The sequence below is a fragment of the Mangifera indica genome, chromosome 9 (genome assembly GCF_011075055.1).
Source record: "Mangifera indica cultivar Alphonso chromosome 9, CATAS_Mindica_2.1, whole genome shotgun sequence".
NCBI lineage: Eukaryota > Viridiplantae > Streptophyta > Magnoliopsida > Sapindales > Anacardiaceae > Mangifera > Mangifera indica.
In genome coordinates this window covers 13,557,294-13,618,241 of record NC_058145.1, presented here as the reverse complement: position 1 = coordinate 13,618,241, position 60,948 = coordinate 13,557,294, and the positions used below count along the sequence as shown (strand labels likewise).

At 33.0% G+C, this 60,948-nt stretch overlaps 8 protein-coding genes, 1 long non-coding RNA gene and 1 pseudogene across 23 annotated transcripts in view; 2 read left to right on the top strand and 8 right to left on the bottom strand.

Moving 5' to 3' along the window:
• Positions 1-593: 593 nt before the first annotated feature.
• Positions 594-10,076, bottom strand: LOC123225055. Its single transcript, XR_006504098.1, has 2 exons — positions 9,938-10,076; positions 594-1,658 (listed from the first exon to the last, which is right to left on the bottom strand). It is a non-coding gene; the product is annotated as an uncharacterized LOC123225055 (long non-coding RNA).
• A 645-nt stretch (positions 10,077-10,721) lies between these two features.
• Positions 10,722-17,386, bottom strand: LOC123226404 (protein-tyrosine sulfotransferase-like). 3 transcript variants are annotated; one of them, XM_044650919.1, is made up of 14 exons: positions 17,169-17,385; positions 16,986-17,076; positions 16,189-16,351; positions 16,017-16,088; positions 15,161-15,449; positions 14,186-14,326; positions 13,879-13,983; positions 13,624-13,765; positions 13,032-13,081; positions 12,864-12,932; positions 12,629-12,748; positions 11,796-11,918; positions 11,070-11,096; positions 10,722-10,975 (listed from the first exon to the last, which is right to left on the bottom strand). In XM_044650919.1, exons 1-14 carry the CDS (start codon positions 17,196-17,198, stop codon positions 10,835-10,837), a joined length of 1,563 nt encoding a protein of 520 aa, XP_044506854.1. In that variant the 5' UTR covers positions 17,199-17,385; the 3' UTR covers positions 10,722-10,834. The 3 variants fall into 3 exon arrangements, with proteins under 3 accessions (XP_044506854.1, XP_044506856.1, XP_044506855.1); XM_044650921.1 differs by having other exon boundaries at positions 16,986-17,057; positions 17,169-17,383; XM_044650920.1 differs by lacking the exon at positions 11,070-11,096 and having other exon boundaries at positions 17,169-17,386.
• A 1,335-nt stretch (positions 17,387-18,721) lies between these two features.
• LOC123225036 (18.5 kDa class I heat shock protein-like) lies at positions 18,722-19,422 on the bottom strand. The gene has a single exon (XM_044648882.1). The coding sequence runs from the start codon at positions 19,297-19,299 to the stop codon at positions 18,835-18,837; it is 465 nt and encodes a 154-aa protein (XP_044504817.1). The 5' UTR covers positions 19,300-19,422; the 3' UTR covers positions 18,722-18,834.
• A 2,194-nt stretch (positions 19,423-21,616) lies between these two features.
• LOC123226484 (protein disulfide isomerase-like 1-4) lies at positions 21,617-25,418 on the top strand. The gene is made up of 12 exons (XM_044651010.1): positions 21,617-22,296; positions 22,390-22,519; positions 22,658-22,823; positions 22,926-23,044; positions 23,192-23,272; positions 23,540-23,626; positions 23,758-23,832; positions 23,926-23,994; positions 24,079-24,159; positions 24,243-24,377; positions 24,761-24,817; positions 24,911-25,418. Exons 1-12 carry the CDS (start codon positions 21,734-21,736, stop codon positions 25,076-25,078), a joined length of 1,731 nt encoding a protein of 576 aa, XP_044506945.1. The 5' UTR covers positions 21,617-21,733; the 3' UTR covers positions 25,079-25,418.
• Positions 25,419-28,168: 2,750 nt separating this feature from the next.
• On the top strand, positions 28,169-29,080 carry LOC123225182 (classical arabinogalactan protein 4-like). The gene has a single exon (XM_044649069.1). It carries the CDS (start codon positions 28,439-28,441, stop codon positions 28,916-28,918), a length of 480 nt encoding a protein of 159 aa, XP_044505004.1. The 5' UTR covers positions 28,169-28,438; the 3' UTR covers positions 28,919-29,080.
• A 768-nt stretch (positions 29,081-29,848) lies between these two features.
• LOC123226009 (4-hydroxy-3-methylbut-2-en-1-yl diphosphate synthase (ferredoxin), chloroplastic) lies at positions 29,849-36,800 on the bottom strand. 3 transcript variants are annotated; one of them, XM_044650427.1, is made up of 20 exons: positions 36,649-36,800; positions 35,916-36,145; positions 35,250-35,407; positions 34,605-34,711; positions 34,428-34,528; positions 34,268-34,344; positions 33,631-33,750; positions 33,307-33,537; positions 32,838-32,954; positions 32,688-32,762; positions 32,514-32,591; positions 32,348-32,407; positions 32,199-32,261; positions 31,853-31,997; positions 31,592-31,730; positions 31,079-31,156; positions 30,839-30,998; positions 30,656-30,754; positions 30,455-30,559; positions 29,849-30,207 (listed from the first exon to the last, which is right to left on the bottom strand). In XM_044650427.1, exons 2-20 carry the CDS (start codon positions 36,121-36,123, stop codon positions 30,106-30,108), a joined length of 2,223 nt encoding a protein of 740 aa, XP_044506362.1. In that variant the 5' UTR covers positions 36,124-36,145; positions 36,649-36,800; the 3' UTR covers positions 29,849-30,105. The 3 variants fall into 3 exon arrangements, with proteins under 3 accessions (XP_044506362.1, XP_044506363.1, XP_044506364.1); XM_044650428.1 differs by lacking the exon at positions 36,649-36,800 and adding an exon at positions 36,522-36,629; XM_044650429.1 differs by lacking the exons at positions 35,250-35,407; positions 36,649-36,800 and having other exon boundaries at positions 35,916-36,051.
• Positions 36,801-39,951: 3,151 nt separating this feature from the next.
• Positions 39,952-46,685, bottom strand: LOC123225961. Of its 9 annotated transcripts, none has more exons than XR_006504230.1 (10): positions 46,047-46,681; positions 44,186-44,683; positions 43,768-43,927; positions 42,937-43,237; positions 42,200-42,272; positions 42,033-42,123; positions 41,515-41,594; positions 40,762-41,045; positions 40,492-40,549; positions 39,952-40,122 (listed from the first exon to the last, which is right to left on the bottom strand). XR_006504230.1 is itself a non-coding variant. In XM_044650354.1 (8 exons), the coding sequence occupies exons 2-8, from the start codon at positions 44,669-44,671 to the stop codon at positions 40,818-40,820; spliced, it is 1,419 nt and encodes a 472-aa protein (XP_044506289.1). In that variant the 5' UTR covers positions 44,672-44,696; positions 46,047-46,685; the 3' UTR covers positions 40,639-40,817. The 9 variants fall into 9 exon arrangements, 5 of the variants coding, with proteins under 5 accessions (XP_044506289.1, XP_044506287.1, XP_044506288.1 ...); XR_006504232.1 differs by having other exon boundaries at positions 39,952-40,117; XR_006504233.1 differs by lacking the exon at positions 41,515-41,594 and having other exon boundaries at positions 46,047-46,682.
• A 1,855-nt stretch (positions 46,686-48,540) lies between these two features.
• Positions 48,541-51,527, bottom strand: LOC123225358 (annotated as a pseudogene).
• A 1,219-nt stretch (positions 51,528-52,746) lies between these two features.
• On the bottom strand, positions 52,747-55,095 carry LOC123226051 (F-box/kelch-repeat protein At5g60570-like). Its single transcript, XM_044650514.1, has 3 exons — positions 54,945-55,095; positions 54,583-54,663; positions 52,747-54,267 (listed from the first exon to the last, which is right to left on the bottom strand). The coding sequence occupies exon 3, from the start codon at positions 54,220-54,222 to the stop codon at positions 53,056-53,058; it is 1,167 nt and encodes a 388-aa protein (XP_044506449.1). The 5' UTR covers positions 54,223-54,267; positions 54,583-54,663; positions 54,945-55,095; the 3' UTR covers positions 52,747-53,055.
• A 5,482-nt stretch (positions 55,096-60,577) lies between these two features.
• The window catches only part of LOC123226116 (serine/threonine-protein kinase GRIK2-like), a 6,529-nt gene continuing 6,158 nt past the window's right edge, over positions 60,578-60,948 (bottom strand). For all 3 annotated transcript variants that reach the window (XM_044650603.1, XM_044650604.1, XM_044650602.1), the window contains one exon: positions 60,578-60,948. This exon is cut by the window's right edge and continues 63 nt beyond it. In XM_044650603.1, coding sequence (XP_044506538.1) covers positions 60,872-60,948 — 77 coding nt within the window. In that variant the 3' untranslated portion in view covers positions 60,578-60,871.

Genomic DNA, 60,948 nt, shown 5'->3' with positions numbered 1-60,948 from the left:
GACGTACAAATTGACTTGTGGGTGACCTGGCATTGCGTGAAAGTCCAGGTGGTAGGGTTCCTATAGAATGATGATACAATTAAAAACGGTTGATGATTAAAGGTGTGGACCTTGATGATGTGATGATGGGACGTGACAGGGTAAAGGTGGGACCCTTAATATTGAGACACCCAGGAATCTCTGTCGGTGTGCCCTCAGGTACAGTGTGCGAGACATAACATAACTAAACTAGTTCGTGTTTTTGAAGAAGTTAGGACAGCTCTATTAAAAGGACAGAATCAGAAACTTCAAACATAACATTTAAAATGTTGATTATTGGGGGAGAAATCACTTTTTCAAACTGACTAGGACATAATTTCAATATAAAAAAATAGAAACATTAAAAATTAGGTCAAGATAGTTTGAATGGCATAAAAATGAGATTTTAAAAAAAAAAATGTTCAATTTACTCTTAATTTATATGATACAGTGATTATGAGATCAGTTACTAAACCATTAGTTGTTTATGGGCAATCCACCAAAAGTTGGAAGCAGAATTAACTGCGTTAGTGTGTGAATAAATAACCATAATAAATTTATACGAAGAAAAAACAATAAACAAATAAATGTCCATGAAAAACCTGAAGATGATGTTCAAAATGCAGTCCACAGCAACTAATTGAATGTGCACATCAAACACCACCAGAGAGCCTAAAGTTTAAAGGTTACCACTTACACCAATTTCATTCTCTGCCTCATCTGATAATTCTATTGCCTTTTCTTTTCCTAGTGACAAACATGTGCTAAGCACCAAAGGCTCCTACTCCGACTACTTCCTACCTCTTATTCCATTAATATACAAAACAAATCAACCAGGATAACATAAAAAACAGTAAACAGAATCATGGGGCTTGCTGTCCTATAAATAATTGTCTAATGTGTCTGCTCATACAAAGTACCTCACAACCACAGTGGTTTACTGCCTCTCTGCCAGACTTGCAAGTCATACATACTGGTCTACTGCCTGTGCTTGTTTCTCATCTCCAGAGCCCTTTTGTGAGAGTTGGAGTGCAATGATGGAACAAATGTTGGACTTGCAGCAGGTCGATACTCAGGAAGTAGGCAGCTAGACCTGTATCAACCCACATGCATTACAAAGGGTCTTTGGTCCCAGAGGACCTTCCCTCCATTGTGGTGTCTCTGTCACTTCACAATGCATGCATTTTCTAGTTGCAACTGATTGCTGAGAATTAGGTTTCTTAGTCTCCCTGGAACAAGAGAGAGCATTCTAAGGTTCTTTTTCCTTTCCTTTTTTTATCTGGAAGGCTTTTCAAAGTGAGATTCTGACCCTGAGTCCAAAGCAGTTGAAGGATTAAATTCCTCAGAGGGAGAGGAAGTTGGGGAGACGAAAGGGAACACAAACTGTGGCCTGAAGGTTGTGATGGGCCGATGCTTGCTTCAAGTGCGCTTCACTGTCACTGGGAAGGCAAATTTAAGGTTAATGGATGCTCAATTCTCAACCAAGCAAAAAATTCTACTTCCAAGGGCAGGACTGGGCTGGAGGTTTGGCACACTTTTGAATCTTTGACTTCATTAGAGTTGCTGCAGAGAAAAATGTTTATGCAAGAGGACAAATGACCAGAGCTTGGTCGATGATTTGGTTGAGGAACTCTGTTATACTGATCAAAGAATAAAACACCATCACACAAAAGGTTAGCCAAGACTTAAAGAGATAACTGAATAAAGGTATTGTATGGGGTTCATTCTTACAAGAAAATAGAACTGAAGTTTCAGTCTTGATATATCCAAGTCTCTCTTACAATTTAATCAATCATATTTCTCCTAATTTGAATTCCTAAAAAGATTAGAACATATATCCACCAAATCGGAGATGCCTGAGAAGATGACTTTGAAACAATAAACAAGGAGTTGAAAATATGAACATCAAAACTGATTTCAAAACACATGAAGGAACAACCATTAGGTTGTTATTTTTTTTGTCTATTGAATGATATCAACTAATAAAATTTTTTATGTGAAATTTTGACAGCTTGTAAATAAAATAAACTAGTAATCTTCCATTTCATGCTAAATTTGAAAAATTAGAAACTTATCAGCAAAACTTATTAGAATGCAAGCTTCATCAGGTTAACTCAGCTATCAATGAAAATGCAATTATCAAATGAACACCAAACTTATCCTAGAATCATGCCCTCTAATTGTAAAAAGAATCTACTCCTACTATATCAAGTCATAATGAAAGACAACGAATACTCTCAAGTCACAAAAAATATATGCAAATAATATGGAAACTGTATGTAAATTATAGAATAATCTAAGTATATGATTAAAAGAAATCTATAAAGAAAGAATTACTTTATATTAAGGGAGACTTTCTTTGTATCATTCTTACATAGAAGTGCTAATGTATCTAAACTGCAATCTTATTCACTAGAAAATTCAGTATTTATTCCATATGATCAAGAATTTAACCGTGAAGATAATTTAAAGATATCATAATATAAGATACCTTGATTTTGATTTCACAATATTCCATGAATTTAAACGACTTAACTAAATATGCTAAAATAACGAATCGAATTATTTTCCGACAATACCAAAGTACCATCAAATGATAAGAAATGGAAAGATATTGATAACAACTAGCTAAATTTTTCCAAAATTTTAAAAAAGAACACAACCCTGTTTGGTTGTCAAGACTGTTGATCACATTTCAAACCTAAAAAAAACAGTACCCGTTAATCAATAGAAAGTTTAAATTCTTCTGTTTTCAATAATCACATGATTATAAGACAGCAAGAAGTATCAAATTAGAATTCATAGTTCCTAGCAATTAAATAAAAAAAATAAAAGAAATGAAGGCAAAATTAAGAGAGCCCATATGATTTAACCAAGTGAAGAATTTAACAAATAAGAGATTAAAAACAATAATGATAATTTCATAATTTACAGCACAGAGTTTCCATTCCAATACTGAGAGAGAGATAACGGTAAAAGTAAACAAGGAGAAAGCGTGAGAGAGAGTAACCCCTTAGAAAACGACTTTGTGGTGGAGATAGGGTAAGATCTGAGTTGAAAGAAGGTTTGGAGCAAAAGTCAACTCTAACTTATATATATTCTTGTTTAAGCCTCAATTGCGTTAAAAACTTTGTCTTCTAGAGCCCAATTTTTTTCTCCTTATTAATCCTATGTGGACATGGCAATGGGCCGGATTGGCTCTGGCTTGGCCCATACAGAAATGGACCTTTGAACCCGATCAACCTATATATTTTTGAAAGCCCAAACCCCATACAATATCATCCTTAATGTATAGCTCCAAAGCAGCTATGTTCGATTCTAAACTCAATCAATCAAACACACAATGATCAATATCATTCTAGCTGATAATCACTGGAAGCCAAAAGTAAACTTGAATAAAGGTATTGTATGAGATTTATTCTTACAAGAAAATAGAACTAAAGTTTCAGTCTTGATATATCCAAGTCCCTTCTGCAATTTAATCAATCATATTTCTCCTCATTTGAATTCCTAAAAAGATTAGAACATATATCCACCAAATCGGAGATGCCTGAGAAGATGACTTTGAAACAATAAACAAGGAGTTGAAAATATGAACATCAAAGTTGATTTCAAAATGCATGAAGGAACAACCATGAGGTTATTATTTTTTTTATCTGCTGAATGATATCAACTAATAAAATTTTTTATGTGAAATTTTGACAGCTTGTAAATAAAATAAACAGCAATCTTCCATTTCATGCTAAATTTGAAAAATTAGAAACTCATCATCAAAACTTATCAGAATGCAGGCTTCATCAGGTTAACTCAGCTATCAATGAAAATGCAATTATCAAATGAACACCAAACTCATCCTAGAATCATGCCCTCTAATTGTAAAAAGAATCTACTCCTACTATATCAAGGCATAATGAAAGACAACGAATACTCTCAAGTCACAAAAAAAATACAAACAATATGGAAAATGTATGTAAATTATAGAATAATCTAAGTATACCATTAAAAGAAATCTATAAAGAAAGAATTACTTTATATTAAAGGAGACTTTTTTTGTATCGTTCTTACATAGAAGTGCTACTATATCTAAACTGCAATCTTATTCACTAAAAAATTCAATATTTATTCTATATGATCAAGAACTTAACCGTGAAGATAATTTAAAGATATCATAATATAAGATACCTTGATTTTGATTTCACAATATTCCATGAATTTAAATGGCTTAACTAAATATGCTAAAATAATGAATCGAATTATTTTCCGACAAAACCAAAGTACCAACAAATGATAAGAAATGGAAAGATATCGATAACAACTAGCTAAATTTTTCCAAAATTTTAAGAAAGAACACAACCCTGTTTGGTTGCCAAGACTTTTGATCACATTTCAAACTCAAAAAGAACAATACGATTAATCAATTGAAAGTTTAAATTCTTCTGTTTTCGATAATCACATGATTATAAGACAGCAAGAAGTATCAAATTAGAATTCATAGTTCCTAGCAATTAATTAAAAAAATAAAAGAAATGAAGGCAAAATTAAGAGAGCCCATATGATTTAACCAAGTGAAGAATTTAACAAATAAGAGATTACAAACAATAATGATAATTTCATAATTTATAGCACAGAGTTTCCATTCTATTACTGAGAGAGAGATAGCGGTAAAAGTAAACAAAGAGAAAGCGTGAGAGAGAGTTACCCCATAGAAAACGACTTTGTGATGGAGATAGGTGAGGCTGGACTCGAGCCGAGCCAGCTCGAGCTTAGTAGATTTTTTTTTAAAATTTTTTATATAAAACGACGTCGTTTTGATCAATATATATTAAAAACAATGTCGTTTTGATAATGAAAAACGAGCTAAGCTGAGCCGAACCAAACTCGAGCCGCCCATATATGAACCGAGCCAAGCTCGGCTCGGCTCGAATCCAGCCCTAGAGATAGGGCAAAATCGGAGTTGAAAGAAGGTTTGGAGCAAAACTCAACTCTAACTTATATATATTCTTGTTTAAGGCCCAATTGCGTTAAAAACTTTGTCTCCTAGAGCCCAATTTTTTTCTCCCTATTAATCCCATGTGGACATGGCAATGGGCCGGGTTGGCTCTGGCTTGGCCCATTAGACTTATACGTCGGGTTGGACCCAAAGCCCATACAAAAATGGACCTTCGAACCGAATCAACCTATATATTTTTGAAAGCCCAAACCCCCATACAATATCATCCTTTATGTATAGCTCCAAAGCAGCTATGTTCGATTCTAAACTTAATCAATCAAACACACAATGATCAATATCATTCTAGCTGATGATCACTGGAAGCCAAAAGTAAACTTGAATAAAGGTATTGTATGAGATTTATTCTTACAATAAAATAGAACTAAAGTTTCAGTCTTGATATATCCAAGTCCCTTCTGCAATTTAATCAATCATATTTCTCCTCATTTGAATTCCTAAAAAGATTAGAACATATATCCACCAAATCGGAGATGCCTGAGAAGATGACTTTGAAACAATAAACAAGGAGTTGAAAATATGAACATCAAAGTTGATTTCAAAATGCATGAAGGAACAACCATGAGGTTATTATTTTTTTTATCTGCTGAATGATATCAACTAATAAAATTTTTTATGTGAAATTTTGACAGCTTGTAAATAAAATAAACAGCAATCTTCCATTTCATGCTAAATTTGAAAAATTAGAAACTCATCATCAAAACTTATCAGAATGCAGGCTTCATCAGGTTAACTCAGCTATCAATGAAAATGCAATTATCAAATGAACACCAAACTCATCCTAGAATCATGCCCTCTAATTGTAAAAAGAATCTACTCCTACTATATCAAGGCATAATGAAAGACAACGAATACTCTCAAGTCACAAAAAAAATACAAACAATATGGAAAATGTATGTAAATTATAGAATAATCTAAGTATACCATTAAAAGAAATCTATAAAGAAAGAATTACTTTATATTAAAAGAGACTTTTTTTGTATCGTTCTTACATAGAAGTGCTACTATATCTAAACTGCAATCTTATTCACTAAAAAATTCAATATTTATTCTATATGATCAAGAACTTAACCGTGAAGATAATTTAAAGATATCATAATATAAGATACCTTGATTTTGATTTCACAATATTCCATGAATTTAAACGGCTTAACTAAATATGCTAAAATAATGAATCGAATTATTTTCCGACAATACCAAAGTACCATCAAATGATAAGAAATGGAAAGATATCGATAACAACTAGCTAAATTTTTCCAAAATTTTACGAAAGAACACAGGCCTGTTTAGTTGCCAAGACTGTTGATCACATTTCAAACCCAAAAAGAACAATACCGGTTAATCAATTGAAAGTTTAAATTCTTCTGTTTTCGATAATCACATGATTATAAGACAACAAGAAGTATCAAATTAGAATTTATAATTCCTAGCAATTAATTAAAAAAAATAAAAGAAATGAAGGCAAAATTAAGAGAGCCCATATGATTTAACCAAGTGAAGAATTTAACAAATAAGAGATTAAAAACAATAAGGATAATTTCATAATTTACAACCCAGAGTTTCCATTCCATTACCGAGAGAGAGGTAACGGTAAAAGTAAACAAGGAGAAAACATAAGAGAGAGTTACCCCTTAGAAAACGACTATGTGGTGGACATAGGGCAAGATCTGAGTTAAAAGAGGGTTTCGAGCAAAACTCAACTCTAACTCATATATATTTTTGTTTAAGTCCCAATTGTGTTAAAAACTTTGTCTTCTAGAGCCCAATTTTTTTCTCCCTATTAATCTCATGTGGACATGGCAATGGGCCAGGTTGGCTTTGAATTGGCCCATGAGACTTATAGGCCGGGTTGGACCCAAAGCTCATACAGAAATAGACCTTCGAACCATAATGGGCCAACCAGAGTGCCTTGTATTATCACGCTAAACTGTGAAATACCAATTGATTTCAGGTTTTCCTGGATTTGTTTTTACTAAGAAGCATGCCTTTTCTTATGTAATAAGAAACATTTAAATTTTAAATTTCACATTCGTATTCCATCTTTTTACATACAAAGTCGTCCAATGACCAAATATTTTACCGCTACAGAAAATATGTTTCAACATGGCATTCATGAATCAAAATTTTTAATATAATTTTGCAACTTCTTGTCATAATCAATGCCCTGCTCACTGGAATTCAGTGTGTGAACCACACTTGCATGATTCATACAATTTCTGCCAGAAAGTCTCTTATTTTGATGTGCACTCTCTCTCTCTCTCTATATATATATATACACATCTATTTTAGGTATATAATATACACTTATATGTGTCATTATATATTAATATTAAAAGAATTTGAACACCTATTTGCAGAGAGAATTCAAAATAGGAAACTGCTTTCAAGGGTGCAAACCAAAGCCAAATTCTATAAGACCAGATGGGTTTCTTGGCTGTATGTTTAAATTTCAGATATCCCTGTGCGGGGACCATGCTAATGATCTTCTCCACATCTTTCCCAAATTTATTAGATATCTCCGAAGAGACTAAGACCACATGGGTTTAAAATAAGTTGCAATGTAACAAACGACATCATAAATTGATCACCGGAGTTGAATTTCATGCATGAGGACTTTACATTTTATACAACCTACACTTGCTTAAATTGAAGATAAGGTTACAGTGGAATTCATGCCAGCAATATAGTAGATTACACAGCCTCTACCACTATCTATCCATTAACCAATATAGTAGATTGTTCAGCAATTATTAATTGATTATCTCACTAACAAATAGTCTCCGTAGTGTTGTACAAGGCAATTAATGTTTCTTCACATACCTTTACTGGCACTTGTATGATAAGCATCTGCTGTTGTGCAATTTTTTAATTAGGGTGACATATCACCCATACCAAACTCTCTGATAAACTAAATTTGTATACAATCATCCAGCTGTTAGCAAATCACACATGCTTTACACCATTTCAACCCCTTATACAGATCTCTAGTAACTCCCATTAAGGTCCACGCCAAAACCAAACCTTTCCACAAGATCAAGCAATCAATGTACATTGGTGGTCTGTCTAAAATATTCTTCCTCTCAAAACACTTTTCCTCTTAAGTCAGAAATTAGTCAGAATCAAAGCAATCATCTGGTCACTTCTTTGTGGAACTACTTTGAAATACTTGAAAACCACTATAGTTATTATTACAATTGAAGTTACTAACTTTTGGGAAACTCATAAACACAGCCATTATCAAATTTTGAGCCAAACGTGTTATTCTTTTTTGCAAATACTTAGTTTCCAAAAAATAAGATTGCTAAGCAAAAATACACCCTGATCTTTGAATTAAATACTTCTCTTATCACTTTTCCCCATTTTCTACAATATTAATAATAAAAGTTATCTCAATTTCTTTTTTAAAACCAGACATTCCTTGAGCAAACTCAAATTTGAAGCACCCTGCTGACTTTGCAAGTTTTGGGAAAGCAGAAACATATGGCTTTTCAACATGTAGTTGGTCCAAAGAAATTAACCTTAGAGGTTGTGACATGCCTAACCACTCAGCTAACCCTCTAGATTGTGTGCTTAATGATTTTGACATATCAAAAGTACATTTGGTATGATATAAAAAAACTATTTTATATGTAGAATATTACAGAAAAAGGGAAAAAATAACTTTTGAAAAGATATAATTTCAGTAGTATATTCTGAAACTAGTGCAAAGCTTTTTATCCAAATAAGTTTTCTTAAATTTCTTGCAAAGCCAATAGTATCCAATTTTAATCAATCAATCCTTAAACTTTTTTATAAAATTTTAAGTTTTTATATTACCGTCCATATTATGAAGACAGTCAAGTTCATCCACTCTAATGTTACTAATGCTCATGGTCCAAGCACAGTTTCGCTCCCCAAAGAGAGTTCTATGGTAACAACAATTTTGTAATGAATAATATGTTTCATGTTTATGTACAAGATAGTATGAATGCCAGAACTCACAGAGATAGAATTTTTTTGGGTCAACCCTGATAAGTCAGACAAAACACTTAAGGGAGGTGCCCCAAGAATCTACCCTAGAATCCAAGTCTTTCAATTAGAAATCAAAATGTTCCAAAAAATTCATCAAAGAACTCATCTGGGACCCCGTTGAAATTTTCATCCAAACGCCAGGAATCTGTCATATTATTCTTCACTCTCTATTTATATTGTGATTATAATCCAATATAAAAGGACATGTTAGTTCTAAGTTCAAAAAACACACTCTTAAAACATATTGAAGTAAAAACAAAAACCCATAACATGAATTTACCATCAGTTACAGTAAAAATGTAAAAATCCAATAATATCATAGGATAGGATTACTATGCAATTTACCTTATCCAGTATAATATATTGATACAAACGCTCTAATAATCAACAAACTCCCTTTTATAAAGACAAAATTGTTTCAACTGAAACTCTAAAAAAACAAATCCAGATATAGTAAAAAATCTCAAAATCTAGGGGTCCTTTTATAATTAATCTTTCCTAATTAGAGATTTTTTAAAGGAAAAGCAACTAAGCCCTTTTCTTTTCTAAGATACTTTAGAATAAATAACCACCGCCTATTAGGCCATTGAGAAAATGCAGAGAAAGTAAATTTCAACTACCGCATTAAACAATTACACAAAAATTTCCCCATTTTTCTCAGCGACCAAACAAACAGCACAAAACAAAACACTAAAATACATCCAATGTAATCCGAAGCAGAGTAAAACAGGGCAGAAAAAAAAAAAGAAGATAGAACCACATTATACTCACTATTAAAAGAAAATTTTTCCCAGATTGACATTTCGTTATTTTCCTTCATTTCTGAAAAATATGAAAAAACAGAAGAAAAGAAAAGAAATGTGAAGTTGCAATAAGAATGAAAGGGAGAAGGAAACAAACCTATCATCAAGCAATGCATGGGATGGTATGGAATGTAAGAGACCAGTGAGTGTGTGGATTTTTGTTTGAGAAGGCTGTGGTGTGGGTGAGACTCCTCTTGTTTTGGGAATTTAGAGACTTTGTTTTCAAGAGAGGAGTACCGTAAATGGTTGGGTCAATTAAATTAATAAAATTATGTGTATAAATAATATATATAATTTTATACACAAATAATAATATATCAATATATGAGTAATTATTATTTTATCTCTAATTTAAATCTATCCAATCATATAATAACATGTCAATATTTAAACATAAAATTACATATTATTTATACATATAATAACAATTATGAAAACTAGGTAAGATGTACATTATATAATACTCAAACTTATAACTATCATATTAAAATTTTACAAATATAGTATAAACTTGAACCCAAACCTTTTTTTTTTAAATTTTAATACTGTACCAATTTTACTAATTTTAAAATTTTTAAAATTAAATATTATTTTATCTTTAATTTAAAATTACTTAATCAAATAACATCTAATTATATATTTAAAAATATATTCAAAATCAATCAATCCCATCTCATTTTATTACGCATTAAAATTGTATTTAGAAGGGTAAAAACGAAATTTTATTGCCCAACTTTGAATGTGGCACATGCAGTGGTCCTCACATCTGTTTCCTGGCCGACAACCAGATAAGCCTCAAAGATAGCAATGGTCATAGCCTCCCAAAACTTCATTTATCCAGTCTCAAGCAGATAGAAATGGGATTTTTGTGACATCAAATATGATGCAAGAATGGCACTACATTTTCAATATTGAATTCTAAAATTCCCTCGTGTTTTCAAAATGATCTTGTGCATGCATTTCTCTGCAACATGTTAACAAAAAAAATATACATTCATATTTTTACTTTTGGAGTTCTTCTTCTAGCATTTATAAATAGTAAGAAGAAGACCAGTAAGAAAATAGAAATGCCCATTAAGAGGCCTTGCCAGAGCGTGATGCCATAAGAATGGCTGAGTATGCTATCCAGCTTCCCCTGCAATTAGAAAAAATATCAATCAAATTAGGCCAATATGTTAAAGAGTTCACATTTCTTTAAACACCAAATGGAGATAGGGCAAACAAAGTACGGTAAATCCATGACTTCCCAATTCATCCTGCACCATGTACAAATATAAAAATTATTAAATATATCAAGTGAAAGCAGGTCTAATACAAAAGATGAATCTAAAGTAGCCGTAGACAAAAAGCAAATAGCTAAGATGGAAGTGTGCTTCATAGACACTACACCAAAAGAACTCATCAATTGCACTGAAAGCAAATCTTAGTAATGAAAAAACATATCAATAAAAGATATTTTCTTCAAACCATATAAAAACACATAAAAAGGTCAGCCCTGGAGGAAGTGAAGGACAAAAGGAAATAGAATGACAAAAACATGGAATACAAAAAACATTGACCAAAAAAAAAAAAAAAAAGTGAGGTTCATGATTGATGCATTTACTGTCATCCACCAAAGAAAAAATGATGTGCTCAAAATGAAAATGTATATTTGCTGATTTTGCTCATCCAGGGACAGACCAGAACACTTTTGGCACATTCACTAGTATTTATTTACCTCAACATATACCAGCTACCTCTAAATTGATGTGAATGCTAGTATAATGTCTTTATGCACTAAATTCTACTAAGTTGTTTTTTCTTTCATTTTTAGTTTCAACAAATATTAGCAATTTGTAATTTTATCCATGTAGTGACACTCGCTGAATATCAGCAGAGAATTTAAAAAACCCTAAAAAAATTAATAAAGATATAGAAAGCAGCATCCAAATAATTTCTCACAGATGGCAACTTACCGTTAAAGCTAATTTCTGCTTTTGTTTCGCAAAGATGTCCAGAGCATACTCATAAAGCTCTAAATCAAGGCTGTTAAGTGATCTTATCTGCTCCAGAACCTCTTCAGGAACTTGGAGACGTGCCTGCAAAATTTCATGTGTCATACAGATAGTAGCAGGGAAAAAAACCACAGTTTAATAAAAGCCGAAAAAAATGTGGAAAAGCAACTCCCAACACAAATGAAACAACTCAAGAAGTGCTGCACAAGGAATACATGCATGGCAAGTTTATTTCAAAAACATAGAAATCTGCTGAAGAACACCATATCCGGACTCACAGATGATGGGCCGCACAATCTGTCGTGGTTAAGAAACCAGTGACATATAATAATAATAATACCAAGGTCATACCGTTGAGCCCACCTCTAGCGCTTTATAGTAAGGAGGATTATAAATTGTAACTTGTAAGGGAAGAAATAAGCCTCTAGGCCCCTTTACATTTCTCTAATGATATAACATACAAAAAAAGTATAAAATATGTTAATTACTCTCTAAAACCTATCAGAGTCTGACTGGTCCAACCAGGACAACCTTGACCAGAATTAAACTCCAGTCCACCTCTGTAATCATTTTGAGGAAAAAAGAAATGGTTTAGGCGCTTGACTCAACAGCTAAAATTCTATCTACTGACCCTTACAGCATCTTCAAGACCCCGATAGAACTTTCATTCAATACGGCTACCCTCAGACTAACTGGTTTAAAGCACAATGTGAATGAAGAAAAGGATATCATAGATGAAAGAAATCAGAAGGGAAAATGATCACAAGTAATCAACCGATTCTAAGAGTTTATACCTCCTTTGAAAAGTTCACTGGTGAGATTCTCTTCAAAGAATTAATACGTCGAGTTGCTTGGGACTTTCGTAAGGAAGAAATGCACACTTCATAATCTTGCATGAGCTTTCCAACAGTCATCTAATAGAATCAAAGTGAGCAAATAAGCCGATTATAATTATTGTTATTTTGAAATAGGAAAATCAGATCATCTTGGTTAATATGGTCAGGTAACAGATTGAATAAAAAGGCTTACATTTTCCTTTAGAATTTCGACTTTTTCAGCTGAAGTAACATTAGCAGATTTTTGGTCTGGGGTGCTATTCTGCCACACAGGAAGGAACAGAATAAATGCAACAGTAAGAGTGCTACTCTACTTGATTGATGTCCAGTTACCAAGAGTGCAAAAAGTCCATGCTACTACCTGATGATAATTGCTAGCAGGCTTAATATCTGACAATGAAGAGCTATGTTCTGTAGCACAAGAAGAATGAATCAAATAAAGAGCTAGCTATACCCACTTCAATCCTATTAGAAATGAAAATACAGAAATATTTATGAAGTTCAATGCAACTTATAAAACAGTGAAATGCCAATAATTCCAGATTCCACATTATATGTTATGCTATGAAATAATAAATCATACTTTTTGACCCATACTGGCAAACCAATCAGGGATAAAAAAATAAAAATGCCAATGACGAAGTTCTGAAAAAAAGCAAAAGATTGCCAGAACCATTTCCCATTATTAAGAAGCCAAAGTGTGAGATTTCTACTCTTCCAATATCAGAGGTATCTTGATCAGGCTTTTAGTATTAGTCCATCAGACATGTGCAGCTGTACATAGCTTTATCAGTAGAATTTTCTTCAAATATTTGCCTTTGTTATTACATCATAGAGTCCAATAGCATCCGATTTATGAGTCCCAAATAATTTCCATATTTGCAACATATGCAAGTCCTTTAAAAGAGGTTAACCACAAAGTTTAGACATAGAATTATCTTTTTCAAACTAACCTGATTTGTTGCTACCCTCTATGCTAGAATTTGATGCCGCCATCTGGGAAATCACCTGTGCACCAACCACCCTTCCAAAAATGTTTGCAGATTCTCTATGATTCTCTGTGAGACCAATATATAGCATTTCATCCAATCTCTTCTGCAAGATTTACAAGTATCTACCATGATTGCAACCATAAGGAGAATAATTATCAGAAAAAACAATATTATGACCTAAACCTGTCCACAACTCTAAATACCCTATTCAATTACCTTTGCAACTTGAAGCACATAATCACCAAGAGTCTTAAACTTCTGAACACAATGGCGAACTTCATGTGATTCTGCTAAAAATGAGTTGTTTGTCAATCCAACAACCTGTTATTGAGAACAATCAATGATTAATTTGAAAATTGAATACTCAGGCTTTAATACTCATATAAAAATCAGAGAAACGCCTACAATCCATTTTCAGTAATATTTCCAACAAAAGGAGCTCACACAACCCATTCTAAATAAAAACATGAAAATAATTCACAAAAACAGATTATTACAAAGATGAAACCATAAGAAAGAATACCTGAAATGTTGCTCCGTTGTGAACAATATCCCAAGCTGTTGGTTTATTGATGAAATCTTGTAATGGCATTACAAAATCCTCCATGTAGTATGGATCATTGCCACTAACATCCACATTGACCTTCTGTTTTCGGGCATCTCTCTGTTCATCAAAGTAGAGTATGCAAAACTTTTTATTATAACTACTATTGGGGGTGTTGGTAGCACTATATTGGACAACACAAGAGCACCACACTGCATTAACTTATTTTAAGCACTGTTTGGATACCCACAGGACCTATTGAAGTCCTGTCCTAGGTTGTTCTAGGGCACTAGAAATCACACAATGAAGATCCATGTCTGGCCTGGGGTCTATTTTGTTTACACTTCCTAGATCAGGATTTGCACAAACATGTACAGGTGAGAATGTAATTTAATTTAATGTCCTTAATTAATCGATTGATTAATATAATAAAAAATATAAATATTTAATAAAAATATTAATAATTATCTTGATAATATAAGTACTAATTAATATTTCTTTTAAATATATATTAAGAATAACAATAATTGAATTAAAATTAAAATATAAGCTATTAACTAAAATTATTCAAATTAGTTGAATGGTAAAGTTTGAATCTATCAAACAATCTAAATAATCTTCTCCAACACAATACATCAGCAGACACAGCCGAATATTATGTTCAATAAAGTCCTATCCAGTCTAACCCATTCCATTCCTGTTCAGTCCAATCTAATCCTACAGAGTTAGTCCACTCCAATGATGTGTGTCAAACCCAGCCTATAGAAGAAGCCCTTGCTCAAAATTTATAGTCAACAATTTAAAAAGGAATTCAAATTACAAATTTGTCTTACACCATGCAGATAACAAAGGATTACTCATGGATCACTATGCAAAGAAAAGAAAACTGAAGAGCTTGTAAAAATAAATAGTGCTTAAAAGACATCAAACAGAAAAATACAAAGACAAATGTACCCGAGCAAATAGATCTTCTCTCATCCATGGAACCAAATACTTCCATGGCCATATATCAAGAGTGCTCACTCCAGAACTTTTACTTCGCAAGCGTTTAGCCATTCGTGTGGCAGAAGTTAAGTTAGGATGCACCAAAAATCTTGCAGCAACTTCAACTGAAAATTCATAAGTACTAAACACACGATCAATTGGATTCCTAAGTATAGTCACAACCGAAGTTTTCTCTTTTGGAAGTTTGGACATCATGCTATAATCATCATGAGTGACCAATAATCTACAATTTGTTTTGCTGCAAAAAAACAAAATTACAGCAATTAAAGGGCCATAAACGTACAAACTAATTAAAATTAATAAAAATTTCATTTATAACAGACTAGAAAAATATAATTCTGTTGCTATAGAAATGAGTCACAGATGCTAAAAGATTGTCCATTGCCCCCAACATTCTGAAGAAAACTAGTTAATTACAAATTAACCTGGTGGAAGCACTTAAGCAACAGTTACACTTGTCATCTCCACTGTGTGGTTATATAAACAAACACAAATCCTGTTCAAGTTAATTTATTGAAAATTCATCCGTTCAAAAGAACAAGAAGAAAGCATTTTAGAATTATTCCTAAAACATCCTAAATCCCACTAATAGAGCTTTTTGTTTTCCTTCAAATTTTTTTATTCTATCAATTATTCTAATAAAGATGTCACGCTTGAGAGCCATACTCAATGGTTGCATAAATAATTTCCATTTCTCTCCACAAAAATTCAAACAAAAAGTTTCTTTCCCCTATACATATAAATGTTTTTAAATTACCCAAAGCAGAGAGCTAATAAGGATTATAAAACGATAAAAAGATGTTACCCTGGATCAAATCGCAACTTGTCATAAGAACGAGGACATTCCAAAGAGCTAGAGTACAACTTTCTCAGAAGACTGCAGCAATAACAAATTACCCAAAGCAGAAATTAATATGGTTTTTAAAATGCTGGATCCTAATTTTAACATAGCTATCACTGCATCCTGAGTGAATTACCAATGGAAATAAGTACGGCCTCCTGTCCGGGGAACATGTAGAAAAAACAGCAAATCTTGCAGTATGTGTTTGTCTTCTTTTACTTCTTGATCAATGGAAGAAAGTGCCCAAGTTTTAACAATTCTTTCACAGTGCCGAAAATCATTTTTAGTAGAAGCATTCACTATACAAGAGACTCAAATGTTAGATATAGAACTACAATTAACACCAGTAGTATACAATTAGTAACAGAAAATCTAAATTTATCAAAGCAACCAAGTGAGCATTCTAATATTTTTCTCCAGGTTTGCTCACTACAAAACTAAAATTAATTTACTCTCACCATCAGGATGAGCATATTCAGTAAAAAGAAACCAATGTCATTTGTTTAGGTAACAGAATAACAATATAAGATTAACTGTGGCAACAATGGTACTAAGATAGTGACATCTACATTCTGCGTAAGGGTAGAAGCAACCAGGTTAGAAAGACAATAATCAGTAATGGTAGCGAATATTCAATCAGAACTGGAGGTAAGATACAACAAGACTGTTGAACAAAATACAATCAAGTTCGTGCTCCATTTCCAAAATACAAAATATTAAGTAATAATACTCAATAGTCAATCAACAATTGGTATAAGGTAAGACGAGACACAAAATTCGATTAAACTTACGCCTTTAATTTCTATAATTCAGAATAAAAATTTTCTGACACAATCAACAGTTTCATTCACCATTTATGAGAACAACCGTCATTTTATAAAACACAGAAAACCCTTTTTGCAATCCTAAACAAGAAATCAGACAAAAACAAACCAAATCTAAGAAGCAGCAACAGAAGAGTAAATTTGAGAGCAGTATCCATGGGGATGATTTTCACTGCAATCACTGCAAAACAAATACGCAACTACATAAACGTAATTTGAATTGTTCAGAAAGAAACTAGTAAAAGAGAGAGAGAAAGAGAGGGAAAATGCAAGATCAAACATGTGGTGGTACCTGTATAGAGTTTCGTGATCTCGTGCTCATAAATTAAGTCCACTCATGCTGCCCACTGTAACCATATTAAATAAATTTAGTCAAAAGTAAAAGATCATGAAAATGGAAACCCTCGAATTGCGCAGAACCTATATTGGGTTCTGATCGCAAAGTTTACGAGCAAAGGAATATTAGCGGAAAGGAATATGAAATTATTATTTTGGAGGGGTTTTAAAGGAAGGAAAAGGATTGGGGTGGCTTTTTGTGATTAAACTCTAATTTACTCTGTAAAAAATAACTAAGAATCCTAATTCTGTACTAATATAAATAATTAGTTTAGCTAATTTTGTTTTTATTTTTATTTTTTTTAACCTTATCATACTTTTTATTGGTAACAATATATCAATATTATATATCATACAATGTATTGTATTAATTATAATATATCTTATTATATATAATTTTTTATCTATATTATATCTTATCTATATTATATCGTAAGATATGTATTATATATTATAAGATATGTATCTTGTATCATAAAATACTGATAAGTATGTATTTAAGTAAAATAAAATTTCAAATATAATTTGGACTTAAAAATAATTTTTGATTTATATATTTTATTATTGATTAACCAATATAATGAACTGGTTATGATTCATTAAAAAAGACAAAACAAAACAAATTGGGCAATTCAAAACCACTTTAAAATATTATTTCTGTATTAAAAAATATGTATACTTATTTTTATTATTGATAAAAAATTGAATTGATAAATGATATGTTAATAAAGTGGCATTTTGGAGTATTGTTTAGTAAGTGTAGCATTGAAATTTTTATAAAAATGAAAAAGGACCATAAATGTACAGAGGAAGAACCCCTTAAATTAGTAATGGAGAAACGAAATGGTATGGCTATGGTGGGAAACAGGGTGTCATTTTCGCTGGTGGAGGGGACATCGGGGAATGTGGGGCATTTGCATTTGTTTTAGAATAGTCAAAAGGCAGGCATCTACTTCCATTTTACCTAACTTCGCACTTGGATCCATTGCACTTGTCTTTTGCCTTTTTGCTGCCAACATCAAGATCACTCCTCTAAACAGCGTAATCTAATGGGAACCATTTTCAGCATTATTCAAGAAATTATCTGCACAAAGATTGGCATTAGAAGATACGCCACTTCAATTTTCATTGAACCAAAAAAAAAATTTTTTTTCTGAAACTTTTATGGCAGAGAACATTACACACATCTTCATTTCAAAGGGAGTAAGATGTTAGATAAGGGCCATAAATATCACGGTTTTACAAGAACTGATCAAGATGGTTCAGCAATGAAACTGAAAGTGGTTGCGTACTAAAGCAATGAAATTGAATCGGTTGGATGAGTCAGCATAATATGAGACAAAGATTGACTGCCGATTTTTTTGGTGTCAAATTTACTCTATTGTCCAACTTCTTGAATTGAGAGCTTTTGGATTTTACGTAATAATTCTGGCATAAGTGTAATACTGACTTTGTGTTCAACAAATAATTTTGACATGCTTCTGATTTGGTTTTAACCTGAAGAGGTAATTCAGAACAACATTACATCGTTATTTATTAGCGAAATCCATATAGAGGCACACAATTTATGTAGACAAGACAATCCATTACATTGTTCTTAAACACAGCTCTATTTCAGTATTTCAACCAGAGATTTCAATGGCTTTAGCTTCAGGTTTCTTAACCTCAACTTTAGGAACAGTCACAGTCAGAACTCCGTCCTCCATAGAAGCCTTAATCCGCTCCAATTTCACGTTCTCCGGTAGCTTAAACCTCCTGGAGAATTTGCCGCTACTACGTTCCACACGATGCCAAGTGTCGTTCTTGTCTTCCTTCTCAACATTCCTCTCTCCGCTAATTTGAAGCACGCTGTTATCTTCGATCTCCACCTTCACTTCCTCTTTCTTGAGCCCTGGAAGATCGGCCTTGAACACGTGAGCCTCCGGGGTTTCCATCCAGTCTATCCGAGTGTTGACAAAAGCAGAGGTTTCCCGAGGGAAACGAGTGGAAATTAGAGAAAAGTCCTTACATGGATCCCAAACATCGAGAGAGAAGGGATCGAAGACATTGTTGCGCTGGTTGCCGAATAAGCTTGGAATCAGTGACATGGGTGTCTAAAAATGCGAGTCTTTGATTGATTGCAGATGAGTTCGATGCTTGAACTTTGAAAATTGCCTCTGATGGTGTGAAATGAGTGTGTGATGGGATGGGGCTTTTATAAGAAGAAGGAAGAATTCTGGTACTTTCATGCGCAATCTCGTGTTTGGTCAACGAAGCCTCTGGGGTTCTCTGGTGATTCGCCAAGTTCTGATGTTCCTGGGCTTGCTCGAAGGTTCTGGACTTCCCTCTGGTATGGGCTATCATTCATCAAGGCCCAATCTTAAATGGGTAAAAGCCTTGCAAGAGACAAGTAGAATCCTGCTCAGTAACCGACTTATAATCATTAAATAAATTTTAAAAAAAGTTAAGAATTAAATTTATTTATATTTTCTTAAATATAAAATCTCTTATTTTACCATTCAAATCATCAATGTATTAAATTTTCATAGGTAGTCTGACTGACTGACTTTAATTTCTGAGTAAAATTCTGCTAGCTTCAATGGAAATTAACTCTTATTGCTCACGGGTTAAGTTTACACCATGGCCTTCACAAAAATCCTCGTTTTGCTTGACCTTTTAGATCCCGAAAAGAACAAAGATACTCGCTTTTGTGATTTTAGGCCAAAGGACTATTTCCCACCCAAGGTATGCTTTTTTTCCAAGTCCCACCCCCCCTCCATTAACTTTGAAAATTCAATTTACCTACCCATAAACTATTAAAAAAAACGGTTTCAAGAACAAAATCATCATTTTATCTGTAATTTTAAAAATAAACTAAAATTTTATTTTAACTAACAATTTTCTTCTAACCTAAATTTTCAAAAATAACATTTTCCCCCCTAGAGTTTCTAAACTTTGGGATTGAATTTTTCGACAATGATCATCGATCTCCAGATGACGTCTCTTCCTCCCTAACGTTTCCTCTTTTCAATCATGCAACATCTTCCCCTCCTAAGCGTCGTCGTCGACGAAGACGACATGTCTTCATCGAGACAAAGACGACGCATCTTTGTAGAGACAAAGTTGTCTTCATAGATGACGATGTCACATGGCGTCAGGAGATGTATAACCAAAAGAAAGGGTCATCGGAGAGAGAGAGTAAGTGCTTGGAGATCGTCAATCATGGTCGAAAAAATAGGATCTGAAGGTTTGGAAACCCTAGGGGGAAAATATAATTTTTGAAAACTTGGGGTGGGAAAATTGTTAGTTTTTAGGGTTTGAGAGAGAAAATAATATGACTAACGAACTCAATTAATTTTAACGGTTCATAAGTAAGTAAATAAGATTTTCAAAATTAACATGGGTGCATTTGGAAAAAAAGCATACCTTGGGTGGGAAATAGTCCTTTGGCCGTGATTTTATCCTTACTGGAGTCGATTTTTCCTCCAGTGTGGTGCTCCTTCCATCACTCTTATTCTTTCTTGTTTTTGGTCATAAGGGAGATGGGTACGAATGAATACGAATTAAATTGAGTTTGAACATCTTTTGATTTAAATTTGGCTTGGATAAAAAAATTATTTTGTTTAAGTTTTATTAAAGTTCGTCGAACTAAAATTAAGAATGATTTAAATTTGGTTTGAATGAAAATAATTCGATTTGAGTTTGATTTGAATTCAATTTAAATTTATGGTTAAAATTCGTAACTCGGATTTATAATTTAAATTCATGATTTATTAATAAAATAATATCATTTTATCTTATAATAAACAAAATGATATCATTTTAACAATTATTTAATATAATTTGAATCAAATTACAAATCAAATTCAAACCAAATCAAATCATCTATCAACTCACGAACTGGATTAAACCGAACTTTCTCTAACTCGATTTTGACCCAATTTAAAAAATTATGTATACTTATATTTCAAATAACTATTTGAATACTCATAATATAATTAATTAATTTTAATTTAAAAATAAAATAATATTCAATTATATTATAATATATAATATAAATATTTAATTAAATACTCAAAATTAAATATATATAATATTGCTTCTCGTATAATTCACAAGGTGTTAAAGTTAGAAGTGTCACACTGTAAATAAAGCCATACAAACATAACACATTTTGCGGAGTAAGTTACACACATCCAAGGTTCGTTGGGTTGGGATAGATCATAGGTAATAAATCTTCAAACTAAAATTTGCCGATAACGGGGAGTAAAAGTTATAAAAGAAAATTAAGCCAAACCTTAGGGATGATATTGTTATTTTACTGACCTTTAGACTGTAATTCTGTGAACGCGCTTTCAGGCCTAATCCATAAGCCGACAAGCGTTCTTTCGGTCAGACAAGCTTTACTTTTCCCACAGATCTCACAAACCAAACGCCATCGTTTTTACTTCTCTCATTTCATCTAAGTTTCTTCTCCATTTTAATAAATCCTACTGGTCCCATCTCACTGTGGTTCTCGTCTCAGATCTCAATCTCATAACAATGTCAACTCGCTACATCCTCCTCCTCTCCCTCACAATTCTACTCTTAATCTCCACCTTCTCTCCGGTTCTATCCAAACCCAAATCCGACGCTGTTGAAGATGACGACGAGGACCTCAGCTTCCTCGAAGAAGCTGACGCCGACACAAAAAATGGCGGCGCGTCGGACCACTTCGACGACGATGCCGATAGCTACGATGACTTCCCTGACGATTTCGACAACGACAGTTACTCCGATTTGGACAACTCCGAGTACAAGGAGCCGGAAATCGACGATAAAGATGTCGTCGTGTTGAAGGAACGCAATTTCAGTGATGTTATCGAGAATAATAAGTTTGTTATGGTGGAATTCTACGCGCCATGGTGCGGGCACTGTCAGGGTTTGGCTCCGGAATATGCGGCGGCAGCTACTGAACTGAAGGATGGAAATGAGGGTGTCGTTTTGGCTAAAATCGATGCTACCGAGGAGACTGAGCTGGCACAGGAGTACGATGTTCAGGGTTTCCCTACTGTTTATTTCTTCATCGAGGGCGTTCATAAGCCATATACAGGTGCCCGAAACAAGTGAGTAGCTTAAAAACCATATATTCGTAATTGAATTTAAATATTGTTATGATCTTATGCCGTGGCTGATTGCATAAATCACTTGCAATCTAGAGATGCTATAGTGACATGGATTAGAAAGAAGATAGGACCTGGTATATACAACGTGACCACATTGGACGAAGCTGAGCGCATATTGACATCTAATGATAAAGTTGTTCTGGGTTACCTGAACTCATTGGTGGTATGAGCTTTTTAGCTTTTAGTTTCATTGTTCAGTGTGGAAACTTTAAGTTTGTATGGGGTTTTAACTCTTATATTTTTATCATTGTTATTTTTATAATGCGTTTTTGACCTTTTTCCGTCATGATAATTGTAACAGGGTTTAGAGAGTGAGGTGCTTGCAGCAGCTTCAAGGCTTCAAGATGATGTCGACTTCTATCAAACTGCGGATCCTGCTGTGGCGGAGCTTTTCCACTTTGACCCTAAAGTAAAGCGTCCTGCTTTGGTCATGGTTAAGAAGGAGGCAGAGAAAATAAGCTATTATGGTTAGATTTTTTTTAATTTAATTTTAATTTTGATGAAAGAAAAAAGCTTAAAACTTAATTGTTTAGGAGGATAATCTTTATACCCGTCTGCTGTTTTGGCAGATGGTCATTTTGATAAGTCTGCTATTGCGGACTTCGTATTTGCCAACAAGCTTCCTTTGGTTACCATTTTTACAAAGGAGAGTGCCCCTGCAATCTTTGAAAGTACAATAAAGAAACAGGTAGGTGGTCTCTATGTTTAATTTCACTTGCAAAAGAAAAGGTTTTTTAGCGCAATTAGTCAGATCTTTGACTTTAGAATAAGTTACTTTTTGAATTTGAACATACTGTGGTGATATTGTTGACTTGGCTAAATTTTGTGCTCGCAGCTTTTATTATTTGCCACTACAAATGATTCAGCTAACATGCTGCCTGTATTTGAAGAAGTGGCAAAATTTTTCAAGGGAAAGGTAATTTATAATCACTTATGACGAAAGCTTGAGATTTTTTGCTTTTGCATTGTTTTCAAATAGCTAATTGAAAATACAATAAAACCCCATGCTCAATAACGGTGATGCTTAATTATCTCATGATTTTAATATAAAGTAGGATACATGATTTAGAATCAGTTTTATCTTTATCATTGCTGTGATGGATGCCAATGTTTTTACTTTTGAAAGAATTTAAATTTGAAATTCACTGGCTTGCTAATTTAGATGTGACATGTTTGATTGCAGCTTATCTTTGTATATGTGGCTATGGACAATGAGGATTATGGAATGCCTGTAGCAGATTATTTTGGTGTCACTGGGAATGCTCCCACTGTAATTGTCCAGACCTTTTTTGTTCCTTTCTTAATTTTTTCCTCATGAAATAGCATGCAGTTTTTTTTTATAATTAATGTAGGTTCTGTATGTAAAGAACTGAACTATTTGCTGCTATTTAATTCTTATAGGTTCTTGCCTACACTGGAAATGACGATGGTAAAAAATTTGTGTTTGATGGGGAGTTTACATTGGATAAAATTAAGGTCAAAATCTCTTACTCAACTTTTATGTTTATCATTGATTGTTAGAAGTTTTTGTTTTGAGCTCATTGTTCCCATAGATTTATCAACCCTCAGGCCTTTGGCAAGGATTTCTTGGAAGACCAGCTCAAACCTTTCTTTAAGTCTGATCCAATTCCTGAAACTGTATGTGTATTTTTCTTTCCTCTGAATTGTTTTGACATCTTATCACTAGGATTTAACTGTAATTATGTTTTCTTATTGACATAGAATGATGGGGATGTAAAAATAGTGGTTGGTAAAAACTTTGATGAAATTGTTCTGGATGAGTCAAAGGATGTTCTTCTGGAGGTATCGGTTGTGCCATGCAATATTTGAAAGTTGTTCCATTTCTCTCTTTTTTCATGGCTGATTTCTTATGGTCTGCATGCTAGATCTATGCACCTTGGTGTGGGCATTGCCAAGCCTTGGAGCCAACCTACAACAAGCTTGCCAAACATCTACGTGGTGTTGACTCTCTTGTTATAGCCAAGATGGATGGGACAACAAACGAGCATCCCAGAGCAAAGGTAGTACTGATTAATTCTTTGATTTGATGCACCATTGCTATGGATTAAACTTTCTTTCCCATTCAATGGCAGCAGTGAGCTACAAGATGCAAATAGCACACAATCCCATAAGCCTCTTATACCTATCACTGTCTAAATCTTATACCTTCCCTTACAGGAGAGGATTACCATTTAGTCTTACAATCTTTAACTAGTTTTAATATATATTGCCCTTTTAACTGGCTTCAAATTTCTAATGGAGTAAGTTTTTGGAGCTTATACTGTCACATAACCCTATCCCTCAGTGATTACCGAACATGTCAATCTGAAATGAAATGTATTGACTTGAATCATCTGAATGAAAGGCTGTAATTATATTTTCTTTTTCATTTCATCTTTTGCAGCCCGATGGATTCCCAACTATTCTTTTCTTCCCCGCTGGAAACAAGAGCTTTGATCCAGTAAGTGGCAATTTCCATTGAGCTTTTATAGATATGTTCTATTGTTGTTAGAATAATTCTAATGAAAATTATCCGGCTTATGGGTGTTTGTAGATCACTGTAGACACAGATCGTACGGTGGTGGCATTCTATAAGTTCCTTAAGAAACATGCATCAATACCTTTTAAAATCCAGAAACCAGCTTCGGCTCCAAAATCCCAGGCTTCTGATGTTAAAGAGAGCCATGAGAGCAGCTCCAATGAAGCGAAGGATGAATTGTGACCTACCAACAAAAGGAGGATGAAAGCTTTATGTACCTTGCATGTGCCATCAGCTGGTACAAAAGATATAGTCAGCAGGTAGTTTAAAATATAATTTGAGAAGAGATTTTCCAAATACTGATTCGTAAAATCTCCCTTTTATCTTTTTTAAAGTCTGAAAATTCTACTGAAGGATCTAATAACAGGTGTCTAATTATCCTCAAATAATAGTTTTAAGTTAATTAATTAATGATTTTATCACTTCTAAGTACTAGCAGTAAATGTAAAGGAGAAATCTTCTCCACAATCAAAGGAATAATCTCTGTTAATCAATGAAATTTCCAACTCGATTTATGTTTAAACATGTACCTAAAATAATGGTACAGTTGTAAATTAGTCAATTTATGTTTAAGCATATGCCTAAAATCATGGTGTTTATACAGTTGTAAATTAGTCCATTTATAATTAGGTATTAATTTTTAGCTAACTATATAATCATATATAAGGTGTACCTATTTCTAAGAAGAGTAATATTATACGTATCTAATTTGAGGTGTTATTTTATTTTTAACTCAAAATCATTGAATCACATGATGGTATATATTAAATATGTATATATTTGTTTACTTAAAATGTGTGTATATGGTTTTATTCTTCTAAGAATGATATACATGAGATTCTTTCATAAGCTCATTCTTCTATTGTAAAGACAATTGGACTAATTTATTATATTGGAATCGATGTTAATGGTAAAGAGTAATATCTTGATTAAATTGGCTTGTCGTATGCGTTTGATTGAAAAGGTTGTGAATGAGGAAATAGGCAATTAGCATTAGCATTAGCATTAGCATGATAATCCATATACACAACATGTCTAGGAAGCATACCCATTTTCTGCACTATCTTATAACTTGTGGAATATTATCATGGACACCTCATAAATGAGTGTAACCCGATTTGCCTTTCCACTTCATGTCTGGGTCGTCTTTTTTTATTTTTTCTGAGAAAAATGAATTAAAAAATGAAATACATGTGAGCCCAGAAGAGGAATCTGATCACAACCTAAGCTTGCATCGCCGGTAAGCTCGCACAAAGTTGTGTGCACAGCGCCAATGATAGATCATTCATGTACAAATCAATTTTGGTGTGAGGATTAGGGCTGGATTTAAGCCGAGCCAACTCGAGCTCGGCTCGGTCGAACCCGAAATGAGCCGGTCTTAGCCGAACTCGAGCTACTCGTCAGATTTTCTAATTAAAATTTTTGATACAAAACGATGTTGTTTTGATCAATATATATTAAAACGACATCGTTTTGATAACAAAAAACTAATCGAGCTCGAGCTCAGCTCGATCAAGCCTGAAATGAGCCGGTTTTAGCTGAACTCGAGCTCGACTCGAATCCAACCCTAATGAGGATTAATGGCATGTTTTTAGGGTTGGATTCGAGCCGAGCTGAGCTCGGCTCATAGCCAGCTTGGGCTCGGCTCGGTTTATATATGGGCGGCTCGATTCGAGCTCGGCTCGGATGGTTTTCGGTTCGACTCGGTTCGATTCGACTCGTTTTTTATTATCAAAACGACATCGTTTTGTATAAAAAATTTAAAAAAAAAATCTACCGAGCCAGCTCGAGCTCGATCAAGCCGAGCCAAGCTCGAGCTCGAGCTGGCTTGGCTCGAGTCTAACCCTACATGTTTCTATCCCATGTAAAAATACACTTCTATTTTTTTTTTTCTTGGATAAATGGGGAATCCTATTCGGATTGATTGGATGGACAAATTTAGATACAATGATCGAATTCACAATTATTATATCGAATAAATTAGGATTTTACAAGCGTAACAAAATATACTTTTAAATTCATAAGGAGGTAGCCATATTTATACAATTCATTGTTGTAAAATTATTCACTGTTAAACACCATAGCTTTCTAAAGTTTGGCCAATTGAACTTTTTAACGCTTAACTTTCCTTAGTGCTGCTTGTTAAGACTAGGGTTAAAACTAGAATTTGTCAGGAAATAAATAAATATATATTTATATGTGTTATTATATAATTAAATATTATTTTTATTTTTATTTTAATTTAAAATTAATTTATTAATTGAATTTTTAATAGGACAGACACACATCTGAATTGTGAGAAAGTTTTCAAAGGAACATATACAAATGCCCTGATTTGGAGCACGTCTGTCCCTACCTTTGGCTTCCACCGTCTTGCCCTTGCCATCCATCCTGCCTTGCTTATATTTCTGTATGTAGAAATAAAATGCTGCATGACCTCCAGACACTATACTGGTAAGTAAGATATATCGTCACTTTCATACACCGCCACCCCACCAAACAATAACAATCCAAAGCCTTCTGACAAGTATGCCACCACCGACCGCAATAGTTAGGAGTTTTTGTTGAGATATTTACTTCGTTTTAGCATATTGTTTTGTTGTAAACAAAATTGAAGTGGTCGCTTGGATGGTAATTAATATAGAATCCCCGAAAGAGAAGTTAAAAAGGATACCTGTTTTGTGTAATTGGTTTAATTCTGAAAAAATAATCCAATTAAAGTGGGTTTTTGTTAGGAAAAAATAAAAAAATAAAAAAAATTGAACAACAATATATCATTTAGTTTTTTATTTTTGTATGATATTTTATAAGTAGTGTTATATGTATAAATAATAATATTTTATTATTATTTATACACAAAAATTGTACATATAATATTATTGGATGTTTTATTTCTAAATTTATGTCTGAAAATGTGAGTGTTTATTTCGCCAATAAAACAATACATATCTATTTTGAATATAAAAATAGATACATATTTGATGTGTGTCATCAAATAATTAGATAATTTTGAATTAAAGATAAAATAATATCTAATTATATAATAATATGTTATATATATACTTATTTATATACACAAATATGAGTACATTTAACATTACTCTTATATCATAGAAGTGAGGATTTGATAAAAAGTCAAAAACTGGTATTATTTTGTGAAATCTGTGGGTGTTTTAAGTTATTTTATGAAACATAAGGTGTGAATTTTCTCTGTACTAAAGCAACTATACTTCAAGAAGTTAGGTTATAAATACCGACAGTTTTAGGTCATTTGCCCGTGTAACCACCTCCAGTTGGTGGAGGAAAAATTCATATTCCACGGATTCAAAACTAACCAGTAAAATTTTTACATTACAGGAAAAAATCGAACGCGGATTCTCCGTATCCTCTGTCTCTATTTCCTCGAGTGTTCATATCTTTTCTCCTTTATTACTCAGATGCTTTCTCTTTTAGTCCTCCTTATTGTCTACGCCTTCAGATCTTCTTAAAAAACACTCTCCGATCTGCATTACATTAACAAACACTTCTCGTATTGTTTTAGCAATGGTAATGGCTAAACTCTTTGCTTTCTGCTTCTGTTTGTTACTATCTGTGCAGTATTCTTTGTCACAGAATTCACCAGGGCCGTCTCCGGCGTCGCGTCCGGAACTATCTGGTGATTCGCCTTTAGCGTCGCCAGTTCCGGCTCCGGAAACCGGATCTCCATCGCATGCTCCAGTGCCATCATCGTCACCTTCAGATCTGAAGGATGCGCCGTCGATGGCACCGACTCCCGCTTCGGTTCCAAGTCCGGCGCCGACAGAGGGCAGTGATGTGAACCTTACCGACTTGGATACGGATGGAGATGGAAAAGAGTCTTCTGGCGGTGGTGGTGGAATGAATGGAGGGAAGAAGGCGGGAGTTGTGGTGGCGGTTGTAGTGGCGGTGTGTTTGGTTGGGCTTGGAGGGCTTGTGTACAAGAAGAGACGAGACAATATAAGAAGATCTCAGTACAGTTATGCCGCCAGAGGAGAGATTCTTTGAGGTGGAATTCAATCCATGGTTAGAGAATTTATTCAAAATATTAATTGATTGTTGGTATTTGGGATAATTGTCATTGATTCTTTGTTAATTTTGGTTGATGATTATAGTAGTGAATAATAATATGTACGTATTTGTTACATGGATACGTATGGTATTGCGTTATATTATTATCACATTCCCAGGCAAAGCTAGCAGTACTGGGAGTACAAAGTACTAGGCGTTAGGGGTCACAATTTGGTATGCAGAACTGTATTTTAGTCTCTCTATTTTGTTTTATCTCCGGTTTGTTTCTTTTCTTAACTATTTTTTATATATTGAATAAAATTTTTTGAATTATTAGTGTTATTATTATTATATATATATATATAAAATATTTAATAAATATTTTATTATTTTAAAAAAATGAGAAATTTTTCCCCTGGCGATGGGGTGCAAGGGATTTGAGATGGTACAAAAAGAGTAGATTAAAGTATATAATAAAATTATGTGTACCTACTTTAGATATACAAATGTATACACATTTATATGTGTCATCATGTGATTGGATGATTTTGAATTAAGAATAAAATAATAACCGATCATATGATAATACATATGAGTATGTATATATTTATATACCCAAAGTGGATACACATAGTATTGCTCTAAAGTATATGACCCTACTCATCTATTGCTGTCTCTACTAGGCTTAGCCGAACCTATCTTTTTGTATGTGAATAAGGGTCATGTCTTGTTGCGATGGAGGGCCTCTCATTGAGAACCAAGGAATAGCAAATAATGGGCCGGTGAAATGTTGAGATTAACTTCATAATTTTTTAATCTAACTCAGTCCTGCTTCAACTCAAGTGGAAGTTTATTTTTATATTTATATAATTTAGTTAATAAATTTATCAAACGAAAAAACATCATGTAAGTTGATCTAGATGGGACTTGTATCAGAAATACTATATTTAATATTGATGGGCAGAGTTACAACATCATTTTGTAAATAAATTTGAGGAACAAATCACCGTCCTCGTTATCTAATGTATACTTGATCTCATGGGATAATTTCCCCAGTACTGTTCTTATTGTGTAATTTTTTTTAACCCCATGTTGATTTCAATGTAGAAACAGGGTGTGTAATGTGTATGGTGATCCCCCTTCAATTGCGGCTTTATTATGATACTTACCAGAACCACCTGAAATTACTCCTCGGCTGGAGGGTCAACCCACCTTCCGTGATCTTTTATCAGCTGAATCAACGCATCAGTTGCTTGCTCCATTGCAATTCCACGCTTCACCACAGTCTGCATTACAAATTCCAAACAATCATTAGTATATGCATTTCTCCTGGCTTTAGTTTTTAAGGCAATCAAGTGCTTCAGGAAATTGCAAGTCTTTCAGACCTAACAGTATGATGATCTCTCGCAACATGTGATGATAACTCAACAAACACACCTTTTCTTCATTAGACATGCATCAAGTTCAGTTTCCATAGAGTTCATAATTTTCAATGAAACCCATTTAAGTTCTAGTGCTAGAAAGCAGCAGTACCTTCCCAACATATAAGTCGATCTTTCCAGGGGACCCACCAACGTATCCGAAGTCGGCATCAGCCATCTCCCCAGGTCCATTGACAATGCAACCCATGATTGCAATCTGACAAAAGAGGGGAAAGAACAGAAATTATACAATTGATTTTGATTATCACAATAAAAATCATATAAACACAGAGTCAGAGGGCTAAATAAATACTGAAACTCCTGGCAGGTGTGATGTTTTCTCGCGTATCTCCGCACTTATTTCTTGAAGATCAAATAAAGTTCTGCCACATGAAGGACATGAGACATACTCCTACAAAAACAACAATAATAATCAATATCATCATTAGCTTTTGGGTGTTAAATTTCTGTTTATTTTCAAAACGGAGCTCCATACCGTCTTTGTATTTCGCATTCTGCAACCTTGTAGTAAGTTGAAAGATGTATTCCTAAGAAAATCAAATTCCTGGCCAGGGCCTTCCAACAGTACACCATCTCCAAGTCCATCTACTAGAAGAGCTCCTGCATTAGCTCCGGCACCAATGACCAAGTCATCCCTGAAATTTTGGAAACAAGATTTCAAGCCAAATTTACCAATACCTCCAACTTATCAACAAGCTGTAATGATTTCCAGTACCTGTGAATCCCATTTGGAAACTGAATATGGTGAATTACAGGGAAGTTTATATTATTTTCTGCCAGATATTCAAAGAGCCTGCATCCAATATGAAAAATTAGGATCATTATGCACAGGGAATAAATGCCCAGGGCAGTGAAGGATGCCATTCTATACAAAATAATGAAATGATAAGGTACAACTCGGTACAACTCAGCTAACTTAAGGAGGATTTGCATTCATCATATAAGCTTTGACCTCCTAAATGGGGAAATCCAAAAGAGCCAGTAATTTGGTTAGGGAAGACAAGGGTCATATCTGAATCAATTCAAAATAGGGATATCAGAAGGCAATGTTCTGCTTGAATATGACATTCCTTGATCAGGGAAAAAGCACAATCACACAGTTTGAATTTCCCTTCCCCCCTATCCCTGAAAATAAGTGGGCAGTTAAACTATCCAAAATCCAATCAGGAGTGATATTCCAATACTGTAGCCTGACTTCCTCAACTAATAAATAATTGCACATTTTTACCTCCTTGCAGCATGCACTCTGCTAATTTTGTCTTCAGTAAAGGGTAAATCATGAAGAATCATAGTCGCATCAATGTCTTTGAGGATTTCCAACTCGTTGTAGGATTCATCACCTCGTAATGACACAGCCAAACGTGTTCCTGAGAAAAGGAAAAAAAAAATCAAATTGGTATGAGCATAAATTTCAGCAGATATATGGATGAAACAAGGAAAAGATTTTCTCAATGCATTCAATATCCAGAAAACTGCGAGAAAGCAACACCTTCAGGCAAAAGCTTGTAAGCACCAGTTGATAACTCCTTTAGATTTACCAGAGCCATGGCATTGGGCAATGGCTTTGTCAGCTGCTCAGACAAAGGAGTTATAACCCCCATACTTATATCTATCAACCGCTTGAGAGCCAGATGCTGGTAACAAATACAAAGAATATTTCAAGTCATTTCACTTATTTCAATCAAGTTATGAATTAAAACAGCAAACAACATAGGAACAATGTCAGGCACAACTGATTTAGAAAATGAAGGGAAAAACGGGAGAGAGAGAGAGAGAGAGAGAAGACATAAATATAATTCCCTACAGTAAACAACATATAGAAATAGGGTCCTTACAGCATCATGATCATCAACTGGTGGAAGCTCTCTTAACAAGATAGAGTCTACTGTCGCTAGATCCTAAAACAAAGTTGACATGTGTCAAAAAATCACCACACTTGCATGTATATAAGCTTTGCTTGGAATTATGTGGAGTTAGAATAAACCTTAAATGGCATTCCAACAACAAGTTTTGCTGCAAGTGCCTTGTATAGTAGTTCAGGTGCCTAAGAAAAAGAAAACACGTTGATAAAGTTATTTTTATTTTTCAGTATCCTCCTGGAAAAAACAAGGGAAAAGAAAATATAGGAAGAGCAGTTGACAGACTGTTACCTTCAACTGATCCAGAGAAACTGACATAAGAACTGAGCCATCACGGTGCAGAACCCCTCTATAATCTACCTCCTCACCCTGTACTTAAGAAGAATCAATTTCTATTTGAAAAGTAAAATAGAAGTAGAAAGTAGGAATAATGTGGCGCCAACTTTTCAGAAATTAAGGGCAGACCTCCTTTTGCATTGGTAGTTGACCAGGTCGACGCTGAAAATCAAAATAATGTCTGTTCTTTTCCTCAAATGGCACCTGTAATAAAAAAAATCTTCTATCAAATGAGATTTAAACTAATATCACATAATTTACTGCATCATAAAATCCTACCACTCCTTGCTGAAGATCAGCAGCTCTCATACCCAGGTTGGCCAACCTTCTGCACGGATCTATCTCCTCCTCTGGTGGTTCTGTAAGTGAAACCCTGATTGTATCACCCAAACCATCCTGCATATCCAACACAGTTCCTTAATTTTGCAATAATCATGATAGGCACTTTGCATATGTAATGCTTTTTGAAACATATAGACAATGAAAGAGAATTTTGAAAGAAGCACGATCAAATATACGAATCAATGGACCAAAATTATTTCTTTCAAAGGCAATGCTAATTGGCTTACAAACTGCAATCACTTAAAATTCACTCCAAATCAGTTATAACTTTATGGAGGTTTGAAGAACAACATTTGGTAGTTAAATGTAAACTCTTAAATTCTTAATGCCTATTACAACGAAATAACATGAGAATTCTAAAAATGCTAATTATTTTAGTCACTAAGAAGTTTAAATTATATCATACCTGAAGAAGGGTCCCAATGCCAATGGCAGATTTCATACGACCATCTTCACCTTCTCCAGCTTCAGTGACACCCAAGTGTAATGGATAATCCCAGCCATGAACATACATTTCAGCTACAAGCAGACGATATGCCTGGACCATGACAACTGGGTTGCTCGCTTTCATAGAAAATACAAAGTTGTGGTAGTCCAACTTTCTGCAAATCCTTGCAAACTCAAAAGCAGATTCAACCTGTTTTATATCACCAATTAGTATGATGTGCTTGAGGTTGAAGCCAGAATAAAAACAAAAGTTGTCTGGCAGTAAGTGAAACAAAGTGGTTACCATTCCCCTGGGAGAATCCCCATAGTAGCTCATAATACGATCTGAAAGGCTCCCATGGTTTGTCCCAATACGCATTGCCCTTCCATACTTCTTACATTTCTCAACTAATGGAGTAAAGACCTGGTGTAGTTGAAAGGGGACAAAAGGTAAATTTAGTGATAAGAAAGCATGCAAATTAACAATGCATTGATCCCATCTTCAAGGAATAAGTGTTAATTTTGACCAAATCAAGCTTTTTGTAAACATGAAGACAGCTTACAAAAAGTTCGGAGAGGAAAACATAATTCTTGATCAATTTGCCTACATCCGACTTCAAGCATTACTCTGTATCATGGCACATACATGCTAGAACAGAACTTAAATAATCCTATAATTTATAAATCTGCAGACTAACTTTTAGTACAAAACTTGCATTTTATGAGAAATCCATTAGATATAGACATGGAACTTTGGCTTTCATTCACTTATTCCCTTTACTCCCTTTTACTGCTCTTTTCAGCTAACTCACATTTTATGCAGAAAAACTTGGATCTAACTTGGTGAAACATTAGATAATAAGGAATTGTTATAAAGAAATGCATTATTTAATCTAAGACATGCAAAGAGTAAGCATAAATTGATTGTGAAGTTCTGTGACCTGCTCAATATGCTCAAGCTCTTTTTGATAGTCCTCTTCTGTGTACTCTAGCTTCTCAAATTGAGCTCGTCTATCAGCTGCAATGAATTACCTTGTTGGTTTCAAAGCAGTTGAGATCAACTATCTAAAAGGAAAATTGAATGAATGACCAACTGCATACCAAAATTTCCCGGGTTGACACGAATTTTGTCAAAGCATTCAGCAACTCGCAGTGCAACAGAAGGAGCAAAATGAATATCTGCCACCAGAGGTACATTGTAACTGCAGAAATAGTGATAGGTTGATATCAAATATGGAACTGGCATTTCAGAAAATGTTTACAATAATTCAGACTTACTTTTTCTGCACAAGAGAGTTCTTGATCTCATAGCAAGCATCTGCTTCTTTCTTCCCCTGAACCGTTATCCGAACAATATCTGCTCCCTTGTCTGCTATTCTCATTACCTATCATAAGCATATCAGTTGGTTAAATGTAACTATCAAGAGTATTAATACCAGCATTATGAATAACCATCAACAAGAATGTTAAACCTCTTGTAGTTTCACATAGATAACTCTAAGTTACAAAAACCCATGATATCTAAAAATTCATTTTATTAACAAAAGAGGATTAGGTCATGTTTCACGAAAGATTAACATATTCTTCCAAAAATATCATCGACATAGGATAACACTGTTCTAGATCTTCTATTTCGTGATTTACAGAGCAGCTACTCTGTGATTTAGTAGGTTTTCAGGTTGTTTTCAGTTATAGGGTACTTCAATTAGTGTAACCATAGAAAAAGCCAATCTGTAATGCGTCCGATATTTAAATATGAATCATCAGTTTGCCACATAACCACAAGAAGAAGAGCATGACATGCCAGTCATTGAATTCATAGCAAGACATGTGACAGATACATTTACATGGTTCTGACCTCCAAGTTATTAGGGAGAGCAACACATACTGATTGTTCATGTAAAAAAAAGGAAGTTAAAGAACCTGTTCAACAGTTCCAGCAACATCCTTAGTGTCAGTTGTAGTCATTGTTTGAATTCTGATGGGATGCTCACTACCAAGAGCCACATTTCCCACCATCACTGTCCTTGTTTTCCTTCGGACAGTTTTGTGAATGGATTCACAATACTTTTGTCTAGGAACTACAATCAAATAATGATTCATTAGGTTATACCAAACCATGCATAAAGACAGAAAGATACAGACGTGGAAATTGATGATTCAAAACCCTTATTCTGTGCCTGGTTGATCAAAAAGCAAACAGAGCTAGCAGAACAAAATAATAAGCTTAGTTAAGTTAAGATATCACTACTAAATCAAAATAATGAAGCAAACAGAAACTAAGTAGTATTCATCATTATTGGAAACAATATACATGACTTTTAAGTACAACACATACATCTAAGGACAACTCATTCCCATTTAAATTTGAGCTCATGCTGCCATTATCTGTAGGGTCACTCATGTCTTCTCAAAATAAAGATTACACAACTTAGATTTCATATTAATATACTTTTGTCACACTACTGATGCAACTAGAAATTTCAAGAGTAAATCTCCAAATCTTACTTTCTCCTGTTTTACTCCAGGTTCTCAGCCATCAAACAGAAAATACAAAAGAATCAACAGAGCAGATCAGTATGCATGCACCTAATAAAGGACTTCCTTCTGATGCAGGCTGAAGCTCAGCAATATCTGAACCAGGATTTGAATTCCTTATCACAGAGACTCTTCTTCTGCCAGATTTGCACTTTCTCAAATCACAAACTCTCACAAAATCCATACTTTTTGCTAAACCGAAGCCTAAGTCCCTGCTCTTCAAACCCGAAAATGAAGCTGGCACAGTCCCAGTCGCCATTTCCACAAAATACTACACCTACCTTCACATTTCCAAAACACAAATTCAACGTCAACACAATTAGCTATACATAAGACCAGTGATCAACACTTTAATAATAATTCAAGTTCCACTAAACTAAGCATCCTGCAAGTATCTATTTCACTCAAGTCACCGCAAAGCATCAAAAACTGCATGCATAACTTTCTCAAAAACAAAATTTGCCCCGAATTGCTCGAAATAAATACAAAAATGAAATTCAACTAAATAAAAACTCGGCCCAGAATTTAAGTCCAGTCGTCAAAAGTCACTATCGTCTATTTTCTGTCCTACTTCCAAAATTTTCTCAGCAACCAAACAGCTACTGATCCTAACACCAATTCACATAACAATTCTACAAACATTTACAAAATCAATACCTCGGTAATTATGAATTGGAACCTTAAAAACTATTTTATCTGAAAACAGAAACAAACGTTTTCAAAAACACTTTTCAGAGCAATCCTGATTCCACAAAGCCAACAAGTAAGAGATGTAGTAATTTACCTTAAATAAAGAAGGCAATGAAGTGAAGAGTCTAGAGAGGGAACAACGAACTGGTGGTGCGATTTCTTTGCAATAATTTACATAAATATTATCTAAATATTTTTTTTGGAAATGTTTTTAAATAATTAAATGGAAGTGAATACATACAAACACGTTTTTTTTAAGCATCTTCACTTAACTATGCATGTGTGGCCATGAAATTAATTCATTTTTAGTCCTCTGATTTTTGTTGGGTATTAATGTTATTTCCTAAAATAATATAAAATTATAAATGATTAATTAAGTAATAAGTGTCCCCATTAATTGAAATGTTAAACTTGTCTGTGTGTTTTTTAAAGTCTGGGGGAGGCGGCGAAGAGATCAGCAGGGAGAGATAAATTGATTAAGAGAGAGAATATTGGTTGACAAGAAGGATATGTTTCTTAAATTGGAAGAGATCGAAGCCTAAGATGGAATTTATCATTTTTTTAATTTTGAATAAGAGAAATTATTAAAATTTTAAATTAAAGAGAAAAAATGTGATAAAATTTTATCTTTTTTTAAATATTTTTGTTTAATAATAATTTTTTTTAATAATAATCCTAAAAATTAATAGATGGATAAATATTTAAATTTTTTAAAATTAATAAATAAAAATTTACAAAAGAAAGTAATTTTTTAAGTGGAGACAAGTCTTTTGACCTTTTTTAAATTACAAAATAAATCACTTTTTTAAAACAATCATAAATGGAGCTTCAAACTAAAAATTATTTATATTATTACCAACTGGATTGATATTATTTTGAATGAAATAAGATTTTTAATTTTGAGAAAAGTCTAAACCGAGACATCAAATCAATTTAGAGATTATTCGATTTTGAATTAAATTAAAAATACTATATTACCAAACTTACTTTTATTAACCGTTTTTTAATTAAATTTTAAAGGGAGAGTCGTTACAAATTTGGAATTATCATATTTTCTTTTATTCATTCAAAATAGTGAATAACTAGTGGGATGAGGGTCTTCCTTATTAAACTAACAATGCAAGAAATAAAACAACTGTTACACATCTCAAACAAGTTTTCTTACCTTTAAAACTTTGATTTTTTTGTAAGTTCGATCGATTTTGGACAAAAGAAGAAACTATTGGTGCAATAGAATCATTTCTTGTTGGACGAATAATCTAAATATTCCAACGGTTATTTGGTATAGGGAGATTATAATTTTTATACTTTTTTTTATTTATATTTTATGTATGACGATATAAAGATAATTTGTTTCGATGAGAATTTGAAGCACTTAACATTTAACAATATTTTTACTTGTATCACTTATTTGTACGAAAGAAAACAATTGGAGGATTTCACAACCTTAACAAAAATTCGAATCCAGAACTTTTTCCTATACATTCTAGTGCTCCATCAATTGTAAAATATATTATACTTGGGCGTCTCTTTACCAAGGATTCTACAAATTCGTCTGATATTTCTTGTCAGCGAAGTCAAATCACCGCGCTTGGTAACAATACTCGCGTAACACAACGTGTCTACGTTTCCCAACTACGTGGCATCATTGTGAAGTAGAGAAGTAGATAATAATATTCAGCGGGCCAAACGACTATTTCCCACCCAAGGTTTAGCGTTTTCTTAAAAGTCCCCCCTTTAACTATGGAAACACCAAACACCCACCCATGGCCGGTTAGATTTAACCAAACCCTAACGGCTGAAAATTTTATCTCCTTTTGCCCCCCTAAACTTTAAAAACTGAAAATTTCCCCCCGCCTAAGTTTTAAAAAATGACAGTTTCACCCTAGGGTTTGGTTTTGAAATCTCCGGCGACCTCTCCGGCTCCGTTGCCGACGGCCGCTCCCTCCGGAAGCAACCTCTCCTTCCGGCGATCTCTTTCCTCCCATTTGGAGGTCCGATCGGCGCCCAGAGACGCCGTGGGAGACGAAGACTTCGTCGGGAAGACGAAGTTCTTCGTCTTCCCAGACGAAGCCGATGCCGTCGTCTTCCCAGAGGTCTTCTTCTGGGAAGACGAAGAACTTCGTCTTCCCGACGAAGTCTTCGTCTCCTACGGCGTCTCCGGGCGCCGATCGGACCTCCAAATGGGAGGAAAGAGATCGTCGGAAGGAGAGGTTGCTTCCGGAGGGAGCGGCCGTCGGCAACGGAGCCGGAGAGGTCGTCGGAGATTTCAAAACCAAACCCTAGGGTGAAACTGTCATTTTTTAAAACTTAGGCGGGGGGAAAATTTCAGTTTTTAAAGTTTAGGGGGGCAAAATAGATTCTATTTTAGTTTATTTTTAATATTATAGCTAAAATGACGATTTTACCCCTACCACCGTTAGGGTTTGGTTAAATCTAACTGGCCATGGGTGGGTGTTTGGTGTTTCCATAGTTAAAGGGGGGACTTTTGAGAAAACGCTAAACCTTGGGTGGGAAATAGTCGTTTGGCCTATTCAGCGAAATCAAAAGATAAAATAAAATAAAAAAAGGTGTTCATATGTACACACAGAGTCATTATCAAAGTAACAGTTGAGAAGGGAACTGATGGATGGTAGACTTAAGAAGCAAAACACATGGGATTAAATTACAACATTAGACTGGCTGTTTCTACCTTAGTCAAATCCTTTCTTATATTTTTGTTCTGCTTAAACCAAAAATATACCACAAAGAACATAAATGTTACTATATTTCTCAGGCAGAAGGATTTATTCTCTTTCAAAAATTTAAATATCTATTAATTTATTAAATGTTATTATTATTATCAGAGATAAAAATGTTATTTTAAAATTTTATTTAAAGAAATAATAATTTATCTCAATTTTTCATTTTACTTTAATTATAAGAAATTTGATGCGATTTGCATAGGTCCGCATGACAATCCAACCACTTCAACATAATTTTTAGTGGTTTCCATGCCAAAAAAACATAAGGAGAGAGAGGAGGTTTCGATTGCGACAAGATTGATGATATGTTGGAGTGAATCATCGAGAAAAACAGTCGTTAAAAAGAGGGAATGAATTTTTTAGAGGTATAAATGCATGTTTGGAATTTTGAGAAAGACGATGTTAACCCTAAAATATGAAAACCCTAGGAACCTAAAAGACAGTGGTAAAAAAATAACTTTTTAAAATTAAGTTATGAGAGAAATTGTTAATTTTCAAAACTAAGATGAAAAATGAGAATAAATTATCATTTATTTAAATAAAATTTTAAGATAACAATTTTACCCTTTATAGTAACAACAAAATTTAACAGACAAGTGAATATTTAAGTTTTTGAAAAGTAAACAGATGAAAATTTGGCATAAGAGGAAACCTTGTGTGGGAATAAGTCCTTTGGCCTATTTCTTATATGATAACCTCAATTTCTCATTTCGAATGATATATTCATCCAAAACCAACTGAAAAAATTCTTTCTTTTTTATCAGTACATTTAGAATCTTCTTTCTAAATGCCTTCCACGGACGGCAACTGTCTCTTCCTCTGCACTGGAAAAACAAGGGAAAATATGGAGTAAGCACAAATAGATTTTGAGCCTAATGAAGGCAAGTAGAGCATTTCCATTGGTTAAGCTACTAATTATGGTTCAAGTCTACAATAACACTATTTACACACTAATCAGGCGAATATTGTGATAATTGTATCGTTTTAGTTTATAGTTTTAGCTGGTTTTAAGTTCATTTAAAGCTTCATCATAGTATGCAAATAAGGCACCTGTATAACTCTTCAATCAAGGAATTAACGTCTAGACTGTACCCTCATTGTTTTCATGGCCAAAAATACCCACTTCTATTTTATTCTCCTTTGACTAGGGCATTCAAGTTATGAAAGGTAAGCTCTACTCATCAGATACTTACCTTCCAGGTCTGAGAATCTTGTACATTCCAAGCCTGGTGCGGTCCACTACTGTTGATCCTGCACAACCAGATGGAAGCACACCACCATCATAAACATTGGCACAGTGTTCCCACAGGTTCTCAAAATCTTTAATGCAAACTCAACGGTTTAGGTTAAGTATGGATTCTTCTATCATTAGGCAAAACATACCATTACAAGATTCTATATATGGCTTTATAATACAAAACAAGAAATGCTTTATCTTAGACACAGCATAATTTAAGGCAGACCTTTTTATGTTTAGCTATACTAAATAATCGATGGTTTAACTCCCAGTGAAAGTTTCTCAATTTTCTAAATCCGCCTGGTGGCGATCACGAGAAACCCTCCGTGGTGAATATGGGAGTTGGCCTGGTCTGCCCAACACTTGAAAACCATGATGTTGCTGCTGTGACTGAACTTGCCATCTTCTTCTCCATCTCAAGAACTCAACAAGAATAGAACTCCCACTCATGGCAACTCCAAAGCTGGTAAATGTTGCAAGGAGAATTGACAGAACTGCTTGCACCTGAACCTGTAAAGCACAAAGCCGAACCAAAAAGGAATTACAAAGGAGAATTGGATGTTATTTGATTATTAGCAACCCACAACCTGAATGTTCTATCCTAAAGCAAGAGGCAGAAAGTTAATAATTTAGCAATTATGACAACCATTTTTAGGAAATGGAGGTACCTACTGTTGGCACTGGGGGATATGTAAACAAGCTAGTACTTGAAAACTACTAGACAATAGGATTGGTGACCGACAAAGTTTGTGGAATCCTTTAATCTACCATTGAAATTATACAACAATCCTACTTAACCACCTACAGGGTTTCCTTTCTTTTGTTCAGGTTGAGTGATGCAGATCTAATACCTACCATTCCAATCCCATCAGGTAACTAACTACCAGACCCATAAGAGTAGGTGCATTGATCAAGCTGATGAGAATCACGTTTATTCTATCATCAAGTAAAACAAATAACTGAAGCATGGTACTCTTACCAAAGAATAAAATATGTGAGCAAATAGAATAACCAGGGCGAATTGTATTGATGCGTAGACCCAGACAAACCTTCTTTTTACTACACAAAGTTTAAGGGGTTGAATCAGAAATTATCAGATACAAATAATAACTTGCTAATAATGAACAAAGTCAACTAGTTAATTAAAAGACTTTTAATAAACTAATTGAAACTCAAGTCCTCAATGACTTAGTTATTAAAGTTCAGGAGGTTGAATCAGAAAATATCAGATATAATCTCCAGGATCCTTACCACAGTAATCTAATAAAGAAACTTGAGATATAACTAATTGTTCATAGTTGCAAAGGGAGCAAGATTTTGTCCATTATATGATAAGGTTGATTCCTAGACTAGCATAATTGGATAACCGGAAAAAAAAAAAAAACCATGCACCAGTTGGTGCTTTTGCTCATTCACCAATTCACGGCATCCGCATAATATCTTTACAGGATCTTCAATGATCTAATATTATATCACTGGTTTCTTTTGCAAACCTACCCATTGTTGATGAGGCCATGGATGAGAGGAGACCCAATACACAAGAAAATGGAAGGGATATTACAATTGCACCAATACCCATGTTTGTGACCTGCATGCCAAGAGAAATATTACCAAGAAAATATAATGGCATATGCACATATTTAAATCATGAGCTAATAGCTTACCAGAAGCTGCTCGAGAAAACAAAAATAGGCAAGCATGCTGACAATTACAAGCACAGGAACTTCCTGCCAAGCCCTGATAATAAGATTTGAACAAATAAGATCTGATGCAATTTTTTTCCTTGGTAATTAAGATCATATTATGATAATATATCTTTACATAAGTATATAAATAATGAAGACATAGAGATGTGGCTTTTTAACAGAAGTTAGACTGGAATTCAAAACCAATGGAACTCAAAGTAAGAAACATTGATCTTAATGGTGTAAGAAGAAAGACATAATATTTACTAAATGATGGATGGGAATCACCAGAAACACTGGTGAATCCTACTAGATGACACTTTGTTTTGACTAAAGTAAGAATTTAGAGGCCCATGCCACTCAAGTTTGCTAGATTCTATTTAAGTGTCTATATCATGAGTATTAGAAGAATCACAAGTCAGCATGAAATTTTTGGGTTAGTTTCCATCATTTAAAATGAGAAACAGTCACTGAAATGATTCAGTGGATGCTTGGTTAGTTAGAACAAAACTGTGACAAGGCCTCCGAAGAGGGGATAAAAATAAAAAGGACCCATCGTGGGTTAAGTGTGGCCTTAAGTTGTGAGATCAAATCTTCATGATCAAAACTAGGATCTCAACCATATTGACAATTAGCAGCAAATCAACTTATAACCACAACATTTCAGCAATCAAGTGATGTATTTATTAAGCATAAAAGAATAACAAACCATTTACCTGTATTCATTGAGATCTGCCACCTGGCCTACGTCTGCTCCACTATTTCGAGTTCTCATGCTTTGAATTCGTAAGAGAGTGACAGGTAGGTTCCGAACCTCTTGCTTGCACACATCACATGTCTTGTTACCTTTAATGGTAAACCATTTTATGGCACATTCTTTGTGTGACAGAGCAAGTTCTCCTTTGCAGCTGCATTCCATCTTGAGGGTTTCACCCCCTTCACACAGTTCAACCATACAAATTCTACAAACGGCTTCTTCTTCAGGTATGTCTTCGCCATCAGCCTCACTATTGTTTTCTGCAAATAAGAGAATATGATAAGGAATTGGTGGTTATCACAGGTCAAAGGTTCTACAAACTACAGGAGGAGGGGGAACTACAATTGCAAAGCCCCAGGCTGAATAGGCATATAACTTGCACTGGTGAGAAGAGAACTGGGAAATCAAAATAAAATAGAAATTAAAAGGTACATCGATACAAATAATTGTTCAAATGACTTTGCTCCTGAATTTATTCAAAAGGCCAATAACTTTATATTCTATAAGATGGTTTAATATGTTCTTAGAAATAAGAAGCAGAGACCTCAGTATTACTAAAGCTTAAAATCGTAGTCTGCTACATGGAAAGTCAAGACCAATTCCTGCCAGGGCAAGGATTAAGATTAATTACATCCGGCAAATGTTTTTACAATGATCATGTTGATAAATGCACTATTAGTTTTATGTCCTTCATACTTGCTGTTTCAACATAATCTGAAACTGTCTTGAAAAAATTCCTCAGAATTGAATTTAAATGAAATCAACCCCAGAATTACCAAGGAAAAGTTACCTGCTTCTATCTGAGATATATCTGACACCACCTCTCCTTCCTTTACTTGAGGAGTTGCAAGAATTACTCGAAAAAATGAATCCATTCTCCTTATGCTCCCTTCTTTGTTATTGACAGGAACTGAAAGTGAACGATATATCTGCTTCTGGGTCTCTTTTCTCTGCAAAAAGGACAACAAAGTTGTAGCAAACAAGATGGAAACCAGAGAAGATAATAAAATCAGAAAGGAAACTTCTAATTAATTACAAAGAATTCATGTCTACATAAAGTTCTGATGGCCCAGTCAATGTCAACGCTACATATAGAAATGATAACAAGTAACTAAGCTCCACTATTCTAAATAACAAAAAGATGTTTCAGCTGGATCAATTCATGCAATCTATACATTCAAGTTACAATACAATGATTGGAAACTTACACTTGAATTTAGAGAATCAACAACATTTCCACTGCATGTGGATTCCAGGTTTGTATGCATGATTGGAGTTGCAGGCAGCGATGACGTTTTCTTTATCCTGGGAGTAAAAACCTTTGTTAGTGACAATGACCTTGAGATGGAAGGCTTCTCCCGTGGTGCCATATTTGAAGCTTCTGGAGCTAGGTTGGCAGCCTTCTCAAAATCTGAGTTAGAACTTCGATACTTGAAACTTAGTTTTGGTAAGAGACCTTTTATGGACGATTTGGCTCTGGATAAGGAAGGGCTAGGGGAACCACTTGTTCTTGCATCCGCATGATTCAAGTTGAAATTTACCCTCTTGGGAGTTGGAGTGGTACTAGGTGTTGGGGGCATCCTTAATATGACAGATTCTTGTGAAGAGTCTTCGAGTGTTCTTGAGGGTATTTCTAAAAAGAGGTTTCTTTGCTTCCAATTTTGAGAATGACTATTTTCTTTAATTATTCCCATTGAATCTTCAACCTGAGAAACAGAACTGATAATTATAATATGAGCGGTAGAACATGCCTACCCCAAAATAAACAAAGAAGAAGAAAAAACATTTATTTCTCCCTACAGTACTATTTCCATCAACCCAACTACTAGCCAAACTTTTCTCCTTTGATTTCACTAATTTAAAATCCTTCCAAGCTTTGAGAAACAAGCAACAAATTCTACCAATCTTCTTTATCAAGGCAGATATTTTTAGAGCTTAAAGATGAAGTGCATATATGTAGATACACAGAAAGAGCAAAGGAAGTTCTAAAACCAATATTTAAAAATCTTCTCAACACCTTTAATACCAACTAAATAGACCTCTATGAAAATTTAATTTATGAAGGGAGAGAAAATCATGCCATCTGATCTCAATTGGCTACTGCAATATGCAAAAAATCTAATATTTGAAAAGATCAAAAAATCATTATAAGACATCAGTGAAAAATGTGTTGAGTGCATAATAATAAGGAACAAACATCTGGAGAACTATATGTAAAATTATAAACAAGCAATTAAAGCAGTACAACAAATCTGCAACATAACAAAGGGATGTGCTAAGATATTCTCTTTTTATTGTCTAATATAAGAATAAAAGAAAAAAGAGTATGTGTAATGATATATTTGAACTCTAATACCCAAAAGCCCTGCTAGCCTTTTCCTCTTGACTTTGTTGAAGGAGGAAAAGAATGTCAAGTTGTCAAACACAAATGTTATTAAACAACTAAGAGTCCTACAACCGACAGATGAACTGATGAAAGTAATTACTTGCTGCTTCATATATATAATAACTTTCTCTATAACTTTTGTTAGCGTTGTAAATAACCAATAATCTGCCATGCAATGTTAAACAAAACCACCCACTCCGTCGAGACATAATGAAAGCTGCCAATTTATTTCCATAAACTCCTGGTTTAAATTCATTGAAGTTAACATCCGGAGCTTGGTCCCGTATAATCCCCTATCTGATGATCAGGGGCAATCCGGGTCCTTAAAAATTTTTGTGCATTAGAAATAAGATACCGTTGATAACCATTAACAAAATTTCTCATTGAACTCTAAACCATTTCTCATTCCTTCCACTTCCATATTAGATTTGTGATTTCTAACTATGTTCAAGGCTGAATTATTGTAAATTGCGATTCATAATTCCAAATATTGGTTTCATCCATTATTAATCTGAAATTTTGAAAGCGAAAATAGTTCATTTAAATTAGTATTGTTTAAATGAATTTAGAAACCAGACGCAACCGAATAAAAGAAAAAGAAAATCAAACGTTTGAAACTTTTCCATGCACGGATTCGAACAAAACGTATATAAGCAGAAAACAAGAAAGCATAAAGCACGCACCTTGTAAACTGGACTAACAGTTACATTTTCGGTTGCTGCAGCAGCAGCCTCATGAGAGTCCTCAGACACTGGCTTCTCCTCTCCAATTCCCATTTTTTTGACAAAAAGTGGGAAAGAAACGAGAACCCGGAAGCAGGAACCCCAAAAAAAAACAAAGAAGAAGAAGAAAAGCTTTGAAGCATAAAAGAGAGAGAGGGACAGGGAGTTAATGGTAGTTTCCTGGTAAGTCTTGGGGTGAAGTATAAAGGTGAGAGGCGGCAAGTGGGAACGGAAAGAAGATAGAAGAAGAAAAAGTGCTAGAAAAAATGATTCCCACTCAATCAATATCTGGCAGAAGGTCAAGGTGGTGGCAACCCTGTGACTGTCCCTACCCTACTGCCACCGCTGTTGAAAAAGAACCTTTTTTCGTCTGTATTCAATCAATTATGAGTAGCAGAACGCTTTCAACCCACTTCTTAGATCTCTCGTTCTGACACACATTACCTATCCAAGAACTTGTATCTTTTGGATTCGAAACTTCTGGACAAGTTTATATTTTGTTGAGAAAATCAATAAACCCGGATGCCTCCTATCATCTACCTTGTAAGGTAATCAACATATTAAAGAATTTTGGTTGATGTATTTGCAATTCTGTTTCTATAAAAAAATAATATCTCATAATCTATGTGATTTATAGACAAAAATCCTTCGCCTTGTATATTAGAAGTTCCCTCAAAATTGGAATAAATTGTAGCAACATTAATAATAAATACAACTTTCAATTGTGGCCACTACATTTAGTAGAACATGATGCTGGAAAATAATTAATTTTAATTAAACAGATAGAGATATTATTATGATATTAATCAGGGAAAATGACTATTTTCCTTCCAAATTAAGTTAAAATAATAAATTATCACTTTTAAAAGTAAAAAAAAATTGAGAAATTCTTATTTTTAATTAATAATTTTTATTATATTTTATTAACTTGTAAATGCTAAAACTAACTTCGAATGAGCCAATGACTTATTTCAAAAGCAAACAAACTCTTTTGTTTTCATTCTGCTTCTTTTTATTAAACGGAGAATTTGAATCATATTGGTTAAACCAATAAATCTCGAGTTATAATAATCAAATTCATATTCATTATACTAAATAAATTCTCAGATAAATTAAGATTTCACAACCAAAAACTACATTGATGCAGTAAATATAATACTAACTTATATTTTGGTTTGTATCTACTAATAATTTCAAGCTTGCACTCATCACTAGCCACTTTGATCCCTCATTTCTGGGTACAAAAGATCAAAGTGCCAAAGTAGCATTTTTTTCCTTTTTTTTAAGAACAAAAGATCATACAGTTACTAAAAGATGAATTACGTTTCAGTATAATATATAAAATTTGTAATATAAGTTCATGCTACCAAATCTCATACAAACAATATTTTATAAATATTTGGTTTTCACATTAAAAGGTTTACTCTATATGAGATTTCAGAAGATGCCATTGAGTTGGTTACTTAGAAACTATCAGTGATATGCTTCTGGTATGGAATGCAAATTTAAAAGCTTGCAAGTTTAAGCCAGGCTTGTCTACTACAATGGTGACAAACGACGAACAGGCAATCGACATGTCGTCTTTCGGAAATGAACGTGGATGATAGATGTGAGAGTATTTTGAGTATCATGTGTTGGCTTGCTGAATTCGACTGAAATAAAAAGAGGGACAGTTTTCTACTTAAAAAATATAGTTATAATCTGATATAACTGAAAGTTAATTTTGGTGGTTATTTCCATTAAACTTGGCTCAAAAGCTGATTCAAATTAGATGTGGATATAGATCAACTTGAACTTGAATACCTTTAATTCAAATTCAATTTAAATAAAAAATAATTCAATTCGAATTGTCGAACTAATATTAAAGGTGGTTTAAGTTCGATTCAAATAAAAATAATTTGATTCAAGTTTAACTCAAATTTATAGTTAAATCTATTATTCGAATATGTGACTTAGATTTATAGTTTGAATTTGTGATTCATTGATAAAACAACATTGTTTAATAATTATTTAATATAATTTGAATCTAACTATACGTCAGATTCAAATTAAATCGACTCATCTACTTGGTTTGTGACCCAAATCGAACTGATATTTCTTTAGCTCGAATTTAATTCGATTTTTGAATGAATTGAACCTTCTAACTTGTAGTTAGTTTAAATTCAAATCAAATCAAATCAAATTAAACTTACTTTCAAACTCAAATCAATTTGATTCAGATCTAACACTAATCCAAATTACTCATTTTATGCCAATAGGATTGAAATTTACTCATCTTTCAAGTTAAACGCATTCCACTGCTACTAGTTTTACTTGATTATTAAGAATGTTTGCCTATAAACTCAATTTAATAAATTAATACTAGACCTTATGTCCACAAGCATAGATTAACTGAAATTGAGACTCGTTAAGCCAATCATTAACTATATATTAACAATAACATAATATATAATTATATGATAATATATCATTTTTATATTCAATGATATACTCAAACTTGTGTGCATATAGCATTGTTCACATAATAATGTGTTAATATTTAAGTTTAGGATAACAGAGAGAATGAAATTGTAGATCATGAGAGCAAAACCTCCACAACCGAAACACTTTTCAAACAAATATGTGTAGCGGCTATTGTTGGGACATCACAGATGATAGACAGCAAGCAAGCAATGCATTCTGCTTAAACCCTTCTGGTTAAACTCATGACATTATGTATCCTCAGTCCACAGTAAACCTCCTGCGTACAGCATTACTCCTGGTAAACCAGATTAATTAAAAGCAACATTCTTCTGGCATTAGCACACTGTCCTCAATCATCAGGTCCATTGTTCACTTTAATTTCTAAGAGCCTATCAACCGGATGCCTACAAATCGGACACCGGTTTGATTGGAACCGCAAAACCTTGGCACACCCACTGCACATACACTGCACACAACAGTAAAAAAACAAAAGATAATCAGCAAGTAAATCTATAAACAAATCCATAGGAACAAGGAAGGAGTTTAATAAGAAAAAGTAAAGAAATGACCCACATGGTTTACAAACATCAAGGGATCAGCTTTAAAACCTCACAAACTGATTTTTTATGCATTCTCCATCAGTTTGATCCAGCATTTATAGAATAAACTATCTCGGCATATTCATATCTTCCTAAAAAAAACTTTAACGAAAACAGTTAATTATTCACTTAAACAGCAAGGATGCTTCTCTTCAATCGGGCAAATTACAAAGTACAGAACAGTTCACATAACTAAGTGGATCCTTAGCCACGACATTTGAAGGTTAGTTAGGCATGAACATTTACAATCTATCACACAGCAAACTTAGCCTATTGGAGAGTAATCTAACAAAAAGTCATTTTCTTTCTGCCGCCTTGATGTCTATGACGCAGCCAGTAAAACAGCGTATTGCCTTGTATTCCAATCACACCAAAAAGGAATAAAAAAGGTGGAAAAAAAGAAATAAGTTTCTATATATACCATGTGTCGGCACGGGAGGACAGTGGTGTCACGTGGTTCTGACAAGCATATAACACAATCTTTTCTGGAATCATTCTCATCAGCTTCACCAGAAACTGTATTCCCAATTCCATAAATTTTCTGCAGCTCGTACCTCACTTTATTCACCCACAAGATTTGCTTAATCACCCTGACTTGGTATTCCGCTTTCTGTCTCTTTTCGAACACTGCCATGGTAATCTGAGAATTCCCAGATGGATTTGCTTCTGATCCGCCATGGTCTGACGGGCAAGCCTCAGCCTTCACAATGAGAGGATAAACTTCTGTATCACCTTCCTCAGTCAATGTTGTTTCATCAAACATCGAGAAGTCAATCCCTGTTCCGGAAGGTTGTCTAAACTTTTGGCCTAGACCTGGTTGGAAAGATACAGTGACTGGTTTAAGAAGGTCTGCCTTTGTTGGAATCAGGTAACAGTCTTCTTCTTCTTTAGCAAAAAACATCACCGAAATACTGTTGAAGAAAAGAAAAGAACAACTGTCAGAAAAGCAACATCTAAGAACAACAGAAAGTTGAAGTATATAAAGCATCAATATATGCAGGTCAAAGAACAATAGTCAAAGGCAAGAAAATTGAACAGGTTCCACAACTCTAATGGCTAGTAGATTACTTATAAAAAATACTTCCATGCGCCTTGATAATTGATAGAATATGGCTCCAACTATAACATGAAATAGCATATTATTTCACATTTGCAAAATATGTTTAAGTGATCAATCAAATAATGCCTGTCAGCAAATCTCAAAACCTGATATTTCAGATGCTAAGGAGAAATGCATTAAGCCAAATCAAATTCATTAAATCATTCCAAGGAAGAAAATATACTACTACATTAATCTAACGCAAAAAATTAAATACGAAAATTATCTTTCAATAAAACTTTGTATACATATTTTTTTGTATATAATTTAAATATATAGATGATGTATCAATATGTGATTGAATGATTTTAAATAAAAAATAAAACAACACTCAATCACATGATAATACATTATATATATATATCTAAATTATACATTAAAAATATATAATTGCTCACTATTTTCATATTAAGCTTTAAGCCACAAGATACTGGGGGAATTGTGGTAGGATTCATCAACGCACAAGATTAAAGCCAAAAATGCAAAGAATGTTGGATTCATATTTACGTTTTCTGTCATTCTTACCTTATGTTTTTTTATTTTGATAACGTTTACATTAGGATAATCAGATAAGTTCGTGGTCTTATAACTAAAATTAAACGCCTGAATTATGTATATATAAATAATGGTACGTTATCTTATAATTAAATATTTGATAAGACATCATTGTTTTTTCACATAAATTTATTAATAAATATATACCTTCCAGGAGCAGTGGCGTTAAACGTGAAAGAAACAAGCAACTTTCCAGGATTTTCGTGATCAGGTTCAACCCTGAGGCTCTCCTTCTGAACATTAACATCATTCCTTGTCGCGACCGCCTTCTGGTGCTCGACGTAGGGCGCCATCATGGGCGGACGATGCGCACCAGGGACATGATGAAAGGCACCGTAGGGAGTGGGAGCAGGAGGAAGAGTGGGCTGGTTAAAAGAGGGGTAATTGTAGTAATATGGATTAGGGTTAGTTTACGAAGCGGGGTAGGGCGTCGCAGCGGCGAAGACGTACTGGTTCGGCGTGGGTCGAGATGGTGCAGACGGCGGTTCGTCGCTGTGAGAGTGCCTCCGACGGTGTCCTGAACTGGAATTTCCCATTATTAATCAGCAGAATTTTGAATTGAATTGAACGAATTAGGTCTGCAAATTTGGAATTGGGCAATGGAAAATTTATTTAATTTTTTTTTGTCAATGTAATTATGTTTGTTACAAGTAAAGTAAGTTACACCAAATGACAGATTATTCTGATCAATCAGTTGTTTGGGAATTTAATGCAACCCTTATTATTATTATTATTTTTTGTATCCAACTAATATAATGATAAAGTTTAACGTATATACTAAACGTATTGAAAATATATAATTTTTATGTTTCATAGATACATCTGTGAAACACTAGTAAAAAAATTGCAAACCTTATATATTTTAAAGTTTTACACTTACCCTCAAATTAAAGTATAGTGTATCAATCTAAAGTTTAACGTACTTACAAAATTTTTTTAAAACTTATGAAAATCTCCTAATCTTAACTCTTTTTCTTACGATATAGCAATCCATCAACTTAAAAAGAAAAAAAGATATAAATAATGATATATGCGTCGCACAGATCTTTGATTGACTTTTGGCTCATCTTCTTCTAGTAGATTGAAGGGCATATTAGTATGAAAGATTGGCCTAAAAATGATTATCAGAGAAAAAAAGAAAAAAATAAAACCCAAAAAATAATAATTACTTTTTAAATTTAGAATAGAAAAAATTATTAATTTTTAATTTAAAAAAATATATGATAAATTTTTAATAATTTTAGCTAAACAATATTTTTATCTTTAATCTTAACAATAAATTTTAATAAAAATATAAGTAATTAAATTTTTTAAAATTAACATATATATGAGATTTGAGTTTCCGCAAAACCTTGGGTGGGATTAAGTCTTTTGACCATGATTAAGCAGAGCTTTTCAGCTGATATGGAGGCATTCAATGGGTTGGTGGCATAGCAATTCCAGAATAATTTTGCCCACTTGGAACTGGGGTTGTTTTGTTTGCACCAACCTCCCATGAGTATCATTACTTTTACTTTTATTTTTCAACAAAATGACAATTTCGATGGATAGAATGGCATTAATTGGTTGCTTGCATAATAGTGAACCGACAAAATGTTTCAACTCCGTACCCTTTCGTTAAACCAAAAACAGAAACACTATGCACTGTAGTCATCTACCACCCGCCTTAAACTGGCGAATTTTTCAACCACCTTCAACAACCGCCCTTCAATTTTTCACCAATTTTGACTCATCACTGCACTATAACACTGTACATGGTGTGCCCAGATGTTTAAAACTTCCAAGCGAAACAATAAGACAATTTATTCTGGCGTACAGATTACATTTCTAAGCAATAACCCAAAGACCAATAAAAAGGAAAAAAATCCTGTATCACTGAAACATTTAAACCCAATCACGTATAAACGTGGAGGTGTGGAGCAAAGCAATACACAATGAGCACAAATTCATTCAACAATGAAGCTTTCAATTTATTGTAAATAAATTCATTGACTGTGGATCAGAAATGGGATTTGAAAGATACATGATCAGAGTGACCCAACTGAGTACTCCTGAAAGCAGATAAATTGAATAATCATGAAGTTTTTGGATACAGACATGTTAAGCAAAAAGTAACTGAATTCACATATTGTGAAAGGCTAGCTCATCAATGATTAATTTTAGTCAATCAAATAATAAGCAGGAAAGCACCCTACAGAGCAATGCAGGTTGCAGAAATCTGCTCTTCATCCATTGAGTCAATCTAAAAGAATTATCAGCAACCCATGATGGCACAGTTGTACACGAATACCCCAACATGCTCCTTCACACCAAGCACCTTCCAATCCAAGGTGCCATTATTAACTCCTGATTTTGGACACCAAGAGTTCAACACAATAGCTTCACCTTCTGGGCCTCTTTGCCCACCCACAACCAAAAGTTTATCTCCGCAAGCCTTAAATGCCAGACCCCAGCCATTCGAAGAATCAGCCCTAACTGGAAGCCTTCCCAACACATCCCAGGCGTTCTTCACCTTGTCATACTTTTTCACCATATTAGTCAAATACTCAACTGCATAGAGCTGGTTATCAACAACAGCTACAAGTGGAGGAGCCTGGGCAGCTCTATTAACATTTGGATACATTCCTTCTATCTTCGTCCATTTCTCCGTTTCAAAATCAAACTCCTCCCCACACGTTAATGAATCAGTAGGACTTGACATTCCACCAATGACGTAGAATTTGCCATCCATAAAAAAACCAGAGCACAATCTACGTGGTGAATTCATTTTGGGTAGCATTTTCCATTTACCCGACGTAGAGTCATATAACTCTGCTGAATTCAAAACTTGTCCATACTTATCACTACCACCAGCAACAATAGCAATAGAACCAAGACTACCTGACCCAAACAGACAACGGGGGTGATTCATTCCCTCACACTTCATCCAACCACAATGGACCAAACTATACTTCCAAATCGCAAAACCAAATAATTCACGCCCAAAAACCAATAATTCACTACCCACAGCCAATGACTCTTTATCTGCATGGTTGAAACACTCATCACAAGGTATCTTAGGCAAAGTCATCCATTTGTTTCTCATGGTATCAAATGCTTCCCAACCCCGTGGATCACAAACTAAATACACCCAATGCTCTACAATGCCTAGTTGCTTCCTCAATTCATACAAATACCCACTTTTGATTAATTTATGAAACCTCTTATTTATACATGACAAAGAAGCATAGTCTGATCTACACACCAAAGCAAGACAGTTCAAGGCCACATCATCAATAAGACCAGGAAATAGTGAATAATTTGGCCCAATTCGGCAACAACCATCATTTACTGCTTCCTCCGAATTCACTATTGAAAAACAATTGACTTCTTCATTTTCTATCTCCTCCACAATATCATCCAAACGAGCTTTCTTTATCATTTTGAACAAGTATCTTTATATATTCCAACAAAATCAAACAAATTTCTGAAAAAAAATCAAGTTCGACAAAATGTCAAGGAAAAAAGGAAAAAAAAAAGTTTCAACTCACAATCCTCACATATGCTCCCAATAACCCGAAAACAAATTCCGATCTTTCCCTAAAATCAATCTCCATCTACTGATTCTTACCATAAATAAAACAAATCAAAACATTTAAACTCGTATCACCATCTGGACTAAAAGAATCCCCATGGTTTACAACTATTTGAGAAACCCTTGACGACCCAAATTCGCAATAGATTCAAAAAAATTATAATTATAACAATAAGTCGATATGAGAGAGAATATAAAAAGTCAAACCCAATTCCCGCGATAGGACCGAACAAACGAGATTTTCCGGGAATTCTTCAAACTTTTGTCTAACAACTCAAACAGATTTACCTGAAAAAGGAAAAAAAATACAATTGAAAATAATACAAATACCATAAAAAAAATCATATACTCAACAGTTAAACAAGCAAGAATATCAATTAAAATTCTAAAATCACAGTCGGATCCGATACAAAATTACCAAAAAGGAAATTTAGTTTGGATCCAAATCACAATCCAGCGTACAAATTGGGATCCATATCAGGTAATTGTTCGGATCTCGCCGAATAAAATTGCAACAAATGGAGATTTTCATGGGCGAAAAACGTGAAATGAGAATTTGTAGTTCGTACCATAACTTTCAACGGGATTACCGGAAGTAGCGAATCATTTCGCCGGGAAATTAGCCGGAAACTATACGGCTTTAGACATAGCGCCGGAGTCCAGCTAGTTGAGGAAAGAGATTGTCGTACAAGAAAAACTGAAAAAGTGAAGTGGTGAAGAGAGAGGCTGAGGTTATAAAAACGGAATTGCGTTGTCGTTTTTTGCAAAGAAGGGCCTCTAATTTCAATAATTTTTGTCCTACCCTTTCTTTCTTTGCTTTTACTCACATCACGTGGTCAAATGTACACAGGTTTGATCCAATAGATGGTACAAAAACAGTTGTAAATAGGTAAAAAAATATTACCCTACAAAATATTTTATTAATAAGTGGTATTAAAATCGGATAGAACTATCAGTTAAACCAATTAAGAATCAACTTATAATCTAGTTTAGTTTTACGAACAGTCTAATTTATATATAAATATTTATTTATTTAAAGTTTAATTAAACTTGTTGAATCAAAAAAATTATTTAAAACTAATAAAATTGAGTTTATGTGACATTATATAGTTGTATTAAAACTTAAAAAAGTTATAATTTGTAAAATCTTAATTGAATTAATGATAAAATTTATAATTAATTCTTTATTTATCTATGTAATAAAATGTTAATTGTTTAATTAAAATATTTGAAATTATATTGTATATGTTTAATGTCTTATATTTAAAAAATATAGTAAATATTTGATACTATTTAAGAAATATATAATAATGTGACAACTGATTAAACTGGTTGGTTCTCCAGTTAAACCAATTTAACCGTAAACCAATGAAACAATCGATTCAACCACTGATTCAGTTTAAAAAATATTGCTAATAATAAACCATATCTAGACATTTTTTAGTGCATGATTAGGTAAACATATATGGTTGAATGACTTTTAAAACTAAAGTAATATTCAATATCATAAAAACACGGTATATTTGTTTTCAATTGTATACTCAAAAGTATACACATATAATATTACTCTAAACTAAATCAATAAAATTATATACATATTTTTTATATATAAATATGTATATATATCGATATGATATCGTATAATTTAACAAATTTAAATTAATGATAAATTAGAATAAATTATGCATTTACGGTCACTTAATGAAAAGGGCATTAAAGTGGTCAGCAATGAGACAGTAGCCTAACATTATGATTGACCAAAATGCTCTTAACGTGTGACAAATAGCTTAAAACGTCAAACATTGAATTTGTCATAAATGTTAGCTACATGCTAACATGAGATTAGTGAAATCAAATTTAATGCCCCATTAAAGATAGATTCACAATTACTGCCTACTTAATTACATTAATTACTGCCTTTTGAAAATACAATGAATATGTATTTTGTATACCCACCCATGAGTGTAGTTTGGTGGGGCTTTGTACATAAAAAACTATGAATTTAATTTTTTATTTAATGACATATTAAGATTAAACTTTTAACAAATCAGATAAAATTCCTCGTTATAAAAAAGGTATTTTCCATACCCATGTTAACTTGTATTTTTTATACAATTCTCATATATAATCTAATGAAAGGGATATTAGGTGAAATTTTTCAAGGTGGGTAAAATAAAAATAAAAGAAAAATAGGACGTTTGGCCAACATTTTTTTATCTTTACAAAATATTAAATTTGTTATTGATTATTATTTTATATTTAATTTAAAAATATTTAATTATATAATAATACATTATTATTTCTATTAATATTTATAATTGATATGTGAAGTATTATTATTTATTATTCATTTTCAAGTAGTTGAAATTAAAAGCATTTATTTAATATTCAACTTCCATATTTTTTTAGCCCTTGAAGTTTTACATATCTTTTTTATAACTTGGCTATAAAGTTTACATAAAAGTTTATACAAAATCGAAACCGCATCTCAAATTACTAAGAGATATATTTATATTAGCAATAAAATTATATATATATATATATATATATATATATATATATATATATTAAATATATAAAATAATTACACAAATAATATATTATAATATAATTAAATAATTTTGAATTAAAAATAGAATAATACTTAATTATATAATGATATATTATTTATATATTTAAAATATGTACATGTATTATTGTTCTAATATTAGAGACAATTACAAATGTAATAGTTGCAAGTCATGTGTAAAAAACTAATACAATATATATTTCATCGTAAAGTAATTTTATATGTATAAACAATAATATATTATCATATGATTACATAATTTTAAATTAAATATATAATAAAACTATGTATACCTATTTTAAATACATAAATAAATATATATTTTTGATATATATTATTATATAATTAAATAAATTTTAAAATAAAATAAATTTAGGGTAATTGTGCCACAAATCAATAACTTCTGTACTATAATTTAAACCATTTAAGAGACTCAATTTCAAATTTAATTTATAGTAGAGCATGAGTCAATGACTACTGTCTGTTAATGGTACTTTATTTTCTTACTAGTACAAATTCAGTCATGATTCTGGTTTAAGTAATATTCGTCCTTACGAGGACAGGAGGAATTAAATAATTAGATAACAATTGAGGGGTCAATTATAATTTTCAATTTTGATAGAACCTTGAGGTTGGTCAAATCACGGAGCTGACTGCCGCATATACTGAGTCAAACTGGCGGCGTAACGGCGTTCAACGGTGTTCTGAAAAGTCTGCGAGCAAAACATAAACTTCACCCGTTCTCAAACTACAATTCGTACAATTTTCTACCAAACTTTTGGCTCTACCATCAAGCGATATTAACCATTCCCTGAAAAACCGAAAATACCCTTTGACTCGGTTCTGTTTTATTTAGTCTGCGCAGAGTAATCATGAGAAGTATGGATGTACTTTCTGGTACTTTGACAACTTCCAAGTAATCAACAAAAGCGCTTTTCCAACCGGTGAAAGATAAAAGAATAATAATAATAATAATAATAGTGTTATATTATAATTTTTATATATAATTTTATCATATTATTATATAATTAGATAATTAAAAATTAATGATAAATAATATTTAATTATATAATAATATATTATTATTTATACATAAAAAATTTATTAAAAAAATAATATTAAAGAATGAAATTGGGGCTAGATAAGGCCGACCCAGCTTCACTTATTAGAATATTTGTTTTTTTAAATTGACATCATGTTTGGAATATTTAATCAAAGATAACAATATAAAGTTAAATATTCAATAAAACTATGCGTACACAATTTAAGGATTAATAAAATTGGTAGAATATTACTATTATAATTTTTAAGGAGAAGTCTTTGATTTAAATCTTTATTATATTTGTGAAACTTTAATTTATTTAGTTTAATAATATATATAATTATGAATAATTTTAAATTAAAGATAAAATAATACTTAATTATTATATAAAAAATTTGTATCTATTTATAAATGTTATGCATAAATGAATTATATTTACTAAAACATCATATTCAAGGATGAATGTACACATTAGAGGAGATCGTGAGTATAAGGTAAACCAGTTGAACTGACATTCATATCAAAAAATCATATAAAAAATAAATTATTTAAAAATTAGGTTAAAATATTGGTTAAAAAAATATATCAAAATCAATTTTTCAGTTCAGATATTATATTAGTTTATCGTTTTTTTTTTTCCTATTTTTCAAATTTAGTAAACCAAATTAAACTAGTTTTCAAAAAATTGAATGAAAAAATAATAAAGTAAGGTAATTTTATGAAATTCGGTTTAAAATTTGTTAATAAAAATTTAAATCGACTAATCTTTATCTTTTAATCCAGTTCAAAATCAATTAATCTCTAAATCGATTCGATTTTAATTAATAGTTTTCTTTAAATATAAAATTTGATTCGAATCAAAATAATATCAAACTGATTGAATTAATTAGTTTTGTGTACACTAATATACAATCTTTCTGTCACCACCAATCAGCACATATTAATTAATACTATATATATATAAATATAAAACTAGAGCCTTGTCTCCACCCACCTACCCATATTTGAGTGATTAGATTTACAATTATTCTATAAAACAAATTAAAATTTTATAAATATAACAAAATTTTAAAATCAAATTTTTATTTTTAAAATTATAATATTTTATCAATTTTATTAATATTTGTAATCAATTAACATTATTTTATTTTTGCAAATACTAAATTATTAAATTGATGTGGATTAGATGTTGAGCACGTTGGTCTCATCACTTTCCAATGGAAAAGGCTTATTGGAAAACACAATGAGTTAAGGCTTAATCATGGCGTTGCACAAAAAAAAAAAATGTAAAAGTATGATTTATAAAAAATAATTATAAATATAATTATTTAAGTACTTAAAATGTGTGCGAGAGAATCTGGTACTTTTCTTCATTCTAGTTCATGTGAACAACTAACGGCCAATTTTTATGCCACTTGTCATCCTCCAAGGCCTCACATCTTTCTCCTATCCTAATCTTCGATGTGTAATATATTTCTCTTATATTTATTTATTTATAATTATGGGTTAATTGGAGATCATTTAGGTAGTTTAAGAGCCTTGGTAAATTAAGGCCGGAAAGACTTATTCCCACCCGCTATTTAATATATTTTTAAACTTTTAAATTTTTATATTTATAAAATTTTAAAAATATAAATATTTATTCAGTTATTAAATTTTATTATTAATGACCGGTAGAAAAGTATTATTTATGAATTTTATTTGAAGGAAGAAAAAATTATTTCCGTTATCCCTTTAGTTTTAAAAATTACTAATTTTCTCTTAACTTAATTTTAAAAAATTATTTTTTATCCCACCATATTTTAATATTAACAACCATTTCCTTCAAAATTCAAACTATTACACTTACACCCTTAAAAAATATATTATCTCTTTGCGATATTTGTTCTTCTCAACGATTTACTCTGATACATCCATCAAAACCTTTGCTCTCTCCTTGATGGTTTTTTGACATAAAAATCACCCATCGTCCAAACAAAATGATTGGACAATGGATCGCACAGATTTATAAAATCACATCTAAAACGACTTAGTTTAGTTTAAAAAAATTTTAAATCATTTTTTTAATTTGATTTAAAAAATCTTTAAAATCATACCACACCGAATCATATACATCCCTGGTTGTGTGAGACAAAAGGTGCATGTGAGCCCCGACCACGAGGGCACATTACAAAATTCACTATTCTCGTTTAAATTTATTTCTTTGTGTCAGCACCATCTTCATCTTTTAAAGAATAAATAAATAAATAATCAGTTGCTGCTGATTAAAGTGTCTTTATTTTATTCATCATTTACAAGGGAGAAGAAGAAAAGTGGTAGAATGGGTAGTTTGTTGAAAAAGATGAGACGATGACAGGGTAATGACTGATGAATCTAACAAGAAGGTTGCTTTGAATTGTAGAATTCCCGTGAGAATGTCTTGTCTGGACAGAATGAATGACGTTTGATCAGGATCTTTTGAGTGCTTTCCTAAATCTTCAAGAAAGCTATTATTATTATTATTCCTAAAAGTTGTAAATGGCCACCACAACGAAGCAACCTTTAAAAGGATTGACAGAAAGGGAAATTCTAGTTATCTTTCTGCTAATTGATGATTTTGAAAGTGGTTTGGAAGTCACTTTCCCATGCATTAAGCCATCTAATTACATTACATCACACAGTTTCACCAAACAAAATCTTAAGTTCCTTTCATCAGAAAAGTAGAGAAACACAATTGTGTTAATCTAGAAAACTCAACCTCTTTTGTACCCCAAAAAATTTTACTTGTTGCCTTCAGCAAGATTTGCCTAGATTGTCCGGTGGTAGTTTCGATAACACAGAATTGTAAATCGAAACCTAGCTTTTCCACTGTACAAAGAGAAATCCAAACTAATCACACAATCTGGTCAGTTAGAATGCAGCGCAATGCTATCCCTCTGCAGGGTATTCCGCTTGCACCAGCATAAATATTCGGGGATTGGAC

What these genes read in the sequence shown, in the direction of transcription:
- LOC123225961 (XM_044650352.1), bottom strand. Translation starts at nt 46,139, where the DNA reads ATGGGAATTGGAGAGGAGAAGCCAGTGTCTGAGGACTCTCATGAGGCT. An exon ending in CTGTTAGTCCAGTTTACAAG is followed by an intron (nt 44,684 to 46,046) that starts GTGCGTGCTTTA and finishes TCTGTTTCTCAG; the next exon opens with GTTGAAGATTCAATGGGAAT. An exon ending in TATATCTCAGATAGAAGCAG is followed by an intron (nt 43,238 to 43,767) that starts GTAACTTTTCCT and finishes TCTTATTTGCAG; the next exon opens with AAAACAATAGTGAGGCTGAT.
- LOC123226404 (XM_044650919.1), bottom strand. Translation starts at nt 17,198, where the DNA reads ATGAGCACGAGATCACGAAACTCTATACAG. An exon ending in CTGCTAGCAATTATCATCAG is followed by an intron (nt 12,933 to 13,031) that starts GTAGTAGCATGG and finishes CCTGTGTGGCAG; the next exon opens with AATAGCACCCCAGACCAAAA. An exon ending in TCGAAATTCTAAAGGAAAAT is followed by an intron (nt 12,749 to 12,863) that starts GTAAGCCTTTTT and finishes TGATTCTATTAG; the next exon opens with ATGACTGTTGGAAAGCTCAT.
- LOC123226009 (XM_044650427.1), bottom strand. Translation starts at nt 36,123, where the DNA reads ATGGCGACTGGGACTGTGCCAGCTTCATTTTCGGGTTTGAAGAGCAGG. An exon ending in AACTACCAATGCAAAAGGAG is followed by an intron (nt 32,592 to 32,687) that starts GTCTGCCCTTAA and finishes TCTTAAGTACAG; the next exon opens with GGTGAGGAGGTAGATTATAG. An exon ending in TTTCTCTGGATCAGTTGAAG is followed by an intron (nt 32,408 to 32,513) that starts GTAACAGTCTGT and finishes TCTTTTTCTTAG; the next exon opens with GCACCTGAACTACTATACAA.
- LOC123226484 (XM_044651010.1), top strand. Translation starts at nt 21,734, where the DNA reads ATGTCAACTCGCTACATCCTCCTCCTCTCCCTCACAATTCTACTCTTA. An exon ending in CTGATCCAATTCCTGAAACT is followed by an intron (nt 23,995 to 24,078) that starts GTATGTGTATTT and finishes TTATTGACATAG; the next exon opens with AATGATGGGGATGTAAAAAT. An exon ending in GAAACAAGAGCTTTGATCCA is followed by an intron (nt 24,818 to 24,910) that starts GTAAGTGGCAAT and finishes GGGTGTTTGTAG; the next exon opens with ATCACTGTAGACACAGATCG.
- LOC123226051 (XM_044650514.1), bottom strand. Translation starts at nt 54,222, where the DNA reads ATGATAAAGAAAGCTCGTTTGGATGATATTGTGGAGGAGATAGAAAAT.
- LOC123225036 (XM_044648882.1), bottom strand. Translation starts at nt 19,299, where the DNA reads ATGTCACTGATTCCAAGCTTATTCGGCAACCAGCGCAACAATGTCTTC.
- LOC123225182 (XM_044649069.1), top strand. Translation starts at nt 28,439, where the DNA reads ATGGTAATGGCTAAACTCTTTGCTTTCTGCTTCTGTTTGTTACTATCT.